The 72,089-nt window shown below is 42.4% G+C and overlaps 3 protein-coding genes across 3 annotated transcripts; 1 reads left to right on the top strand and 2 right to left on the bottom strand.

Annotated features, from left to right (window-relative positions):
- Nucleotides 1-104: 104 nt before the first annotated feature.
- On the bottom strand, nt 105-9,613 carry LOC143930624 (trypsin-like). Its single transcript, XM_077455120.1, has 5 exons — nt 9,474-9,613; nt 7,005-7,158; nt 4,862-5,115; nt 1,634-1,770; nt 105-351 (listed from the first exon to the last, which is right to left on the bottom strand). The coding sequence occupies exons 1-5, from the start codon at nt 9,511-9,513 to the stop codon at nt 202-204; spliced, it is 735 nt and encodes a 244-aa protein (XP_077311246.1). The 5' UTR covers nt 9,514-9,613; the 3' UTR covers nt 105-201.
- A 23,695-nt stretch (nt 9,614-33,308) lies between these two features.
- Nucleotides 33,309-37,602, bottom strand: LOC143930625 (trypsin-like). The gene is made up of 5 exons (XM_077455121.1): nt 37,456-37,602; nt 37,143-37,293; nt 35,986-36,239; nt 34,415-34,551; nt 33,309-33,518 (listed from the first exon to the last, which is right to left on the bottom strand). The coding sequence occupies exons 1-5, from the start codon at nt 37,493-37,495 to the stop codon at nt 33,369-33,371; spliced, it is 732 nt and encodes a 243-aa protein (XP_077311247.1). The 5' UTR covers nt 37,496-37,602; the 3' UTR covers nt 33,309-33,368.
- A 20,595-nt stretch (nt 37,603-58,197) lies between these two features.
- LOC143930623 (trypsin-like) lies at nt 58,198-64,398 on the top strand. Its single transcript, XM_077455119.1, has 5 exons — nt 58,198-58,336; nt 58,495-58,645; nt 59,542-59,795; nt 61,176-61,312; nt 64,122-64,398. The coding sequence occupies exons 1-5, from the start codon at nt 58,219-58,221 to the stop codon at nt 64,269-64,271; spliced, it is 810 nt and encodes a 269-aa protein (XP_077311245.1). The 5' UTR covers nt 58,198-58,218; the 3' UTR covers nt 64,272-64,398.
- Nucleotides 64,399-72,089: the final 7,691 nt, after the last annotated feature.

Raw genomic sequence — 72,089 nt, 5'->3', positions numbered from 1 at the left:
TTAATAGCATTTTGTGTTTTTCATCCACATACTGTATATGGCTTTTCTATTTTTTTTTTTTTTTTTTTTTATAGGTTTTGTTGAATCCACACAATAAACAATACTTTTAGGGTACACTTTCTTTATTCACAAACCTTTCAATGCATAGTTGTAAAAAGTAATAGAAAGTGTAAGACGATTAAATAGACTAAATAAGAATATTTAGTTGGCGGCCTGGGTGCTGGCGATCCAGGAGTTGTAGTTGCAGACCTTAGTGTAGACACCGGGGTAGTTCCTCAGGGCACAGCCATATCCCCAGGAGACAATACCCTGAAGCTGTCCATTACACACCACGGGGCCACCAGAGTCACCCTGAGAAAAGGAAAGAATTATTAGAACCTATGGACATGACTGAAACTTGGCTGTTTGATAGCAACAAATGGAAAGCAAAGGAATATCATGGTTAAGAATTACTTTAAAAAAAGAATAAAACAAAAAGTTGAAAATAATGAGAAAATATACAAAGGTAGAAGATAAATTATAATAATTGTGGGAATATAGCCCTATGGGACACTTGATCAAACTTATGTTAGTCATATTTCAAACTTTCCAGTGCCAGCAGTATGTTGGAGATCCAGACTGCTGCTCTCACACATAGAGTAGTGGTCTCCAGTGGACCAACACGCCCCATATATGGTGCTCCAATCAACAATGCTTCTCTTACACATGGCGTAGAGTTCTCCAGTGGACACTCCCCATACATAGTGCTCCAATCAGCAATGTTGCTCAGGGAGCATGAACATTGTTGATTGGAGCACATTAGTTGTGACCCTGCTGGGGGGGTGTCATACTGGCAGTATGTTGGAGATCTGGACTAGTACTCTGCACAAAAATAAAATGACAAATGAGAAATATGTTAGCCATATTTCAAACTGCCCAGTGCCAGCAGTATGTTTGAGATCCTGACTGCTGCTCTCATACATAGTGTAGTGGCCTCCAGTGGACCACTACACCCCATACATTGTGTTACAATCAACAATGATGCTCAGGGAGCATGAACATTGTTGATTGGAGCACACTAGTTGTGATTCTGCTGGGGGTGTGTCAGACCAGCATTATGCTGCAAATCTGGACTAGTGCTCTGACACATAGCCATGGCACAGAGCAGTTTGATATATGGCTAAAGCACCAATGCATTAAAAAAAATACCATTTTAAAAATGGAACTGAACTGTATCTGATCACCACAAACTGACAACACTATTAAAATGTATTTTTAATATTCACAGCAAGCTCACTCATTCATCCATGTCTTCATGCTTTATTTAGTTGAGAAATCACTTCTAGTTGTGGCCATCTTAAGTAAGAGCAGATGATTCAAGTAGCATTTACTTCCACTTTCCTTAGCTTAGGCATGCAGGCAGGAGGGTGGGCTAAGCAAGTATATGTATTACAACTTCCTATTGATTTACTAATACTAGCAGCATAGGGATTAAAAATAGTTAGTGTTGATTGAGAGAGTTTGGTTCGACTTTAACAGTTTAGTCTGTTTGTATGTATTTCACTCTTAGCACACAAAGGTTTATTTTCATCAATAAATATATCCAGTAATAATGCTTTGTCCTAATGGTAAAATAAAAGAAAGGGTGTATTACCTGGCATGAATCTCTGCCACCTTCCAGGTAGCCAACACAGATCATGTTGGAGGTGATCTGACCGGGATAGGCATTGCTGCACTGGGCGGTGGTCAAGATGGGGGCATTCAGACACTGCAGGAGGTTAGGCATGTTGGCTACAAATAAAATAAAACAAAAGTTACTAAATGATTTCTAATATGAATGGTTCCAACTTATGTAATGTGCTTTGGAATAACAAACAGCACTACCAAATGGAGTAAAATAAGTAAATGGAACGCTATGAAATCACAAGGAGGTGATAAACACTTTCAGGTAATCTTAAAACTTTTAAGAAATTGTGTGTACAATCTGGAGATGCAGTGATTTAGAAACTAAGTATAGTTCCATACTTAGGCTCCATGCACACTGGAGCTCATAAACTGCAGTTTATTGGAGTTTGGGCGTTTTTTTTTTAAAAGCCCATAAACTCCACTCTATGTTAGCCTATGTTTCCATGCACACATGGACGTTTTTCAGCTTTAATGAGCAGTGGAGTTTATGTGCTGTTTTCTGAACGCCAGAAATTTGCGTTCAAAGTGCAGTTTTTCACCGCCAAAAAACGACAAACTCTGATAAACGCTCATAAACGCTTATAAACGCTCATAAACGGGCGTTAATTAGTGTTCGGCATTCTATTTTCTCAATGCATTGTGGGAGTTTGGAATGTACTGTGGGATTTTTGGAGTGTCCTCTGTGTATTTTTATTGAAAACGCCCATAAACGCTAACGCTAATAAACGCTAATAAACACTCATAAACGCTAGTACAAAATGCTGTTAAGAGCAAGTTTTTCAATCAGCGTTTTCTGCCAGCAATCTGGCGTCCAGAAAAAGCTTTTTTGAGCTTCAGTGTGCATGGAGCCTTAGGCTGAAAAAAAAAACATGTTCATTGAGTTAAAAAAAAAACAACGAAAACAAAAAAAAAACTGTAAGGGCCGGTTCACACTGCAGGCGAGGCGAGGCGACACCGACTTGCCTCGCCGCGACCTGCCGCGACCTCAGCGGCAACTTGCAGATGACTTCTGTATAGAAGTCAATGCAAGTCGCCCCGAGGTCACCCAGAAGTAGTACAGGAACCTTTTTTCTGAGTCGGAGCGACTCGAGTCGCTTCTCTCAGAACGGTTCCATTGTACAGAACGGGGGCGACTTGTCACACTGAGGCGAGGCGAGTCGTGTCGCCTCGCATCGCCCGCAGTGTGAACCGGCCCTAAACCTGCAGAATGCAAATCTTTATAACCCCCCCTTTTTTTATATATTGAGAAAAAAAAATGCTCTCATTTTGGCTCCAATGCTGCAGAATATATATCCATTTTGAAGATGTATTGTTTATGTTACAGTAATGCTGAGAAATATAATAGTATTAAAAATCTGGAATTAATTGTATTAAAGTGGAACATTAGTAAGAAAATTAAGTCTTGCTAGATCACTTCAGGCTGGCTCCTGTTGCAGGTAAAACATTAAAAATAAGTGCTTTACTGTTTAAAAACTGTCTCACCCTGCTCTACATATGCTCAGCTGCTCTCTGTTTTTGGCATTTGTGCCAAAAATCTGAGCCACTAGATGATGCCAATCTGCTAACAGTCTAAAGATTTAGTGCTATCCTAGGGCCCTGGGCTTCCACAAAATGGCATCCTCCGGCAAGAATAACCAGGAGAAGTGCTGAAGGCAATTTATGGTATACACTAATTTTGATGGCATTATTATTAATGTGTCCTTGTCCATGTCATTGTCAGTGTTTTCATCACGTTGTCATGGGTAAAGTTCTGCTCTAAATCTAGACCAGGCATCTTACTTTTTTTTTTTACAAGAGATAAAGGCACAGAATATCATTAAATGAACAATGAAAAAAAAAAAATCATTGCCTTCATTTATTGGCATCAAACATATACAAAATAATTTTTAAATCTGGCAAAATAGTAGACTACTTAAACCAGTTTTACCATTACTATATTAACTATAATAACTATAGTAGGAGGACCAACACCAACTATCACTATGACTTTTTTTATATACTACAGTGCCTTGAAAAAGTATTCTTACCCCTTGAAACTTTCCACATTTTATCATATTACAACCACAATTTTATTGGGATTTTATGTGATAGACCAACACAAAAATGCTTTAAAAATAAATATGTGAAAAATGTGGCATGCATTTGTATTCAGCCCAATGAATCAATACTTTGTAGAACCATCTTTCCCTGCAATTACAGCTGCAAGTCTTTTTGGGATGTCTCTACCATCTTTGCACATCTAGAGAGTGAAATGTTTGCCCGTTCTTCTTTGCAAAATAGCTCAAGCTCTGTCAGATTGGATGGAGAGCATCTGTGAACAGCAATTTTCAAGTCTTGCCACAGATTCTCGATTGGATTTAGGTCTGGACTTTGATTGGACCATTCTAACACATGAATATGCTTTGATCTAAATCATTCCATTGCAGCTCTGACTGTGTGTTTAGGGTTGTTATCCTGCTGGAAGGTGAACTTCCACCCCAAGTCTTTTTCAGACTCTATCAGGTTTTCTTCTAAGATTGCCCTGTATTTGGCTCCATCCATCTTCCCATCAATTCTAACCAGCTTTCCTGTCCTTGCTGAAGAACACCATGTTTCACGGTGGGGATGGTGTGTTCAGGGTGATGTGCAGTGTTAGTTGTACGCCACACATAGCGTTTTACTTTTAGGCCAAAAAGTTCCATTTTGGTCTCATCTGACCAGAGCACATTCTTCTACATATTTGCTGTGTCCCCCCAATGGCTTCTCACAACCTGCAAACGGGACATCTTATGGCTTTCTTTCAACAAGTGGTTATGACTAAGGCCTTATAGGCTCAAACGCGTCAACTGACTTAATCTGCGTTTGTTCACTGTGGCTATTCAATAAAACAAAGAAATTTTAAGAGCAACAACTGGAGTGCAGATAATTTTTTCTACTTTCTTTCAACAATGGCTTTCTTCTTGCCACTCTTCCATAAAGGACAAATTTGTTGAGTGCACGACTAAAGAGTCTCTCACCTGAGCTGTGGATTGGGACCATTTATAATTTTCCTTCCACTTTACAATTATGTGCCACTTTGTTTTGGTCTATCACATAAAATCCCAATAAAATACATTTATGTTTTTGGTTGTAACATGACAAAATGTAGAAAATTTCAGGGGGTATTATTACTTTTTCGAGGCACTGTATATTTCAACGTTGTTTTCTTTCTACTTACTTCCACTGCTCAGAGTGTTACCCCATCCAGAGATCACGCAGCTGGTTCCAGCGCCAGCGCAACCGGTGGGCAGAGGCACGCTCTTGACGTAGGAGTTGAGGGTGGCGGGAGAGGCCAGCTTGACCAACATGATGTCATTGTCAGTGGTTCTGGAGTTGTAGCTTCCATGTCTGATGACCTTGGCAGAGTTGATGAACTGCTCAGTGCCCTCAGAGACAGCGATGTTGTGCTCTCCGAGTCTGACCTGAAAGCTCCTGTATAGAGACAAATTCAAAATAATCAGTATACATTTGTATCTCAAACAAAGGAATTTTGACTAGAAGCCAGTAAATGTGTTTCAAACTGAGCAACAGTGTAGGTTTGCTTAGTATGGAACATGTACTACTAGTGGTTGGTGCATGCTCCTATTTCAGTGATATGTAAAAAGTTAGGAAATCAATCGTGTGCTATTCTTTGAAGCATATTAAGGGATAACTTTTAACATTTTATATTATAGTTAAACAGACACTCAAGTTTGTTTCCATCATGAGAGATAAAGTCAGAAAGCGAATCTGGCTAGAAAAGGGTGACTGTGGAGGTTATTTACAAAAGGCAAATGCACTTTGTACTACAAGTGCAAACTACAAGTGCAAAGTGCACATGTAATTGCACTGAAAGTGCTCTTGGAAGTGCAGTCGCTGTAGATCCGGGGGGGGGGGGACATGCAAGGAAAAAAAAACTGCATTTTAGCTTGCACATGATTGGATGATCTCATTTCAGATCTACCCCTCATATTTACAGCGCCTGCACTTCCAAGTGTGCCTTCAGTGCAATTTCAAGTGCACTCTGCACTTGTAGTGCAAAGTGGATTTGCCTTTGTAAATAACCCCCTGTGTGTACCTGTGAAATTAGAAAGCTCAAGAGATGTTATGACAATACTGTTATTCTTCTCCATATACAGTAGGAGAGAGCTACCTTCATGATGGTCTCACTCATATCTCGCAAATCTTAGTAAAGCCAGAGCATGTTGCTTTATTGTGAGATTTTTTGTGATGGAAGATATGGCAAGTTAAATCTAAGTTTATTGCAAGGGAATCTTAACACAAGATCTAGTGCCATGTCTGGAGTTTCTGACAGTCTCTCTCTTATGCCATGCCCACAGTCTCTGCCCACCTCTTGTGCCATGTAGGGTGGGGGTTTGCATTGGGGGGGGGGGAGTGGCAGGAGGATGGTTTGTGTGGGCTCCAAAATGCACCTTCGCCTAAGTAGACAAAAATCCTTGCACTGGCCCTGGAAGCTAGACACATGTATTAAGTTTTAGTACTGAGTACTGAGAATAAACCGCTTAAGTCAACCAATGTTTTTAATGCTGTAAGGGCATTAAAGCGGATTGCGCCCAGTTTGAAATGTAAACGATAATGTGTTCTAAAGAAAAATGGCAAAACTCAAGGTGATGTCATTATATTACCTATTTGTCGTCATTAACATTAATATGGAATTACGCCCGCACCCTTCTCCCAATTTGCCAGAGAATTTGTGAAATCAGGTCCTGATGTTGGACAAGCCATGGCTTATTATCGTAATCAAACTCAACTCAATTTGAACTCAAGGTGTTCAGTAAAGCTGAGGCTACTCCAATTCCTCCAACACCAAACTCATTAAACCATATTCTGGATCTGGCTTTGTACACAGGGGCACAGTGATGCTGGAATGGGAAAGGGTCTTCACCAAATTGTTATCACAAGCTTGGAAATGCACAATTGTCTAAAATGTCGTTATATGCTGTACCATTAACTATATCCTTCATTGGAAACACCTGAACTCAATTAATTAGAGGGGTATTAACATACTTTAGGCACGTGCTGTGGTCAGGTATCAGCCAATTTTTTACTATATAGTGTTTTATCAGCCAAGTTCTAGGGAGTTATGAAAAGAAAGATAACAGTGTGTTCCTCAAGCTTAATTGCCAAAAGAAAACTATTTGTTTATATATTTTTTGCCAATAGTGTTATATGCCAAGAGTGTTATAAATACCTAAATTGAGTAACTTACATCTTGTAATAGCGTGTATATGAAGCCAATGAAGTACACTTGTTTTATACATTAGCTACATTCTAAAAACACACTAAAATGTGCCATTTTATATTTAGGAGAGGTAACTTACGCCTTGTAGCAGTGAGCGGCAGAGATCACCCACAGGCTGTTAAGCAGGGAGCCACCACAGAAGTGATATCCAGAGTTCAGAGATACCTGCCAGGGTTGAGAATATGAACCACAGGTGTATCCCCCAACAATCTTATCATCATCATCCAAGGCAGCTGTAGAAAAGAGGAGAGGTCAAACATTGAGTACATGATGAAATTTACTTCATATTCCAATTGTCTTTTTTCCATAAGCAATGCAAAAATGTAAGTGCTAAATACAAAGTAGCAACTTAAAGGAACTAAATAGAATCCTTTTTGACAAAGCCAAACTGGCAAAAGATGGATTCATACTGGTTGATGTGTGTACTGCACTTTTCTCCTTGCAGTGTTTATCATTAGCATATCTCTTAAGTTTTGAATGGAGTGGGAAGGGTTTGAATCTCTGTTTACCTCTTACCGACCGTCCCACATACATTTACTATGGGGCTGCAGCTCCTCTGCACAGAATCACGTACCTGTACATTATTCTGCACTTCTGGGTCTGGGGCACACAGGTGTATCACTGGCAACCCGCTCCCACTGCGATTGGACACAGCAGGAGCCAATCAGCCAGGACCCGCCAATTTTTCACAGGCAGAACAGCAATATAAACAAGGCAGATTGCCGCTCTGCAATAAGGGAAGGTAGAGATCCTGTGTTTCTGCTACGCAGGAACACAGATCTCTGCCTTCCCACTATATAAGCACCTCCCCCACACAGTTAGAAAGCACTCCCTAGGAACACAGTTAACCCTTTGATGGTCTCTGATGTTAACCCATTCCCTGCCCTTCGATTTGCAGTCACCACCGCAATATTGCAGTCCCGCTATAAGTGGCTGATCACCACCATTACTAGTAAAAAAGTTAAATAAATACAAATTCCAAAGCTATATCCCATGGTTTGTAGACACTATAACTTTTGGGCAAACCAATCAATATAGGCTTATTGGGATTTTTTTTTTTTTTACCAAAAACATGTAGCAGAATACATATTGGCCTAAATTGATAAAGATAGTTTTTTTTTATTGGGTATATTTTATGGCAGAAAGTAAAAAATATATAAAATATATACAAAATTGTCAGCTTTTTTGTTTATAGCACAGCATCGCATGGCCGTGGAACTGTCAGTAACGCAGTGCCATGTTAAAAAAAATGGCCTAGTCATGAAGGGGGGTAAACATTCAGGAGCTGAAGTGGTTATGTTTTATTGCTGTCTGTGCTTCAGATAAGAAGATTCTCTATTTGTTCTGTGACGACAGTGACCAACACTTACAAGTCATTTACCCTAATTTCCTGTTGCATTTGTGATACAGGAAGTGGTGGAATAATTCCCCAATTGGACACAGAGAAAAATAAAATGTCATTCACATGCTACCCAAAACGAAAAAAAGTAAAAACTAGCATACAGATGAACGTAATTTTCCATTGGACTCGAGTCCGTCGGAAAGATTTGAAGCATGTTTTAAATCTAAAGTCCATCTGATTTTTCGACAGCAAAGGTCCGCTGAAGCCCACATACAATCAAATTGTCTGGCCGATTTGTTTCGTCGGACCTTTGCTGACGAAAAGTCTGGTGGTGTGTACATGGCATAAGGCTATGTTTATTGAGGCATCTAGTTGAAATTTATATTTTGGTTAGAGTGGAAACATTTAGAATCTCTTTATGTTCTCATTGTTTTTTTTGTATCTTTATTCTAGAGCTGTTGAGAAATGATTAAAAAAATCCCTAACAGGACACAATAAGGTTGGTTTACTAAAACTGGAGAGTGCAAACTGGTGCAGCTCTGCATGGTAGCCAATCAGCTTCTAACTTCTGCTTGTTCAATTAAGCTTTGAATAAAACCTGGAAACTGATTGATTTCTATGCAGAGCTCCACCAGATGTTGCACTCTCCAGTTTTAGTGAATGAACCCCAGTCTGTTATTGGAGTCGTTATCTCTAAATGCCTATAGAGGTGTCTTTGTAACAATATGTGAGAGCAATACTCCTCAAATGGAATCCAGAGAGCAATTAAAAAACTTCCAGGGACAACTGGTTATGTTTCCTTAATTTTAGAGTGACTTCCCCTGACTTTCTGTTGTGTTCTTGGGATAGAAAGTGGTGGAATATCTCCAAAAGGGATAGAGAGAAAAATAACTCTATTCAACACGAAAACAAGTTTTTGCTTTAGATACACTGGAATGAGTTGTGTTTCTCTTTAAAGTAATTTCCTCTCCATGACTATACAGTTATTTATGGAACAAAAAGATGGAGCCATCACCTAAAATTGGACCCAGATTAAAAAATGTAACAGGTAAATGATTTTTAACCTTTCCCTGATCCATGTAAAAAAATTAAAAAAGGACACTCTGATATAATGTCTGGGAGCAGTGCAACATTTAAAAAAATACGTTGAGATGTTGGATATGAGGAAGAACAAATGTTCATAGAGTAGTACATTTTAGAACTCACCAACAGCTCCGACGAGCATACAGATCAGGAGGAACTTCATGATGAAATCCAGGCCAGGTGAGTTGACAGTGGTAGCAGCCAGTATTTATACCCAAAAAATGAAATACTTCAGCTTGAACTGCCCTCCACATTTGATATCTTATCGTTGTACAAGGCAATGTAAAAATAGTATACTAGAGAGTTGAAGGACTATTTACCTAATCAACAAATAATTTAGAACCTTGAATGAATGCCCCTTGAACTCATTCAACATATATACACTAAAAGTACAGTTTTCCTTTTTGTTAATTTATTTTATTTTTTTTAATTAAAGAAAATAATTTGTAGGAATGGACAAGCTAATCCCTTTAAAAGCAAACTTTAATGGTTCGGGGTTATTTTATTTTAGCTCTTTTTTATATGATTTTTAAACAGTTTTTTTTTTTTACAAATAAACATTTAATGTACCACAAAGAACTCCCAGAAAGCTATGAGTTAACTAAGACACAGCACAACAATATTTTGCTTTTCCTAGGAGATGTTCAAACCTCGTTAAAAGCTGTGATGGGAATGGTCAGAGAGTTCGGCCAAATGTCTGGGCTGACTATCAATTGGGATAAATCGGCAATACTTCCGATAGATACCAGCGCTAGCCTTATACCGCAGGATATCTCTAACTTAAAGGTGGTGGAAAAATTGAAGTATTTGGGGGTTTGGATTGCTAGGGATATAAATCTATATCTGGAGGATAACATAGCCCCTCTCCTATTAAAGCTGAAACATAAGGTGGATATTTGGAGCCACCTCCCCCTGTCGATGGCAGGATACTGTGGCCTTGTTAAGATGATATGGCTGCCCCAAATTCTATATTTTCTTCATAACTCACCATTATGGATAGGTCTGAAGTGGTTTAAGAGAATAGAATCTTTATTTAGAGTCTTAATCTGGAGAAAAGGGCAGCCTAGGATTGGTTTACGGACACTAGAGCTGCCGCTGAAGGAAAGGGGGATGGCGGTTCCACATCCCAGACTTTATTATTTGGCGGCACAGCTACAGCATTTAGCAGGAGGAGGAGCATCAAATGAGGATATCCCTTGTGGCAGTTTGATGATGTTAGGATACCCCCACAATAAACTTATCGAGGCCCTAGAGGCAAACTCGTTTGCCATACGTTGTCCAACGATAAAGCAAATTGTTAAACTCTGCAAAACAACGAAAGCCATATTAGGATACCAGGGGGTATCTGTACTGGCCCCCCTATGGGACAATAGAAACCTGGTCGAGTTAGCCAAAATTGAAAGATCTAGGGAATGGGTGAAGTCAAATATTTCAAGGTGCAGATATTAAATCGTTCGCTAACTTGAAGCTGGAATTTACATTGTCTAATTGCTTTTTTTACGAATACCTGCAGGTTAGGCATGCAATCCAGACACAATTTGGGTCTCAATTGTGCAGTGGATCCAGATCCCTGTTCTGTCACAAGGGACTGATTTCTAGTTTGTATGCCAGACTTGGGGACAAAATGCTAGATCGAGAAGGCTTGTCTAAAAATAGGAAAAAATGGGAGAGTGATGTGGGCCCAATGTCTAACACTGACTGGGATCGGATAATTAAACAGGGAACAAGTGTTTCAATTTCCCCCTTGCAGAAAGTTTCCCATCTTTACTTTTTCTATTGAGTATACCATACCCCTAAGAAAATGTTTAAGTTGGGTTGGAGAGATAATGACCAGTGTCCCAGATGTGGTTCATCTGGAGACTTTATTCATAGGCTTTGGAAGTGCCCGAAGCTATTTAGATACTGGACTCAGGTTATAGATGAGATTAATAAAACTTAGACCTGCCTCTTGGCTATACTTGGCTATATTCGAGGGATGTACAGTTCCTAAAGATACTATCGAACCAGTTATAAGATGCCTCTTTCAAGCAAGAAAGCTGATTGCCCAACAATGGCAGTCGCACTCGGCCCCGCTAGTTGAAATTTGGCTAGCAAGTATAAAATCAATAATTTGTAACGAGAGGGTCTTTTTCATTAAACAGGGTAATAACAAGACGTTTATAAGGATATGGGGACCTTGCCTGCGGAGACTGGGGATCCCCCCATAAGCTGCAGGGTGGGGCTAGTTCTGATTATAGATACCAGACTTACCCCCACCTTGCTTTTCCTTCCCTCCTTTCTTGTGTTTGTTTGTTTTCTATTTCTCTTATGGTCTTTTTCCCCGTTCTCCCCCATGAGTCTCTCAATAATATGTGAATAAATTCTGAAGAGAGATGGGGAAGAGCGAGAGGAAAATTAAGTATAAATTAGGTGTATGACAGCATGACGCAGAGATGGCGGGGGGAGGGGGATGGGGGGGTGCAACCAAGGGGAAAGGGGAGGAAAATATTAATATAGGCAATAGGTTTTGACAACTCTTGAGAAACCTAAAGGTGTTGATGTTTTTCTTTTTTCTCTTTTTCCCTTTGTAAAATGTACGAACCTTTTCTGTGACTATAATTTATTTTTGTATAAATCAATAAAAATTATGAAATAAAAAAAAAAGACACAGCATAACAGAAAATTATTGCGCTGAGGCTCCAATTGTTCAATAAAAACCACAGATGAAGCTGTATGGGGACAAGTCATTGCTCTAATGGCACACTAAGATAATGGCACACCATCACCCTTTTTTTAGCAAACATGCGAGCCTCCACCTACAAACAGTAACATCAAATATTTATATAAAATACTTCCAGTGTATCTGACTTAAATGTTATGTTTATAGTCCTTACCTTAATAAATGAGGAAAATATGTTCAAACCACCATATTTGACCTTTAATTTTGAGGTTTGACTTTGCAAATACTGCCATATTCATACATTTTTAATCCACATGCTTTTCTCTTTGCTGTTGGCAGATGTAACCTTTACCAGATGTTTTCAGACACTTCACATGATGCACAGTATTTTCTTCCTCTTCTCTGGCTGTGACCTCAGTTACATTACATTGTAAGTGCAAGTTGCAATTAACTTAAAACTCAAAGGACATCCAGTGAGATATAAGAAATGTTGCAGAAGACAGAAACTGATAGAAGGTGAATATTGCAGCAAGAGCTGTTTTCTTTTTCTTTAACCTCCCTGGCGGTATGATTATTTCAGATTTTAGGTGCTGAAAGCGGTACAATTATTTTGCATGAAAATTTGGCTTTTTTTATTGTAGTCCTGTAATTCTTTGGAATAACTTACTTACAGTAAATCTGTCCAAACCAGAGTCTAGCAGACATCCCGGGTAAGATAAAGTTTGAAAAATGAAATCATAAATTATAATATAATAAATAACTAACTATAAATAATTATACCAAATAAAAATATAACAATAATAAAAATTATTCAATAATGTAATCAAATCAAAAACACTGAAATTTGCTCAGTTGCAGAATTGTCACTGTCATTACTTTTCAGTATTTGATAACGGATCTCCCCACAAATCGCTATCGCTCAATTCTGCGAGTGATTCCAATTTATTATCGCTGTTTTCTAGCTGGTCTAAAACCATTTTTGATGTAAAGGGACAGTTTTGGTTGCTATGGACAATCTCCAGTTTCCAGTCATAAAGAACAGTTTTTATAATATAAAACTGCATGCAGGACACTGGACAGAACACTAGGGACAGAGGGGATTTGAAATAATTACATACAGCAATGTAATCTGTAAGATTACATTATACTGTATGTAATGTGTGTGTTTCACTTCTTGAATTTGGCACCGTTCTCCATCCCCGTGTGTCGCAATGCTCGCAGGGAATGGAGATCGGCTCCATGATAGATTAAGCGGAGCACGGCTCGCTTGTACAGCGGGGGGACATCGCTGGATCCAGGGGAGAAGGTAAGTAAGCTCTCCCTGCATTCAGCGATGCGGTCCTGAGTCTGACTCGAGGTTACCGCTTTTGGTATAAAATCTCCACCCCGAGTCAGACTCAGGAATACCGCCGGGGGTTAAGCTATTGGGTGAGTTTTTTAAAGAAAAGCAACATTTGCCTAGATTTAATCTGTAAGCAATGTGCAAAGGTCTCTAAAGCAGCATTTCTCAACTTTTCAGTCATGACACTAACCTCTTCCCGACCAGCCGCCGCATTTATACTGTGGCAGGTTGGCTCCCCTGCGCGAGCCGTTGTAGCTGTACGTCGGCTCTTTAAGATGCTGTAGCAGGCGTGCACATGCCACCATGTCCCCGGAGCCAGTGCGCATGCCCGGCGGGCACAGTGACTACCGGGCACCCGCGATCGCTCGTGACAGAGCGAGAAGCGGGATCTGTGTGTGTAAACACACAAATCCCCGCTCTGTCAGGGGAGAGGAGAGAGATCATAGGGAACACATTTAACCCCTTGATCATCCACTAGTGTTAACCCCTTCCCTGTTTTTTTGTTTATAGCGCAAAAAAAAAAAAAAACGCAGAGGTGATCAAATACCACCAAAAAAAAGCTCTATTTGTAGGAAAATACGCAAATTTTGTTTGGGTACATCATCGCATGACCGCGCAATTACCAGTTAAAGTGACGCAGTGCCAAATTGTAAAAAGTGCTCTGGTCAGGAAGAGGGTAAAATCTTCTGGGGCTGAAATGGTTCAGCAATGTATGCATTTTGATTGGCTGGCACCCTTAAGGTTTTATTGTTTCAAACATTTTTTTCTATATTCCCTCTATCTATGATTCGCATGATTGATTGATTGATGGGTGATTTTTCATCAATTCTCATATGTACAAAGTACATTATGAAAAATTATAATACATCTTCAAATAATAATCCAAATGTTATAAACATTAGCAATTAACTAATTCAATTTTTTAACTCAATTTTTGTTTTTTTGTAAACTGTGCTCCCTGATGGTATAGTTCTCACACAGCACTGAAAAAATATATTATGGAAATAGATTGCAACCAAGGTCAATAATAACCCACCTTGAGCCTTCAGTCCTTGCTTGGTATACATTAGCTAATAAAGGCTTATCTCTGCTGTCTTGGAAAGTGGTATGCTGCAATACACCGAGTATAAACGTTTCTCTCTACTTTGATCAATTATTTTTTCTGTCTCGGCCCTAACACTGTTCTGGTGGTTTCCTTTGTGCAGTGGGTATTCAAAGGGATACTTAACCACTTGAAGAATAGGCTTTTTTGGCCCTTTTTTTCTTCAATACATTTTTATTGAAAGGAATAGTCATACTACACAATTTTAATGTGAACATCAAAATGAAATATACAACATCCGAATATCAGGTGAACATATCACATACTCTATGACCAAACCTAATTAGCTCAGACATAAACCTTTAACCAATCAGTAGTCAAAGAAAAGTGTATTCAAAAAGAGGCATATACATAGAAAAGAGGGGTGGGGAAGATTTTAGGCGACCTGCCTCATTCAGATATTAACATAAATAGCTATGTTGTGTTAGAAATTATCACTCAGATTGGGGCATGATATCTGCATATGCAGAGGTGAACGTAAAGGCAAACCAGCAGGCCCAAATCTTATGTGAGGCAGAAGCCTGGTCTCAATATTCATATGTAAGATCTTCCATATGATAGATATGATCCACAACTGCAGCCATTGTCATAGTGTAGCAATAGAAGTCTGTTTCCAGTACCTAGGTATAGATGTTTTGGCAGAACTCAAGAGATGTGGTAATGGTAATGGACTTTTTATATCAGCCTACTTGTTCTCCCGTACAATGGAATAACACAAAACACGGATCATTGGAATCAGAGGAACCTTGCATTACATTAATCCAATGTAAAATAGATGACCAATATGGGCGAATGAGTGGACATTGCCACCACTTATGAGCATGTGTGGCTACTGCATCACAGCCTCTCCAGCAAAGCTCAGAAGTGTCTGGAAAAACCTTAAGAAGAGATGCAGGCGTATAGTGCCATCTGGTCAGTAGCTTGATAAAAAGGTAGGTCAGGAGTTGGGATCCAGTGTCATTAAAGCATTGTAGAGTAGCAAAATGATTTGCTGTGGAGGTTGCGTGTATGCCATTATGCTTTGCACTGGAGTTAGGTCTGCGAGTGTGTGCAGTTATTTCGATGTAGATTTGATAAACATGGCAAGTTGGTTATACAGTGCCTTGAAAAAGTATTCACGGCGTCCATTAGGCGGAACCGGGACATCAGGGGCATCCCGGTCAGGGATAGGGAGTTCAAGGTCTCACTGTTCGCGGACGATGTGATCCTTACCCTGACCCAGCCTAGGATCTCCCTGCCCAATTTACACAAGGAGCTTGATCGCTACAGCGCCATATCGGGTTATAAAATTAACGCCTCAAAATCAGAAGCCCTCCCGGTAAACATTCCCCCCCTGGAGGTAGATCATCTTCGATCCACTTTCCCATATCACTGGAAAACCTCCTCCTTGAAATATCTGGGGATACATATTACCCCGACATTTACTTCCCTATACCAGGCAAACTTCCCGCCCTTGTATGGCACTATCAGGCAGCTACTTTCCCGGTGGCGGAAGCACCAGATTTCCCTCTTTGGTAGGATAGCGTCGGTAAAAATGAGGATCCTTCCGAAACTCCTTTACCTTTTCCAGACCCTTCCTATCCCCATACCTTACCACCATCTGAAAAAATTGCAAGCGGACCTGCTCAATTTTGCGTGGAACTACAAACGCCACAGAATACCTCGCTCTGTTATGACGGCCTTCCGCTCGGACGAGGGTCTGGCGTTTCCGGACCTTATTAAGTACTATCAGGCAGCCCAGCTCCGAGCAGTGACCTCCTGGTTCACCCAGCGGTCATATAATAGATGGACGGAAATCGAGAAACTTTGGCTGGCCCCGGCTCACCCTAATAGTATGCTCTGGAGCGCGGCAGCTTTGATCCCTCGGGCCCAACTACTGTCACACCTGCAGGGCCTATGGCGTAAGCTCTCTAAGGTCTATAAGTTATCCTCGGACAAGTCGCTCCTGACGTCCTTTTTATATCATCCTAAGGTGCCAGATAGCCTGACATACCCGATGTCGCATCCGTGGTCATCCCGGAATCTTTTCCACCTGGGAACCCTGGTGGACCCTGGGTCGCGGAGACTGCAGTCATACGCTGACCTTCAATCTAAATTTGACCTCCCACGACAGAGTTTTTACAGTTATTTACAGATACGACACTATGCCCAGACCATATCCTCTGACCTGCGTTTTTCCCCGCCCTCCGCTTTTGAGACTGTAATCCTAGTGGGCATAGCCCAAAGGGGATTGATATCTGCCATTTATAAAATAATCAACGCTCCCCCTAAAGCTTTGAAAGGCAAGCATACCTACATGCTCAAGTGGGAGGAAGCGGGGAGATTATGGAGGAGCAGTGGCAGCTGATATGGTCCCAGGCCTCGAAAAGCTCTATGTGCACGCTCTACCGGGAGAATGCGTATAAAATTTTATTTTTTTGGTACATGACCCCGGACGTTCTACACGCCATCTACCCCACCTCCTCCGACAGATGCTGGAGATGCTTGGCCCACAGGGATACACTGTTCCACATCTTCTGGCAATGCCCCCTCGTAGTCCCCTTTTGGGAAGAGGTCCAGCACCTCTTGATTACTATCCTAGATCAGCAGGTGGCACTGGACCCCAAGACTTTCCTATTGGGCATCCCCTTTCCTAAATTGACGAAGTCCCGAAAGAAACTGTCAAGACATATCTTGACAGCGGCGAGGTGTCTAATTGCCCTAAATTGGAAAAAAGTACAGCCCCCCACCCTCGGCGCGCTCCATACTAGAATTAGGGACGTGGAACTGATGGACAGGATGACCGCCAGGATACAGGACCGGATTGAGGCCCACGATGTGGTTTGGAGCCCATGGAATCTTCGGGAGGACCGGCTGTGATTTGATGCGGAGACCACACACGGTGCTTACCCCCCTCTTCCTTCCCCCACCCCCCCTCTCATCCCTCGTCCCTCTTCTATTTCTTAAAAGTTCTCTCTTCTTTCTCTTCCCTTCTATCTTCTATTCTCTCGCTTTTGCTCTCCCCTCTCTTTTCTGTTTCGCTTAACTTCTCTCTCCTTTTCTTTTTCTTCTTGATTCTCCAATCTCCCTTGTTCTAGTTTCCATGTGCCCTATGGTTCCTTTAGAAAGATGCTTTGATACCAACAACAGGTGTGAGCAGTTAGAAGTACTTGTAGATATCAGTATCTAGCTATTGGGCTATCTTGCTGGACAACATGACGGTTGGCACTATATATCTATATCCAGTGCTGGCCCGGTTGATCATGGAGGAGTCTTTTTGGCCTGGTCTATACCTGTTCCAGAGGGCTCCCTGTGGGTCAACGGGCGGAAGGCCCCTAATGTTAGCTCATTTTCTTTCTTGTGGAACTGATGTGATGTAATATAGCATGATGTGTAATGCATTGTTGGAAATAATAAAAAGTTAATTGACAAAGAAAAAGTATTCACACCCCTTGAAATTTTCCACATTTTATTATGTTACAACCAAAAATGTAAATGTTTTTTTACTGGGATTTTATGTAATAGACCAGCACAAAGTGGCACATAATTGTAAAGTGGAAGAAAAATTATAAATGGTTTTCAACATGTTTTACAAATTAATATGTGAAAAGTGTGGCGTGCATTTGTATTCAGCCCCCCTGAATCAATACCTTGTAGAACCACCTTTCACTGCAATTACAGCTGCAAGTCTTTTTGGGCATGTCTCTACCAGCTGTGCATATCTAGAGAATGAAATTGTATGATCATTCTTCTTTGCAAAATAGCTCAAGCTCTGTCAGATTGTATGGAGAGCATCTTTGAACACCAATATTTAAGTCTTGCCACACATTTTCAATTGGATTAAGGTCTGTATTTTGACTGGGCCATTCTAACACATGAATGTTCTTTGATTTAAACCATTCCGTTGTAGCTTTGGCTGTATGCTTTGGTCATTGTCCTGCTGGAAGGTGGACCTCCACACCAGTCTCAAGTCTTTTGCAGACTCCAACAGGTTTTCTTCTAAGATTGCCCAGTATTTGGCTCCATCCATCTTCCCATCAACTCTGACCAGTTTCCCTGTCCTTGCAGAAGAAAAGCATCCCCACAACTTGATGCTCCCACCACCATGTTTCATGGTGGGAATGGTGTGTTCAGGGTGATGTGTAGTGTTTGTTTTCCTCCACACATAGCGTTTTGATTTTAGGCCAAAAAGTAAAATTTTGGTCTCATCTGACCAGAGCACCTTCTTCCACATGTTTTCTGCGTCCCCCAAATGACTTCTCACAAAATGCAAACAGAATGTCTTATGGCTCACTTTCAACAATTGCTTTCTTATTGCCACTCCATAAAGGCCAGATTTATAGAGTTCACGAATAATAGTTGTCCTGACAGATTCTTCCACCTGATCTATGGATCTATGCAGCTCCTCCAGAGTTACCATGGACCTCTTGGCTGCTTCTCTGATTAATGCTCTCCTTGCTGACCTGTGAGTTTAGGTGAACGGCCATGTCTTAGTAGGTTTGCAGTTGTGCCATACTCTTTCTATTTTCGGATGATGGATTGAACATTGCTCCATGAGATATTCAAAGCTTGGCATAGTTTTTTTATAACCTAACCCTGCTTGAAACTTCTCCACAACTTTATCCTTGACCTGTCTGGCGTTTTCCTTGTCCTTCACAAAGCTATTTGTTCACTAAGGTTCTCTAATAAACCTCTGAAGGCTTCACAGAACAGCTGTATTTATATGAAGATTACATTACATACAAGTGGACTTTATTTACTAATTAGGTGACTTCTGAAGGCAATCGCTTCCAGTAGATTTTAGCTAGGGGTATCAGAGTAAAGGGGGCTGAATATAAATGCATGCCACACTTTTCACATATTTTTAGGGCTGTTACTGATTAAAATTTTCGTGTTCGATTAATCAATTATTTTTTTTGTCGATTAATCTACTAATTTTGATTAATTATAACGCACATACAGATCCAACTACTTTTAGCTGATCTCCTTGCATTGCAGCTCTGCATTAGTCAGTGGTAAATGTGGTATACACTATATACAATCACCCGACACTAGTTAGTTTCCACAGTCCATGACTTAACTTCACAGTTCACACAAATACGTTTTATATTCAAACTGTAGCACTGACGTAAGTAATTTTTTTCCCACAGTAGCGTGACAATCCCTCCACCTCCGGTCTAACTAATCACTCTCACCTTATGGAATGCACCCCTGTGCCAACAGGTGGTCATGCAAGCGGGTATCAAAAGGGTTAACATGGACCATAAACTTCTCTCACGTCTCCTTAGATCTCAGCAAGGGCGCCAGGTCATGGGTATAAAGAGAAGATCTAAGTGCTCACCGCTTAAGTATAAGATTTCATTTTTGTGTTGAAACACAAACTACTCACATAAAGATGATAAAAACACAGCATGTAAAGCCGACAATCGTGTTAGTTCCATAGGGCAGCAGCGGGTGACGTCATGCGTAGCTCCTCCCTTGTATGCATTACGTTCAATCAAAACTTTGACATCACCAGACTCCTCTCCCCTTCCCTTTGTTAGCAGGCGGAGGCACTTGTGGAAGGGGGGAGGAATCCGGTGATGTCGATGTCCGTGACGTCACCGGATCTCCGACGGAACTCCCTGAAGACCCAGAAGCCGGCAGAGAGGTGAGTACTAATCAAAAGAATTTTGAATGATCAAAAAAATTTATCGATTAATTGAGGAATTAATCTTTAATTTCCACACCCCTACATATTTTATTTATTAAAAATGTTGAAAACCATTTATCATTTTCCTTCCACTTCACAATTATGTGCCACTTTGTGTTGGTGTATCACATAAAATCCCTATAAAATACATTTACGTTTTTGGTTGTAACATAACAAAATGTGAAAAATGTCAAGGGGTATTTTTTACTTTATCTCCATTGGTCCATAACTGTAACTTTGGTGCTTTGAAGTAGAGAGGTTAGTGGGATGAGTCTAGGAGAGATAACATGATGAAGAAGAGCAGGTGCGTGGGGGATCCAAGTGCAAGATTGTGGATCTATATCACCTGGTGGGAAGAATGAGTGACCGATTAGATGCATCAAGGGGGAGTTGTAGAGCCATCCTTAAACCTTTGAAGGGAGTCCCAGATTGTGAAGGTAGACCTAGTCAGAGGAGATGTATTTTCATACAGGGTGTGAAAACCTCAGGGATCCATAGCTGTGGGAACATCTCCATGCTACTGAGGTCATTTTTTCTATTGAAAAAGCCCATGGCGTGCAAACACACCCAAAAAACTTCCACCCGGTGCATAAAAAAAGTGCACACACATAAAGAGTGAAACACTAAAAAGTGCCGACGGGTGCCTGATGTCCTCCAAAAGAAGGACCATACCCTGATCCCCCGGGGCGTTAGGCTCCAGACGGGGACTGAGGTACCAGACTCAACAAGTGGGCCCCGGACGAAACCGGAAGCCCTCCTTTCCCCGGGAGGACTGCCGAAACAGAACCTCCTAGGTACTTGGTACTGTGGGGGCACCCCGAAGGTAGGCCCCCCCTCATGGAGATTGGACCAAGCCAGAAGACCTATGTCCGCTCTCCCAGAGACTTTCAGGATTGGTCCGAGGACCGACACCCTACTCATCAAACGTGCAGTGACAAACAGTGACAAAGACATACAATCAAAAAAAAGGTGAGGAAAGGGATAGTGAAGGAGTGAGTGAAAAAGTGGCCATTGTGCAATACAATGGCCGGCCCTCCATGCTACTGAGGTCATGTTCTAGTTGCATCCATAGCTTGGACTCCCTATGATGTTTCCAGTCCAAAATTCTAATAAGGACTATCGCTAAGAAATATTTTTTAATATCAGGGAGAGCTAACCCCCTCAGATTTCAATTTAGTAAGTAGAGCTTGGGAGATGTGGGAATTTTTGCAATGCCAGATATATTTGCATACCAATGAGGTTAGCGCCATAAAGAAACCTGGTGGAACCTTGTAAGAAATCATTTGGAATAAGAACAGCAGTCTGGGTAAGATGTTAATTTCCCAACCACGAGTGAGCTAACTGGTTCCATTCACGGTATGTAGGTCTTGGCGGATAGAATTTAATAAGGGGATGTAATTCTCACGGAACAATGACCCTGGGTTAGGTGTGAGAAAAATTCCTAAATATTTCAGTTTGTAAGGTTGCCAAGAGAAGGGGAAGCAGAGTATCAGGAGGGAGACTGTTTTGTATGGCAGCGAAATATTAAGAATTTCGGATTTAGATAAATTGATTTTGAAGTTGGACAGAGATCTGAAGGTTTAAAAAGCTGATGTGATTAGGTAGAGTAACATTAGACTGTTGGACATAGAGCAATATGTCATCAACAAAGGCAGCGTGCTTATGTTCATAGGTCCCACCTTTAAATACTGGGGGGGTTTTGGGACTTTGAGTGAGACACATGAAAAATGTGTCTCCATCCCTAATTCAATGCTTAAAAACAGGAAAGTTGGGACTTTGAATGAGGACATGGACAACGTTTGGGTTAATTAAATGCAAGTTGTATATTTATTGAAAATAGAAAAAATGCATGATAGGAAGAACATTATAGTGAATGCTGCTCCATAAATCTACACACCACATAAATATGTGCGCATGCAGACGACATCAAGGGTACATAAAATATATATCAACTCAACGCCACATAGTTGTCACAACTGATAAATAAACACACAGACAATAAATTCATTTATATACAACATAGCAGCATAATAGATTAGATAGCACATGTAAAGTAAAAATTAGGCCGCGTACACACGGGCAGACTGTATGGCCTACTTAGTCCGTCATACAATCCGACGGACAGTCCGTCATACTTTCGAATGAACGGACTTGACCACACACGGATGCACAAACAGTCCGTCGAAAGCTTGCGCGATGACGTGCACAGCACGTACGACGGGACTAGAAATAGGAAGTCCAATACACAGCAATGCACCCTTCCGCCGTGTAAATCCTTTCTAAGCATGCGCCATTCTTAGTCCGTCGAACTAGCCTACTCACGAGCGGATTGTCCGCTGAAACCAAAGTATGACGGACAGAATTTCGAAAAATCCGAAATACTTAGTACGCCAGACTGCACGCTGAAAAAGTACACACAAGCGGACTGTCCGCTGAAATGTGTTTTGACGGACTAAGTAGGCCATACAGTCCGCCCGTGTGTACGCGGCATTAGTTGACATGATTGTCAGATATAAAAATATATTCCATATTTGATAGTAGAATATGATAATAAGTATGCATCCATAAGTATGCATCATCCATTGTCCGGCGTGTTTCGTGTAAACCACTCATCAGGGGCAGATGCTAAGGAATATCTATAAAATATAGTAAAGTGAAATTAGTCTAAATGTACCTCAATAAATGAAGGGGCAAATGAGTCCACCCCATATACTTACACAAAATCAATGCAGCGAGATGTGAAAAAGATGGAATCAGGGCCGCACTTATAGTCCTTGCCGGGAGCTGAGGTAATGGGGGCATGCCGCAGTGGAGAACATGCACAGAGACTCCCCCCAAACACAGAAAATGAATTGCCAAATTATATGGTAAGGAGGGTGCTGTACCAAAATTGACTACCAAGATAGATCTAAAATGAAAAAATCCATAATCAGTATATTTTAGTGTACCGACGATTGAGTAAGATATATATATATATATATATATATATATATATATATATATATATATATATATATATATATATATATGTATATTATTAGGCAGCCAATAAAGTGACATAAAAAGCAGGAGCCTACCACATCTGTGTAATCATGGAGTATATTGCAAAAAACAGTCAATCAAAAAAATGCCAAAAAGCAAACCCAGTTACCAACCCAAATATCAAAAAGGGAGGACTGGCTGGCATAATAGTAGGTGGAGTACCCCTGCAGTCATTTACATATGTCCCATAGAAAAATCAAACAAATCCTAGATGGATGCGGCGTCCCGATTGTTTGGCGTGCCGACTGTGTGAGGGGAGGCCATACATACCCATCCAGCCCAAGTGCACGCCGACCAAAACCAGCATCATGCAAGCACGGCAGGGCAGGGAGGGGCCTCCACATATGCGGTCAACACCGCCCATGGAAAACAACCAAATTCCCGACCTGTCGACTAGCTAGATAACTCACGCTGAACACCATGGTGCCAAACAATGATGCCACAGGTGGAGCCGGATGCGTGGCACCGATGCGCTGTGGGCACCCGCCCAACCCCCCCATCAGGTCCACAGCCTCCCCAAGAGCCCACCAGGGCAGGGGGTGGGGAAAAGAGGAGGAGGGAGAGGGGACACCCAAATCCATAGGATCACATCTGAATCCCTGAATGGTTGTGTGTGTCACAATAGTGATACATCATCTCTAGGGCACAGAAGAGGCTCTGTCCTGATATGACAGGACCTAGACATGGTATTGGCCATGCAGGTCATAAAACCTCACCTTTGATCCCATGGATATTAGTGTTATGTCATACTATCACGAGAAAGGTTTCTAAGGAAAGGGCAAAAAGAATTGGTGAATGGGGGCAGCCCTGTCAAGTGCCGTTTTGGTAGATAAAGGCATCACTTAGAGTACCGTTGATGCAAAGTTGGGCCGTGGGAGAATTCTAATGCACAGAGATCCTGCTTAGCATGCTAGGGCTTATACCCATTAAAGATAAGGTTGTAATCAGGTATTCCCAGTTCACCCTATCAAAAGCTTTTTCAGCATCAGTGGAGAGTAAATGGGTGGACAGGGAAGATCTACGTACAGCTCATGTGATATTATGGATAGAGTACGTGAAGAGTTATCATGAGTTTCTCTACCAGGCAGGAAACCTGTTTGAAATCAGAGGGTGTCCTAATTGAAAGCTCTAAATGATGCAGATTTTTTCTGCTGTAGTGATTGTGCTAAATAACGGCTGGGCTTGTCACCTCATTCATAAATGCATTGCGAGATTAAGCGGAATTGTTTCTTCTGTTCCGAATGATAAAGATATTTTAACTCTTCTTGTTTTTTAGTTAGAGAATGCAATAGGATCGGGGATTTATGATTTTATAATTATTTTCTAGGGCAGTAATTTCTTGAAGGAGCACAGACTTGAGATGGATGCGTTCCCTCTTCTTCCATGCACCTAACTCAATAAGCTTCCCTCGAATGTGAGCCTTATGTACCTATGCGATGGTTTGGGCTGACGTCTTACACTTCAGTGTAATTTGATTTTATAGTCTAGAGTACCCCTTTAAGTGAGATGTTTTTGTCTCCTATATATCTTTTAGGCGTTTTAGTTCCTCTCTTATATATTACGTTTTAACTGATCATTAATGTAATATAAATTACACTAAAGGATTGACGAGGGTTATTGTATTGTTTTGGTGTTTATATTTTATATTATCATATTTTATATGTTACTCTTGTCACCAGTGTATACAATTGGAGCCAATAGCGGTGATTAGGCCGAGGCTTCCGGGTTCACTGATAGGCAGACTGTGGGTTTCTATGGTTATTTATGCACATCTGCGGGCCGTCTGCGCACAATCCTGTCCTGCGCTGAGGAAGTCCCGCCTACGGACGTAACACGTACGAGGGGTCAGGTGTCGCGCACGACGTTACCCGCAGCCATCACATCGGATTGATATACATTGTTGTCTGGATGCCTAGCACTCGGCTTGAGTGCGATAGTTTGTAAGTGCAATTCTGTTCGTTTTTTTATTATTAAAAATGCAATACAGAGAGCACTAGATCGTATGTTATCTTTTTTGCATATGAGCTTTTGAAATTTCGGATCCCGATATTTCCATGATACGAAGACCTGTTTGTTTCACCGTTCGTTCACATTATAGTGATTGGCAATAGATTGATGGTCGTAAGATGTGTGGATCCTGCCGATCATTTACTGCATAGTGACCTTTTAGGTTGAAGGTTGGAGGTGAGAGGCCATCCTTTTATGTGGTGAAGGGATCACTATCCACCCACACATCTATCCACCCACACCTTTTCAGATTGTCTTCCATAGATTATGGACATTTAATATATTTTTTGCGCAGCGCTGTTTACATGTTTTAGGACACTGTACAAACCACTAGGGACAAAGGGGATGTGTAATTATTTGATACAGTACTGTAATCTGTAAGATTACAATATACTGTATCTATACTGTGTTTTTTACTTTTTGAATTTGGTGCTGAACTCTGTCCCTGTGCGTCGCAACGCTCGCAGGGAACGGAGCTTGGCACTTTGACAGATCGAGTGAGACACCATGGCTCGCTGATCACAGTGGGGAGACATCGCTGGATCCAGGGGACAAGGTAAGTAAACCCCTACATGGATACTGCGATGGGATCCCAAGTCTGGCTCGGGAATACCGCTTATGGTATTGAAATCTCACCCCAAGCCTGACTTGGGAATACCGCCAAGGAGGCTACGGGAGATCAGATTAACTGTCGCCATTGAGTTCACAGAGGGATATCTTAAACAGCAACAACCACAAACATTCAATTGGGAAGCAGGAGAAGGGCAGACAAGGGAGGGTCAGTAAAGGTGAGACAAGAGGGGGACTAGAGGGAAGGGAGAGAAAAAAAGAAGAAAATTAGCTAATGTATTTATCTTGCAAAAGCAACCAAATAAAAATAAAAGCCCCGCAGTGCGAGTACAGGAGGCCAGTGTGTCTCAAGACACTGATGTGTAACACCTGAAAAAAGGGCAGGCCACAAAGGGTTGAGGCTGAGAGGTACCCTGTAAAGGGGGGGGGGGGAGGGTTGGCTCCGAAGAGTCTATAGTGCAGGGTGGAAAAATGAGTATCTGACCTGGAACATTCAAACTAAAATAATAAGCTCATGTGTAAGGATAGTAGCAGTGGTCACGGCCAAATGTTTTTAGTAAGTCCAAAAGTAGGCTTGAATGTTCAAACCAAATTGTAGAAATAAAACTAGAGCATAGAAACTGTCACATGCAGCAACAAAACAGGTCAGTAAAGGATCTCAAGGGCATTGAATCATATTAAGAATATGCAGAGGATGAAATATGCACTTGGATCCAGTGTCACCCCGGCTGGAGACTGGATCCAACAGATCAGACAGCGAAGTCTCTGTGTAGCTGAGGTGTTTAAATAAGGCAGCTTGGCACCAATCACTGCAATTACTCTGTACCATTGTTAACCCTTAAGTTACCCCTGCACCAGATGGCAAATCCATGACATTGCCCCCCTGTTACAGGCAACCTTCGGGTGCCCAATAAGTTCTTCTTTTGTAGGTGGCTATGGAAAAAGGCATCAACCAGATCTATAGTGTGCACATCCTGTTTAACCTCCCAAGAGTTCTCCTCCGGGCCGTAGACCTTCCACTTGAGCAGGTACTATACATAACTCCTTCTCCTCCTACAGTCCATGATGGCCTCCACTTTATATTCCTCTTCGCCATTGATGGTTACAGGTTCTGGTGGTCTGGAAGCTTTGTCTGGGAAGGAATCAGACACTGTGGGTTTTAAAAGAGAAACATGTAAAACAGGATGGATTCAGAAGGACTCAGGCAGAGATAGTTCATATGAGACATCATTTAACCTTCTTTTAACTGGAAATGGTCCTACAAATCTCAGTGCCAGTTTCTTGGAAGGACATGCCAACCTGACATTAATAGTTGTCAGCCATACCTGGTCTCCAGGGTGGAGGATCGGTTCTCCCCCTTCTTTTCCTGTCATAGGCTCTTTTGTTTGCTGCTAGTGATCGTTTCCTGTGGCAACTTGTTATTATGATGAAGAAACTCCACTGTGTTTTGAGTAGCAGTAACGGTAGCATCTGGAATAAAGTCAGGCAAGAAGGAAGGGAGGGAACCATAGCTAGAAAAGAAGGGGCACTGACCTGTGGCAGAGTGGCTGGCATTATTATATACAAATTACGCCATTGGCAGCAGCGATACCCAGTCATCTTGAACATAGGTGGTGAAGCAGCAGATGTAATGCTACAATGCCTGGTTGGTCCTCTCTGTCTGCCTGTTGGTCTGAGGGTGGTAAGCAGAGGACAAGGATCTTTCAATGTGGGGAGCTTCACATATAGCTTTCCAGAAGCGGGGAGTGAACTGGACCCCGGAGACAATGTTCGCAGGGACTCTGTGAAGCCTCACAACATCTTTGATGAATACCCTAGCCATCTCCATGGCCGAAGGGGTACCCTTCAATGGCACAAAGTGGGCCATCTTGGACAGTTGGTCAACCACCACGAAGATATCCCTGCACCCTTCTGACGGTGGAAGTTCCATGATAAAGTCCATGGCAATCATTCTCCCTGGCCTGTCAGGAACTGGCAAAAATCTGAGTAGACCCCAGGCTTGGTTTTTATGGTTTTTACTGCAGACTATACATGAGTTCACATAATTTCTGCAGGTGTCTTACAATTCTGACCATCAGAATGTACATGTCAGGAGGTCAAATGTCTTGTGGACTCCGAAATTACCTGCAAGGGGGTCATCATGGCATAGAGCTAACAAGGTTAGAGAAACACTTTCTGGTACAAATATCTTGTTCTTGTTCCACAGTTATCCATCCCGACACACCAACATGACCCCTGGAGGACTAGAAACGTCTGCCGAAGCCTGCTTCATCTGGGTGAGGAGATTGTTCTGTAAGAGCAAGAAATTACCTGCATACAGGATGGTATCCAGTAAAGATGGCTCCCTGGGGTCATCGAACATGTGGAACAGCACATATGGTTTCACATTATTTGAACACAGCTGATAAGTGATGTGAAACACAAACCGGGAGAAGAATGGGGCTCAGCTCACTGGGCGCGGCTTCAAACACTTGGCAGTCCTCAGACACTTCAGGTTCTTATGATCTGTGTAGACTAGTATGGGATGGTCTGCTCCCTCCAGAAGGTACTTTTATGGGAAGCAATTCTCGATCCCCAACATCATAGTTCCTCTCCGCTGGGGGGGTTTGCAGGAAAAGAAGGCCACGGAATGCAGTAAGTCCTTGGGACCTTGGCGCTGGGATATAACTGCTCCAATGGTGATCTCGGATGCATCCACTTCCAGCAGCTATGGCAAAGATGGGTCAGGGTGGCTGAGGACAGGTGCTGAGGTAAACAGTCTTTTCAGAGTGTCAAATGAGGCCTGTGTCTCAGCCATCCACTGGAAGAGGAGGTTCTGCTTGGTTAGCTGTGTGATGGGAAGATAATTGTGGAGAAGCCTTGGATGACCTCCTTTAAAAATTGGCAAACCCCACAAAGTGCTAAACCCCCTATTTGTTGGTACATGTCGGCTAGTCCAGAATGGCATAAACTTTCTGGTAGTTCATCTTGATGCCTTCGGGCGAGATCAGCAGTCCCAGAAACTGGATACTGCGCTACTCAAACTCAAATTTCTCACCCTTGGCATACAGTCCGTGTTGGCGAAGCCAGCTCAGCACCTTCCTGATGTGATCTCGAAGGGTATCTAGGGAAACAGCAGGCCGTCTTCCACTCATCGCCCTGATGGATGCGGACCAGGTTGTAGGCCCCACATAGGTTCAGTTTAGTAAACATGACTGCTGACCTCAATTTCTGGAAGAGATCAAGTACCAGGGGGGTAGGTACCGATTCTTAACAGTTATTTTATTTAAGTCCCAGTAATCCACATAGGGACATAAGGAGTGATACTTCTTCTCCACAAAAAAGATACCTGCACCAGCTGGGGAGGTTGAAGGCCAGATGAACCCTTTTTTGAGATTGTCCTGGATGTAGTCTTTTAAAGCCTCCTGTTCCCGCTCAGCAAGGGGGTAGATCCTGCCAAAAGGGATTTCAGCCCCTGGAAGGAGTTCAATATGGCAGTCATATTGATGATGTGGGGGAAGAGCATCAGCCCCTCGCTTGCTAAAGACAAAAGTAATGGTAGTGTTTGGGTACAGCTTGCCATACCTCAGGTTCAGAGTCCATGCAAAATAATGTGGAGGGCGGAGCTAGGAACTCTGGTAGACAATATTCCTGACAGTAGGTGGAAGAGAAATGGATTCTCCCTGTGGCCCAGTCAATCTGTGGGTTATGTGCCCGTAGCTAGGATAGGCAACAGAGAGCAATGGGGATGCAATGGCATCAAAACTGAGGATCTCCTTGTGTTAGGAGGAGGCCAGTACTGGAAGAGGAAATGTCTCTTGGGTTACAGGACCAGATTTTATGCATGACCCATCAGCCAGGTAAACAGAGAGTTCTTGTGCTTTAGTCTTTAGGGGGATGCATTGCTGGGAGGCAAAGGTCAGGTCAATAAAGCAACTACAAGCCCCGGAGTCAATAATGGCAGTGACCGGCACTTCCCTTCCTGGCAACTGCAATGACATAGGAAGAGTGAGATGGGTGACACTAAGGAATGAAGGAATGTGGTTAAAAGATGATAAGGTTCGCCCCTTACATGTCTTGACGGGACAGGTGCATATGTAATGTAAAATATGTGTATATGTGCAGGGGTGGGTGGAGCTGCCTGTCACCTGGACAGTGACCTCCAGTGATAAATTACAGTTACAAGTGCAAGTGCAAGTTGGACCACTATGTGGTGCAAACTGAGATTAAATGATATGTGATATTATGTGACACTGTCTATCCCCTTTGATACCAAGGGAGGGAAAAGCAGGGGAATTGTTTGTTCAAATACGTCTCAAAAAACCTGTATTAAAGTGCTCATATATATGATAACTTTAACCTCCACACTTACATATAAAGGTGCATGTAATATTCAAAAGTATTAGAAAATAAACTTAAATATCTGGTGAGTTCATCAATAAATTAGTTAAATAAAGTCTTTTGTGCAGAATAATCATAAATAATATAGATTCAAATTCAATACAAATTCTCTTATACAATAAATTTGGATACTTTTTACAGATTTTCAACCACAAGCGGTAGGTTATAAATTAATCTCAAGAAGACCTCGATTGACGACCTAACTGGATTCTCTCCTTCAAACATGTGGGACTACTCCCACCATTCCATGTAAAGGTTAGCCAGGGAGGGCAAAAACTTGGCCCCATCGCGGCCCCACATATTTGGAGGTAGAACTCCCTATCAAATACAAAATAATTGTGGATTAATAGATACTCAAGGACATCTTCTATGTGCAGTCTATGTTCAATCGATTAGTTTGTTAAAGTTTCTAAATAGAACAAAACCGCTACCACTGCAAGATGGTGAGGAATGGAGGAATATAAGCTGGTCACGTCACCGGTGATCCGGGAAAAACCATCTTCCCATTTAAATTCATTCATTGAGGAGGTGGTTTGTATCCTAAAGATAACCAGGACATTGTTCAATCAGTGGCTGCAATTGCCTGTCCAGCCATTGGCCCAGGCTTTCATTGAGAGTTGATGCCTGAAATTATGGGTCTGTCTTTTAGGGGATTTAGACCCTTATGAGTTTTGGGTAGGTGGTAAAAAGTGGGGAGAATGGGATGGTCAGATATTAGAGATTTAGCTTCTTTTTGATTGAAGATACCTATTTTGACAAATTGACTGATTTTTTAACAAACAAGTTGGTCTTTATTGAAAAAACATGGCATGTTACAATCCAGAATACGAAAGTAATGACAAAGCATAATACAATAGTGGTCGGAAGACACATATCCAATTCAGTAGTACAATCATACAGCAGAGGAATATGGCGTAAAACACATTTGATATTAGCCCCTTTTTTCCACCAGGGGGGGGGGGGGCATGACATCACAGTATACTGTACCACTGATCTGGGCCAAGAATGAACATCTAGAGAGGCAATAAAGAGATCAATCTTGTTCTGTCCATGGTTGCTGAGGACACTCCCTGTTAATATAGATCAGCTTGTACATGAGTAATACTGCACCAATAGATGATTCCCATGATTTCACAGTAGGGGGGAGGGGGAAGCCCATTTAACCAGTATCTCTTTTTTAGCATAATAAAATCAAAAGGAAATCAAAATATTGGTGTATCGGGTCACTGTTCATCGTTCGGCTCCTGAATACCCAATAAGGCTAATTCAGCCGACAGTTGGGGATAAAATTGTAAGCGGCATTAATGCATTCAAGAATTGCAGCCCAGTATTGTACCAATTTAGGGCAGGTCCAAAACATATGAAAATAAGTGCTATCAGAGGACTGACACCGAGGGCAATTCTGTGATCGCTGTGGATATATCCTGTGCAGTCTCTGAGGCGTATAATACACTCACAACACATTGTGCAGAAATTTTGCCTGTAGTAATTTGTCTCTAGAGGAGATCACTAATTTGAAGCTATCTTCAAAACACTCTTCCGAAGTTTCCCTGGCCAGATTCAGAATATCCACCCTCCACTTTTTCCATAGCGTCTCCATTTTGGGGGAGTCCACCCTGAGCAGCACTAAATACAGTGAGGAGAGGGGTTTGTCTAAAGATTCCTGTGCTAGTAATTCTATAGAGTCATCCTTAAGATTAGGTAAAATAGGAAATTGTGCTCTAGCCTCAACTGATGGTAGCAGAAAGTCATCCAGCTAGGGAGATTGTATTTGGCAGTGGGTTACTTTTGTGGGGTCAGGAAGAGAGGGCTATGCTTTTGGACCTCTATACGCCAAACTACCAAGTACCCAAGATGACCGCCTTCAGGCAAACAGCAACATTAGTCCTAGATTGTTTGAACCACCATCTGATTGTCATTAGGATGTCTACCCAGTAAAATACCATCAGGTTGGGTAGTGCCAAACCGCCACAGCTTACCGGGAGCTGTAGGGTTGACTTGGCTAAGCGTAGAGGAGAACCCTTCCATAGAAAATATCCAATACAGCCATGTAGATCCTTAAAAAGGAAGAGGGAATCCGTACTGGGCAGTTTCTAAAAACATAGCTAAATTTAGGTAGGTAAATCATCTTCAGTATATTTAAGCAGCCGGAGTGGGAAGTTCATCCATCTGGAGCAGTGTTCCTTCAGGCTCATAACTATAGGGAGAAGATTAAGGTGGTGGAAGGATTGCTAGTCTTGTGTAATGTTGATCCCCAGGTATTTAAACTCCTCCACCCATAGTAGGGGGGTCTGACTTAGACCAGTTCATTTGGATTCCAGTGAAAACATTCAAATGCATCAAAGGCCTTAAAGGTACAACAATGTATCATCTGCATAAAGCAAAATCCACTCCTCCAGAGAGCCGACCCACAGCCCCTGAATACGCAGAAAACATTGAACCAAGATTGCCAAAAGCTCCAGTGCCAACGCAAGTAGGCTAGGCGGCAGAGGGCAACCCTGGCGGTTTCCTCTCTGGAGGAGAAAGGAGTCAGAGAAAGTGTCATTGGTACGAATCCGAGTCAAAAGATTTTTCCGCATCTAAGGATGCAATGACTCCCGTGCCTCCGTTACTGTGGGAAGTGGCTAAATTGAGAAACAACTGACATATGTTAATGTCTGTTCCCATCCCAGGCAGAAACCCCGTTTGTTCTACATAAATGAACTCCTCCATCAAGGAGGAGCAAAGCGAAGGAACAATATCTTGGCTAACAACTTGGCATCAGCGTTTATCAGTGAGATTGGCCTATAGGAGGCACAATTCTCAGGGTCCTTACCCGGCTTGGGCACCAGCACCACTATCACTTCAGACATGGAGTCCTGAAGGGAGTATATATATATATATATATATATATATATATATATATATATATATATATGTTTGTTTTGTTTTTTATTTACTTTTTACCCCATGAAAGTGGAGCTATTGCTATCTGCCCTCCACCAAAAAGCTGTACTTCGACCCCCAACATGCATGGCATTTTGTTTTCATGATTATTACTGAAAATCATTCTGATGTATAGGGGGGTGCTAGTGACAGACTGTATCACATATGTTGTTTTTTTTTTGCAGCCCTAATTCTGTAGCCAAGACGAGCAGCAAATGGAGAACCTATAGCTGTAGTAATATATAAGCTGAACAACACTATTTTATATAAAGAAATATGTTTATTTGGTCATTACATAATATAGTATTTCAGTTGAAAGTTCAGTTGGCAGCCTGAGTGCTGGCGATCCAGGAGTTGTAGTTGCAGACCTTGGTGTAGACACCGGGGTAGTTCCTCAGGGCACAGCCATATCCCCAGGAGACAATACCCTGGAGCTGTCCGTTACACACCACGGGGCCACCAGAGTCACCCTGAAAAACAGAAAAGCCTTTTTTTTAGAGCTTTGGGTAAATGACAGTAAATTATAAGTATTTAGATGTGGTGATTGTGTTGGTTTTCTTTTTTTTCTACCTGGTAATCCAGGGGTTGACATCCTTCCTGTCCCTAAACTCATTACTGTATCTATGGAAGGAGCCATGGTAGCCATCAAGGCTGGATTTCAAGCATGTCTACCTTTGCAATGGGATTCGTAGCTTACACAAGCAAGATGCAAGCAAGCTTTCAGTTTATTTCACAGGAAGTGACAAGTACACTGGATGTCTGGCAGGATCAACAGTTCATTCCTATATTTATTAAAAAACATTCTTAACCTGAAAACAAGAAAAATAATGCAGCCACCATATCTAAGGACGGGTAAGTTAAAATATATTGGGGTTGATTTGCTAAAACAGGACAGTGCAAAATCTGGTGCAGCTATGCATGGTAGCCAATCAGCTTCTAACTTCAGCTTGAAGCTGATTGCTTTGGGTTTTTTGTTGTTTTAAAGAGCTGCACCAGATTTTGTACTATCCATTTTTAGTAAATCAACCCCATTACATATTATTTCTTGGGTTCAGTTATACTTTAAGATGATATTTTTTCTATATTGCCTTAACTTTATTCGTTTCTTTTCCAACTAATATGAAATATTGTTAAACAAGATCTGTTTTACAATGCATTTACTTGGGAAGAAATATCTTTAATCTAGTTTCAGAACGTCTTCTGAACATTTGGACTATAACTCATATATTCAATTAAATTTTTTTTTACATTTAAACGAATATATGAACAAAAATTCTCAGTCTATGAAAACTACTAGTAGCTTGAGATAACACATTTATTTGAACAATACAACTTTATATACAAAATTAAAATAAGTGGCAATTACCTGGCAGGAATCCTTGCCACCCTCCAGGTAGCCAACGCAGATCATGTTACCGGTAATCTCTCCGGGGTAGGCGTTGCTGCACTGGGTGGAAGTCAGAATGGGAGCATTCACACACTGCAGGAGGTTGGGCATGCTGGCTACAATTAAAGAACAAAGGCAGTGAATAAAATATTGACTGAAGAGAGAAAGTGATAGAACAAAATGTGTTAAAAAAAAGAACAAAGGTTGCTTTATACATTTTTTTGTCATAAAAATAATAAATAATTCCAATTATTTATTATTATATTTACCACTTTCAGCCAGCAGGTGGTGCTTTTGTGGATATTCTGCAGATCTTTAACAAGTTGATATGCAACTATGTTGTTACTAACTTATACAGCCTATGTTTTGAATAGTTCTAATTATTAGAAGATGAGATTACGCATGCACAGCTGACCCATCTTCCCACCCCCTTCCAGTTATTGAGATCTGTGTTTATTTTCAGTTAAAAAGAAGCAGTCAAATTTTTTTGGGATAAAGGGGTGTGGGGGGGGGGGGGGGGGTTGATAAAATATTCTTCAGGTTTTATTGCTGCCTGTGTTCTCACTGAAGACATGCCCCCTCTTTATTTGTCCTGAGGACCATTGTCACAAGGACTGAAAATGATGAGAAATCCAACATTTTAAGTGGTTGACAGAAGGGGAAAAAGGCAATGGGGACACTTGTTTTGAGTTTCAAAGACATTTCAGAATTTATTTCTTATTTTTTTCTCCTTTATTTTATTTATTTTTGTTTGCTTTTTAGTAAAGTCTAAAGTTGGACATAATGGTTCAAAACATTTATACCATCTATGAGCAGCCTAATTGTACCCAGGTCGATCCATCGATTGACTTGTGCACAACTAGGATGTCCGGTTATTAGCATGCAATTATTGCCAGTGTCTATAACCACTAGCAATAATCACTGTGTTCTCTTGGCAGGGACAGCCCCCCCCCCCCCCCCCCGCCATAAAAACACAAACGTTCCAAGGGAGGGATTCCCTCATCAACATTGTGTGTGTTGCTTCATCTATGGCCTGCCTAACTAAAATTGTCCCCTCCCAGGTCATGAAGGATCCAGCGTGTTTGATCCTATTCCCTCTGGTGCCAAAATGGGATCGGGCACTCCTTCCAGCAGCCTCCCTAATGGCATAGCCCCTGGTCATTAGGTTGGTCCTGCACTGTAAGTGGTGACCTCAGTAAGAGGGGCAGTGACAAGGCTGGTCAGAGAACTGACAAGAAGAGAGGTTTTGGACACCTGGTCATTACACCAATAACCTCATGGAAGATTTCAGGACTGGATTAGGTTAAACATTATTTTTGTGTTTTGTGTTTATTTTGATCCCAGCCCCTTGACAAACCATGCACTAGATCCTTTGCTGAAGGGATAGAGACATGCTTAATTAAGTCTTAACTGCCCAGAGTTAAGATTTATGGTATTTGTTCCTCAAAGGAATAATTTTGTCTACATTTTCTAATCTTGGCAAATTTACCTGAGACGCTTAGCCTCATTTATTATCAGTAAAAGATGATATTACAGTGATGTTGACTTACTTCCACTGCTAAGGGTATTTCCCCATCCGGAGATCACACAGTTTGTGCCGGCAGCAGCACAACCACTGGGCAGAGGCACACTCTTGACGTAGGAGTTGAGGGTGGCGGGAGAGGCCAACTTGACCAACATGATGTCATTGTCCAGGGTTCTGGAGTTGTATGCAGCATTTCTGATGACCTTGGCAGAGTTGATGAACTGCTCGGTGCCCTCAGAGACAGCGATGTTGTGTTCTCCGAGTCTAACCTGCATGCTCCTGTATAGAGACAAATTAAATTAAATCAGTATACATTTGCATCTTAATCAAAAGAATTCTGGATTGAAGCCAGTTAATTTGTTTTAAACTGAGCAGCAGTGTAGGTTTACTTAGTATGGAATGTGTACCACTAGTGGTTGGTACACTCACCTTCAGTTCCAGGAGATAAGTATAGATGATTTGGGTACTGAGAACATTGAATTTTGGTTGGTATAGAGCAGGGAAGGAAAGGAGCCTCTGTCAGAGGCCTGTCTTTTTATTGGGGAGATTTATATTCACTTCCGGTCAAGACAGGAAGTGGTATAAAATTGCTTCCAATGGACACGAAACAAAAATACATTCTAGTAGATTGGGAAAGGCTTTCTGTCAATGTACCCCATATCAAATGAACAATACGTGAGGGGGAAAAACTTGCAGGGGGGGGGGGGGTCACAGGTATAAATAAAACTAGGTAGCATTTTTAACTCATCCCCAATCTATTCAAAATATTACAAAATACCTGGAAAAAGGGTTTACTGATTAAAGTAATCATTACAGCTGAAACTTTGATATGGTAATTTTTACAGTTTTATTGGTCTAGCTTAATTATTTTTAGGAGCACTATATTTTTTTGCAATAATAGTTATCTATGTATATTGGATCTGAAGATTACACAGGAGCTATATGTTAGCAATGGATTGGGAGCACCAAACAATTTGTGTTGGATTTTACTACATTCTATGAATAGGTTCTTCATAATAAGGGCATTAACCAAGGGATCTCCTGCTGACACACCCCATGTCCAACCAACCATCCATTTAATCAACATGCCACTTTGCTGGTCAGCTACCTGGTAAAAGCTCTGAATAATAGATACTACTTTTTTTAATGCCTCGTAACTATTCCAATAAAAAGTGCACTTACGCCTTGTAGCAGTGAGCAGCAGAGACCACCCACAGGGAGTTGAGGAGGGATCCACCACAGAAGTGATATCCGGAGTTCAGAGATACCTGCCAGGGCTGAGAGTAGGCTCCACAGGTATATCCTCCGACGATCTTGTCATCATCCAAGGCAGCTGTAAAGCACAACATGTACTGATTACATATAGAGCACCTACGCAAAGGGATATATTAAGTTTACATCATATAAAAAACAAAACAAGACAATATATTTAAAAAAATTAATAAACATACCATATATACACACACATATATACATATATATAATGTATACTCACCAGCTGCCCCGAGGAGCACACAGATCAGAAGGAGTTTCATGGTGTTGATTTTATCAGTGAACAATTTGTTACTAATATGGTAGGTATTTATATGTTTTGCAAAGGACCCCTGCACCACTCCCCCCCCCTCCCCACCTGTATACTAGCCAGCTGTGCCAAGAAGAAATGTTCAGGGTAATGTATACACAGTTTTATCAGCATGTTTTTTTTTTCACATTATCCACAACTTCTACCATTGGTAAGGTTAATAATTTTTTTTTTAATCTTGATTATTCAGTATTTTTCCACACAATTCCATTTCACCTTTTTAAAGGCCAACAGATCAAATTGTTTTTTTTTTTTCAATATTGTTTATACATTTTTTGAAACAGAGCTTACAGAGTGTATCTCAATCGAGGATGTAACTGTAGGGTTACGTATCGCAATAGAATTGTAAATTCAAAGCTGTTCAACATTGTTAAAACATGAAAAATATGAAGGAATTGTAATAATAATTAATAAATTATTAATTAATAAATAATAAATATATAATAATTATTATTAATAAACAAGAGAACATTTACTGGGTACATCTCTTAAAAGGAAAAAAGGCAGAGAAGACCTTAAGGAAGATGGCTAGACTACAAGTAAGAAGTCCCAAGGGAGACCTATGGGGTTATCATGTTACTGTTACAGATGCGCAGTGCATGAATGAATGCTGGAGTCAATCTGACCACTGTGTGCAAAAGATTTGACTATTGCTGTTTTTCATGGAGAACATAAGTTCAATTTGGGACTGAGTATTGAAGTTTATCAAAAAAGAGGAAAACTCTGGAGGCTCTTGCTGTTTCCAGCAGGAAGCTAATGATTTCTTAGCGGCTGTCAAGCAGTGAAGCACTAAGGGAAGGTGCTTCTTGGGCCAACGTTCACAGTTTAGTAATAGGAGAGCCATGGCTCAAATTGTTTTAATATGACAACATCTTCTCATCTATAAAGATGATTATCACTTTTAAGGCATAAAATATTAAGTGATGTTTGATGTTCTAAAGCTATCCTATTACCTGGGGATCACAAAGCCACCTATAAAAATTACTCAAGGTCATCTTTCACAGACTTGTGGAAGAATCCTTTAGTCATACTTTCAAAGCACCACCCTTTTTGGATTGAGCCATCCTGTATGGCATACACAATATAGCTTACATCAGGTAATGATAATATGAAACACTTTCAATATTAAAGCGCTTTCACATTTTTACCTACAGGTAAGCCTATAATAAGACTTACCTGTGGGTACAATTAATATCTCCTAAACCTGCGCATGCGCTCTGAAGGTCTGGTGGATCCTGCTGGAAAATTAGAGCTTTTTGCTGGAAAAAGTACTCCCGGGTGCATAAGTGAGAGTGACGTCATCGTGGCTCCGGCCACTCATGGCGCCAGAGCCACAAACCCAGAACTAATTGGCTTTAAAAGGGTGGGCACGGGGCGCAGAGCACTGCTCCCTGAGCCATCCAGTTGTGTGACAATAGCGAATTCATATTTACTATTGTCTTCCTGCCTCTCCTCCCGACCAATCAGGAAGTGGATCTTAAGACACGATTGGTCAAGAGGAGAAGCGACCCTATGGCCAGGAGCAGAAGCAGGGGGAAGCCACCGAGGAGGAGATGCAGGGGAAAGCTGTGGAAGCTGCCCGCGACCTGGATGGGGTAAGTGCGGGGCTGGAGGGCATACAGTCGAGCGATGGGGGTGGGGTGTTTAAGTGATCTATCGATCAACTGACCAAAGGGGGTGTTGGGTGGTTTGTTTGCCACCCCCCCAAAAAAAATCTGGAGCACCAGGGGTCATCGAACATGCGGGACAGCGCATTTGTTTTCACATTCTTGGATCCTGGGCGATAAGTGATGTGAAACACAAATCAGGAGAAGAATAGGGCCTAGCACGGCTTCAAACACTTGGCAGTCGTCAGATACTCCAGGTTCCTATGATCTGTGTGGACTAGTACAGGATGTGCAGATCCCTCCAGAAGGTATCTCCACTCCTCCAAAGCCTTTTATGGCCAGCAATTCTCGATCCCCAATGTCAAAGTTCCTCTCCTCTCCGCTGGGGAAAGTTTGCCGGAAAAGAAAGCTACGGTATGCAGTAAGTCCTTGGGACCTTGATGCTGGGAGATTACTGCTCTAATGGCGACTTCAGATGCATCCACTTCCAGCAGATATGGCAAAGATGAGTCAGGGTGGCTAAAGACAGGTGCTGAGGTAAACAGTCTTTTCAGAGTGTCGAATGCGGCCTATGTCTCGGCCGCCCACTGGAAGCGGAGGTTCTATTTGATTAGCTGTATGATGGGGGAGATAATGGCAGAGAAGCCTCTTAAGAACCTCCTGTAAAAATTGGCAAACTCCTCAAAGCGCTGAACCCCTTTTTGTCAGTAGGTGTTGGCCAGTCCAGAATGGCAGAAACTTTCTGGGAGTCCATCTTGATGCCTTCGGGCGAGTTCACAAATCCCAGAAACTGGATATTGCACTGCTCGACCTCTCATTTCTCACCCTTGGCATACAGTCCATGTTGGCAAAGCCAGCTTAGCACCTTACTGACGCGATCCCGCTGGGTATCTATCCACCTCAATACAGGGCACTGGAAATTCCATGCGTTTTTATCAATGAACTTTTATGTGTATTGTTGGACTGACAATTCATTATAGCTGCAAGTAGTTTTAAACTACTTTTTTCCTTTAGAAATGTCATTTTGCGGTCAGACTGTTCTAAACATGGGAAACATGAAAAATGTGCCCATTTACAGGCATACTATAGACACCCCCCAGGTACGAAATTTAAAGGAATATTACACTTTTATTGTTTCACTTTGAGCACTATTAAAATCATTGCTCCTGAAAAAGCTGCCATTTTTAAAACTTTTGTTTGCATTGATACATGTCCCCTGGGGCAGGACCCAGGTCCCCAAACACTTTTTATGACAATATAATGCATATAAGCCTTTAAAATGATCACTTTTGATTATTCATGTTCATGTCTTATAGACTTTAATGGCGTTCGCGTGTTCAAACAAATTTTTTGCCTGTTTGCATGTTCTGGATGCGAACCGAACAGGTGGGGTTTGGCTCATCCCTACTTATTACAAATGTTCAGATAAAGGAACACCTGGGTAGCAGTGATCATAACATGATTTCATTTGATGTTAGCTATAAGCAAGAAATACATACGGGAAAGATAAAAACACTCAACTTCAAGAGAGCAATTTTTCCAGGGGTGAGGGCTGCTCTCCAGTACTTAGACTGGGAGGGAATATTGGCATCAATAAACACAGAACAGAAATGGGAATTCTTGAAAAAGACTGTTTGGGACCTCACTGCAAAGTACAGTATATTCCCATGGGCAATATGTTTAACAGGCTAAAAATAAAACCTATGTGGCTCATGGTCAAAGTTAAAAAAGCTATAAACAATAAGAAAAGAGCTTTTAAAAAATATAAAAATGAAGGAACACTAGTGTCGTTTAAATGTTACAAAGAATTTAACAGAATATGTAAAAAGGAAATCAAGGATGCAAAAGTTCAAAACGAATGACAGATCACAAAAGATAGTAAGACAAACCTCAAAAACTTCTTCAAATATATTACTAGTAAAAAGGTCAGGTCTGAATGTGTAAGTCCTTTACAAAATAATCTAGAGTGGGTGACTGGGAGAATACTTTCTTCAGCTTCGTGTATACAAAAGAGCATGGGGGAGCTCATGTCCATAATGGGGGTGGTATTGACACAGCCCCGAATGATCCACAATGGCTCAAAAGTGATATGGTCCAGAAATATTTAGACAGAATAAAGGTGGATAAAGCACCTGGCCCTGATGGCATCCACCCACAGATCCTAAAAGAATTGAGCTCTGTAATTTCAAAGCCATTGTATTAAATTTTTAGGGACTTGTTAATGATGGGAATTGGATTGGTGCAGGGCGAACGTGGTTCCTATATTTAAAAAGGGAACAAAGTCTTTACCAAGTAACTATAGACCTGTTAGTTTAACTTCTATAGTTGGGAAGATACTGGAGAGTTTAATAAAATACCACATATACGAGTTCTTGCTGGAAAAAAACATTTTAAGCAACGGACAGCATGGATTCATGAAAGACAGAAGTTGTCAGAAAAATTTGATTTCTTTTTATTTATTTATTTATTTAAATTTTTTCTATTTTAATACAGCTCGCCAAGTATACACACAGGTAAATTTAGTCATCAATAACATTTATTTATTTATTTTATTTCCAGTGCGGCTGCAATGACATAGAACAATGCTCATGAGACTTGAATAAAGAATACAACTCAGTGTAACCGTTCAGCCTAGGCTTAGCATAAAACAGTGTGTATTAAGGTTAATTATGAAACCATTTCTATTAAGATAGAAATATAAGATAGATATTAACATATAGTGTTAATATCCGTACAAAACCTTAAAAACTCACAATGCACATCAGACAGCTACTGTAATGGAATTTATGTACTACATTCTTATAAAACAAAATCCACTTTTTATTTAAAACAAACTATAAGGCTGCTTTCACACTGGGGTGGTATTCAGGCGTTACAGCGCTATAAATAGCGCCTGTGTAACGCCTGAAAAAAAACGGCCCCTTTAACTCCAGTGTGAAAGCCGGAGGGCTTTCACACTGGAGCGATGCGCTGGCAGGACGGTGAAAAAAGTCCTGCCAGCCGCATCTTTGCAGCGGTGAAGGAGCGGTGTATTCACCGCTCCTATACCGCTGCTACCCATTGAAATCAATGGGACACCGCGGCAATACCGCCGGCAAAGCGCCGCTGCAGCGGCGCTTTGCGGGCGGGTTTAACCCCTTTTCGGCCGCTAGCGGGGGTTAAAACCACCCCGCTAGCGCCCGCACACCGCCGCTAAAACGACGGTAAAGCGCCGCTAAAAATAGCGGCGCTTTACCGCCGACGCTGCTCTCGCCCCAGTGTGAAAGCAGCCTAACTGATTCTAACCCTCTCTTCTACAGTTCATATTTAATGGAGCTTTCTACTTATACAAATAAAAGTGGACACTAACCACAGCAAGCAGTAAGCACAAGTGTTTGCACCTTACACATCTACTCTAATTTCATTTGTTTGGTGGACTAAAGGTGCCCATAGACATTTGTTGACAATCTCCTTATCAGATCTCTCGGTCAGATTGAGAGATGATCCTGTGTACAACAGTCCCAAATGAGTGTTCTTTGGGGGGGGCAACACAAATAGACAGCTTAGAAATTATTTCTTTTCATGAAGAGGTAAGTAAAACCTTGGACAGAGGCATGGCGATGCATGTGGTATACTTGGATTTTGCAAAATCGTTCGATACAGTTCCGCACACGTGGCTCCTGTGTAAGGTAAAGACTACAGGCTTGGAAATACCAGTTTGTAAATGGATAGGAAACTGTCTAAATGACAGAATAAAGAGGGTAGTGGTTACTGATTCTTACTCTGAATGGTCTAAGGTTATCAGTGGTGTACCCCAAGTTTCAGTGTTGGGACCCTTACTTTTTTAATATCTTTATAAGTGATATTGGGTCTGGGATCAAAAGTAACATTTCTGTTTTTGCAGATGACACCAAGCTATGCAGTGGAATAACATCCTTACAGGATGTCTCCAATTTACAAGCCAACCTCAATGCAATCTAATTGGGCGACTATGTGGCAAATGAGGTTTACTGCTGATAAATGTAAAGTTAGGGCTAATAATATGCATGCATCATACATGCTAGGGGGAGTACAACTAGGGGAATCCATAGTGGAGAAGGATCTGGGGGTTTTGGTAGATCTTCATAAGCTCAATAATAGCATGCAATGCCAAGCTGCGGTTTCAAAAAACGAGCAAAGTCCTTTCTTGTATTAAGAGAGGTATGGACTCCAGAGAGCGAGAGAGAGATATAATTTTGCCCCTGTTCAAATCATTAGTAAGACCTCATTTGGAATATGCAGTTCAGTTTTGGGCACCAGTTCTCAAAAAGGATATAGGGGAACTGGAGAGATGCAGAGAAGGGCAACCAAACTAATAAGAAGCATGGAGGAGCTCAGCTATGAGGAAAGATTAGAGGAACTGAATTTATTCACTCACGAGAAGAGGAGAATACAGGAGGATATGATCAACATGTAAAATATATAAGGGTATCGGTCCAATTCTAGTTTGGGTAGGTCACACAGACGCCCAGGGCATATTATCTGTGGACGAGTAATCAGCCGTTTCCTGTACACTATGCCTATCTCTGGGTTGGGGGTCTTCAAATGGGTGGGAGGGTGTAGATCCCTATTCAATTTAGCACTTTCTTTGGCAGATGAGCTCCCCAAATTTTTTTTTTTTGTGGCGGGTTTCAACATTAAAGATGGTGCCTTTATACAGGAGTGATAAATTGCCCTACTTCTGGTTTATTTATTTTTAGGCTAGGCGCATGCGCAGTGCCAGGTTTCAATGGCGTTTAAGCCACTTCCGGGGATGTTACCCCCAGTGGTGGCCAGACCACCGATGTGCATGCGCAATACCATATCTAGGCGCTGTATGCGCCATCGTGCTACTCTCATCCGACTCTTCCAGATGATTACTGTCCCCGTTGGTGCTCAGTGGAAATATGGACATGCGCAATGCCGCGGGCTGACGCATTGGGCGCCATCTTTCTATACCCATTGTTTTCTCCTTTCCTCCTCCCATTGGGTCCCCTCCCCACGTTTACGTCCGTAACCCGGTAGTAATGTTAGATGCCGCCACGTTGGGCAAGCTAGTTAAATGCGGCCGTTTGACCGCCAATCCTTCTGCCATCTGCCTATGCGCCAAGGGGATGTGATGCCTCTTTTTTCCCCACTGTGTTGCAGCTGATAGCCTTGTGTATACTCTGGAACAGGTATGTATAGTGGGTGTTTCTCATGGCTCTGGTATATAAGTCGCTTTTACTGGAGGTTATGATTTTAGCACGCCTTACTACCTGCCCTTACATATCATATATTTTCTTTATAGAAATATTCCCGGGATGTGTCCCTAAATAATTGGTCTTATCAGTTGATCCAAGAATTTAGCTTCATGGATGTGGATAGAATCCAACACAGCAATTGCTGACTCAATTCTATCAATAAATCCAGGTATTTTATACTTGTTGCATATTATTTTTAGTTTAATCATACATTGCCAATAGTTAGACCTTTAATATTTATTTTACAATTTAGGTCCCATCTTTAACAGCTTTCCTGTGACCTCTAATTTGGACTGATTAGCATCAGATCTAGGATCTGGCTTCTGTTCTATGTTACCCACTGGTTGGGGTAAAATTTTGTGGTGCAAGCAGCACAGTATTGGTTTTATAGGTGAAATCATATTTAGACCTATAGCATGTGAAATGTTTGATATCTTTGACCATATAAGATAATGAATAGAATTGCCATGAAATTATTGTACTTTGGCTATTTATCCTAAATATTGCTATCTGTAAACATTATATGCTAGCTATATTTATATTGAATATACAACTGATTTATATTTGTTTGCAGTTTATCCACTGGGTGTACCTATTACTCCTGAGGAAGCTCGTTTGGAGCGAAACATGTCGAGTGGTATCCTCTAAAGTGTTCATAGATACACAATTGTGTTGTGTTCTAGTTGTAGAAAACAATGTGGATAATTAATTTTATCTTTTGTATGTGATTCAATTTTGTATAAAAATTTTTTTGTAATAAACAAACTTTTGTGCCTTTTATGATACATACTGTGTCATTACCTTTATTATGATACACCAGCACCTTTAAAGTCCCGGGGTCTAACCCCTTTTCCCCTGTTCATGTATTTCTCTATATATGAAGGGATGTGGTGCTAATGCTCGCTTGTGTTTACCCTGTCTGTTTACATAACAGGACAGTCACTCAGCATCAGCATAGGCAGTCTTGAAGGGATGTGACATTTCAAAAAAAATTATTCGGTTACATCAACTTTAGGTGTTTGGTAGCTGGTGGTGATCCAAGACTGATTCACCTTTATGTCTTTATGTCGATCAACCGAGTCGGTGGACAGGCGCACCCTTTGATCGGTTACAAAGCCACCAGCAGCACTGAAGGTGCGTTCGGAAAGAACGTTGAATGCAGGACAGGCCAGTAGCTCAAATGCATACTGTGCAAGCTCTGGCCAGTGATCCATCCTCAAGACCCAGTAAGCCAGAGGATTTTTGGTGGGAAAGGTGTCCAAGTCTGACCTTACCCCTAGGTATTCCTGCACCATGTAAATCAGACGCTGGTGATGGTTGCTGGAACCGATCATACCTTGGGGCTGTGGACTAAAAAATTGTCTGAATGCATTAGTCAGACGACCACCTTCTCCACCGCTCCTTCTGTGACTGACCGAAGCCTCAGCAACACGTTGTCCAGGACGAGGAGTTTGTAACCTCCAAGTCTCTGGTAATGAGCTGCACAGACCTTTCTGCAAGGCCTCCCGGAGATGTCTCATCCTCTGCTCCCTCTGCGATGGCAAGATAAGGTCTGCAACCTTACCCTTTTACCATGGATCAAGGAGAGAGGTTTGCCAGTAATGGTCCCTCTCTTTGATCCGAAGAATACGAGGATCCTTCCGCAGGCTTTGCAGGATCAGGGAGGCCAGGCAGCGTAAGTTAGGCATTCGGTCCGGAGTCCTCTGGGTCACTGAGGACAACATGATCCGCAGCCACCTCTTCCCAGCCACGTAAAAGTCCATGTGTTTCTTGGGACTGTAAATCATCCCTAAAAGACTGCTGCTGCTGATACTGAGTGCCAGACTCCACCTCCATGCTGACACAATCATCCTCCTCCTCCTCCTCTTCCTGTGTGATGGGTGGGACAGTAGGAACACTCTCTGGATAAACGGGGCCTTGAGAGGCAAGGAAGTCCTCCTCTTCCTGCCTCTGTTCTGACTCAAGTGCCCTGTCCATTATTCCACGCAGCGTATGCTCCAACAGGTGCACAAGAGGTACAGTGTCACTGATGCATGCACTGTCACTGCTCACCATCCTCGTGGCCTTCTCAAATGGTGACAGGACAGTGCATGCATCAGTGACACTGTACCTCTTGTGCATCTGCAGTAGTTAGTGGGTGCTGTGTGCCTACCCTACAGCACAGTACATACCTGTATCTACCCTTTATTGCTGGTGTTCGCTAATACAGGCATCTGCAGTAGTTAGTGGGTGTTGTGTGCCTCCAGCACAGTATACACCTGTATCTACCCTTTATTGTTGGTGTTCTATCATACAGGCATCTGCAGGAGTTAGTGGGTGTTGTGTGCCTACAGCACAGCACAGTATACACCTGTATCTACCCTTTATTGCTGGTGTTCTCTCATACAGGCATCTGCAGGAGTTAGTGGGTGTTGTGTGCCTACAGCACAGCACAGCATACACCTGTATCTACCCTTTATTGCTGGTGTTCTATCATACAGGCATCTGCAGGAGTTAGTGGGTGTTGCGTGCCTACAGCACAGCACAGTATACACCTGTATCTACCCTTTATTGCTTGTGTTCTCTCATACAGGCATCTGCAGTAGTTAGTGGGTGTTGTGTGCCTCCAGCACAATATACACTACCCAATTGCTGGTTTTTCCATCTCCCTGCAGGCCAATACTATGTCTGGAAGGCCAACAAGGAGAGGGATACATTCACAAGCCAATAAAAGAGGGCAAGCAGGCTCTGTGTCTAGAGACAACAGTGCTGGTTGTGGACGCGGTGCATCTTCATCAGCACGTGGCCATGGGAAACGCTCGTCCTTATTTTCAGCAGCTGGACGTGTTGAGTCGCATCATGCCGAAGACTTGGTAGAGTGGATGACTAAGCCCTCTTCATCCTCCTCATCCTCGCTCCTCCAGGCTCAGGGTATTAGCAAAGCAGCTGTCAACGCGTCCTCTTCCCTCGTCTCAATGTCATCATCAGTTACTCCTTCCCTAGACCCACCATGTCCTCCTGAGGAGTCCCCTGAACTGTTTGAGCCCAGTGTTGGGTACATGCTCCAGGAGGATGCCCAGTGTTTTGAAGGTTCTGATGATGATACCCAGCTAGAGGAAGGCAGTAGCGTTAGCGCAGAGAGAGGGGATGCTCAAGAAGGACAGCAATCTGGCAGTCATGTTCCACCAGCTGCAGCATACTGCCAGGGTTGCCATATCTATCCTGCGATGGCGCAGTGCATTGTGGGCTGTGAGCGCCACACGAATTTGGCATGAACGGCCCATAACGTTCGGTATTCGCAGAACGTACGAACATGCGTTCGACTCGAACATCAAGCTCATCCCTACTTGGCTACAACTCCACTCTCCAAATGTGGACTGGGTCTCTGGGCAGATCCTGGCTTGGGGTCCCTCATGTTTCTCGTCCTGCCTTCTCAAGGTGGCCCCCCAAGGAGAGACTTCCAGTTGCTACCACATTTGTATCTTCTGATGTTCCTGCTGCATACAGCGATTACTGGGATGTGTTCTGTAAGAAATCAGCTGAGCTGCTTCCTCCCTACAGGTCTTTTGACTGTACTGTTAACCTTGTCCCTAGAGCAACTCTGCCCAGGGATCGTACCTGTCCTCTGTCCATCTCAGAGACCCAGGTCACGTGAGAGTATGCCGCCGAGAATCTAGAGAGGGGTTTCATTCAGAAATCCTCATCGCTTGCAGGAGCAGGGTTCTTTTTCGTTGCCAAAAAGGTTGGTACCTTGAGACCCTGCATCGACTATCGAGGTTTAAAATTGGTGACTATCAAAAATCGATACCCCTTACCCTTAATATCTGAGCTAATCGACAGGTTGAAGGGTGCCTCCATTTTCACCAAGTTGGTGCATACAATATGATTCGGATACAAGAAGGTGATGAAAGAACAGCCCGGAGCTAAGACCCAAGAAAATAGGCACAGGGCTTGCATGAGTAGAGTTAACTCGGTCTGTAGGAAGGAGATAGGATAGGACTGGAGGGGTAAAGGGGGCGGAGACAGGATACAGCATTGGAGCGGGCATCCCGCCCCAGGTTCAGTCGAGAGGAAGAAGATTGAGAAGATGGCGTTGTTCCTGGGAGATCTTGTGAGCCAGCTGAGGGACACAGAGGCGGCCAACAGGGAGCGCTGGCTCCGAGACCAACTCAACAGCGTGCTGGGGGGAAGCTCGGGACAGTGCGGAGGCGGCAAGGGGGGAACTGGCCCAGGCACGGCGCTCCCGCCCGCCGGCTCGGTTCTCTCCAGACTCCCCAAGGGCTCCACATCGCAGGGCGGGGATCGCTGCCACCACCCCCCCAGCCACCAGCAAAGCGACCGGCAGTCAGGGCAGAGGCGGTATCGGTGAGCCACAGGGACAGTGTGCTCATTAAAGCAAGGATTTCTGCCAGATCGGCGGCTGCACAAGGAAGACCTGCCATGCGGAGGGATGAGGAGGAGATGGGCCTTGCCTCTGGCTCAGCCGCAGCGGGAGCAGGGCTCCAGCGGGGGAGATTCACAAAGGCTGCAGCAGGGCCCTCGCAAGCATCGGATGGCAGGGTCAGGCCTCAGGACTGGCGGAGTGCAGGAACTGGCTCAGCAGAGAAGAGGGAGAAGGTCTGCGGCAAGGGCCATTCAAAAGCAGCAGGAAACTCAGTCGCTGGGCAGAGAAGGGGCCGGCCCAGGCGCATTTTGCCGGAATTCCAGGTCGGGCCACCTGGACGGCTGCCATGGAGGGACATGGAGGAGAGTCCGTAATGAGGGAGAACTGTCTTCATCTGAAGGAAAGGTGCCACGTGGAGTTCCGGCAGCGGTTGGGAAGCGAGCGGCGGCTGGTGAGATTTCTTCCAAGCAGCTCGGTAAGTCTGACTTTTTTATGGGGTCTTTGGAAGGGGAAGAAGGGGGAGGGTCCGATAGTGGGGATGATGACCTGGCCCCAAGGGTTCCCCATGGCGGGGGGGCTCTCCCTCCCTGTCCTCCCTCCCTCTGGCCCAGCGGGTCCTGGACCACACCCCGGCAGATGGGGGTTATTGGATTTCCTGGCGGGACTGAAAGAGTTGGTGGGTAGGTTCGAGCCTGGCAATGCCAGGGCTGTTATGCCAGGGGGCGCTTGGATAGCCCCGGGGGACCGGGTGGGGGGACAGTTAAGGTCGCAGGCCTAGTCGGGGTCTGCTGGGGCGACCTTAACGGCTAGTGGGGAGGACACTGTGGTGACGACACCGCCAGCAGTTTCCGCAGAGGTCACGGTGACGAGTGCGGGGGACACGGTGCCACTAGGGACCTCGGGGGGAAAAAACGGGGACGACAGGGAAGGCAGGTAAGAAACAAGACTTGGTCAGATTAGCTGATGCAGCGAGCTGTGAAGTATATGTATGCTTCGAGGGGCCGCTGGGCGCTCATTTGAAGTAGGAAGTCAGAGAGAAGAACTGGAAAGGGGAATATGTGGAGATATTTTCTCTACTACCCCTGGAAAAGTTTATTAAGCCAGAGGACAACAAAAAGAAGGATGAGAAGAGGAGATACCGGCTGATACCGCGGACATTCCAGAATTGGCTACAGGCGTTTGCGATTCTCGCCAGTGTGATAGGGGAAAGGAACCGGAGCATTGTTTGGCGCTTTTTTGCTACCTGGACGCAATAGGGGAAGCACACAGAGTCTACAGGTGATTAGTGTGGCTGAGATACGACGAGCAATTTCGTCAAAGGAGGGCGATACGACCTGCTCTCCGATGGGATCACAAGGACATCAGCCTCTGGATGTGCCTGATGTCGTTGTCGAGAATGCCGAACCAGATTTTCGGGGGGGGGGGGGGCAGTGGATCAGGGGCTTCCGGACAATCGCTCGCTAGAAAAAAGGGAGTCTGTTGGCAGTACAATGAAGGGAGTTGTAAATTTGCTGGAAACTTCAAGTACAAGCATGAGTGCTCCGGTTGTGGGGGAGCCCACCCGGTGTCTCAGTGTTTCAAGCAGGGAAAGGGTAGAGCTGGCGAGCCTACGAACAAGAGGGATTACACCGGTGAGGGTGGAAAGGATGCATCCTTTCCTAGATAGATATCCTGATAAGGAGGCGGCTCAGATTTTGGGACAGGGTTTTGTGGGGGGTTTCGGATCCCGGCAGTCCTAGGGGTTTCCCCTCCAATGTCTAAGAATCTGCGGTCCGCGTTACAACATCCGGAAGTGGTTTCAGAGAAACTGCGGAAGGAGGTTGTGTTGGGGCGCATGGCGGGCCCTTTTTCGGATATGCCAATGCCAGATTTAGTGGTTTCTCCTTTGGGGGTAGTGCCCAAGAAGGAACCATTTAAATATCGACTGATCCATCACCTGTCCTACCCTAAAGGGGGGTCAGTTAACGACGTCATTGATCCTCGAATGTGTGCGGTCTCATACACGTCCTTTGATGCGGCAGTGTTTTGGGTGAGGCGATATGGAGGGGGGCAAAGATAGCCAAAACAGACATCAAGGCGGCATTTAAATTATTTCCAGTACACCCCGAAAGTTTTCATCTCCTGGGTAGCCATTGGCAGGACGAGTACTATGTTGACAGGTGCTTGCCTATGGGATGCTCTATCTCCTGTGTGTTGTTTGAGCGCTTCAGTTCATTCATTGAATGGGTGGTCAGGGACATTGCGGGAGTGAATTCCATCAACCACTACCTGGATGATTTCCTATGCATAGGCCCAGCCTCATCAGAGGTATGTGCAGGGCTTTTGACAATGCTGGAACAGGTAGCGGAGAGTTTAGGGATTTCACTGGCTCCGAACAAGACCGAGGGACCGACTATGGTGATCTGGATTTTGGATTCGGAGGTCATGGAGTGTCGCTTGCCGGAGGACAAGCTGGAGGCTTTGCAGGCGGAGATTCGAGGGTTGGTGGGAGTGCCCAAAGTGCAGCTTAGGACCCTTCAGTCAGTTTTGGGGAAAATAAACTTTGCATGTCGGATTATATCCATGGGAAGGGTATTCAGTAAGCGGCTGGCAGCCAGCACAGGGGGGGTATACTCCCCGAGACACTTCGTGAGATTGTCAAAGGATCAGCGGGATGACCTACGGACTTGGCACGTGTTCTTGGAACGTTTTAATGGGAGGGATTTGTGGATGTCCGGGCCGGTGAGTAACTTTGATTTGGAGCTCTATATCGACACGGCTGGGTCCACAGGGTTTGGGGCCTTTTTCCAGGGGAAATGGAGTGCAGGCCCGTGGCCCGATTCCTGGAGAATGGGGGGGTTGTCGAAGAACATGGTGCTCCTGGAGCTCTTTCCAGTGGTACTGGCTGTGGAGCTATGGGGGGAATCATTCAGGGATCTGAAGGTTCGATTTCATGGGGACAATTTGGGCATGGTCCAGGTCATCAATAGGGTATCAGCAGCATCGCCGCTGGTGGTGCGACTGTTGAGGCACTTGGTTCTCAGATGTATGCAATTGAACATTTTTATCCATGCAGTGCATCTGCCCGAGGTTGAAAACGTTATTGCTGATGCACTGTCTCGCTTTTAGTGGGACAGGTTTCGGGAACTGGCGCACAGGGGTCCCCTGCCCATCGGGACTGTGGAAGATTGCTTTGGAAGCGTCTCTGACTGGATCAGACGGTCAGTGAGTAAGGGTACTTGAACAGCATACAAGAAAGTATGGTCAGAATGGGAAACTTTGGGGTCCCAGGTGGGGGCAGATTTTCAGGATGCTAGACTGCTGGAAATCAATTTTGTATCACGGAACCTGGAGAGAGGCGTTTCGGGTTCACGCCTGGGACAGAAATTGGCTGGCCTGGCGTTTTGGTTTAAACTGAGAGGGGAGCAGGATTTCACAAAAGACTTTTGGGTGAAACAGGCAGTAAAGGGTTATCGGAGGGGTTGGCAGGTTAAAGACAACAGATGACCGGTGTCGTTTGAGCTGCTGGGTAGGCTTTGTGAGCAGCTGCGGGTGGTGTGTTTCTTGGGATACAAAAGAATTTTGTTTAAAACACATTTACACTGGAATTTTTTGGAGCATTCAGAATTGGGGAATTGGTCAGCCCTTCTAAGAAAGGGTGGGGAGGGTTAGGTTTTGATGAGGTAAACTGCAAGGGAGACAGGTTGAACATGAGGGTGCGCAGATCAAAAACAGATCAGGAAGGCAAAGGAAAGGAAGTTGTGGTGTTCGCAATTCCGGACTGTCAGCTGTGCCCTGTTCTCATCATGCGCACGTTCTTGGCCATTCGGCCGGATTTTCCGGGCCCCTTTTGATACATTTGAATGGGGAATCATTATCAAGATTTCGGTTCATAGGAGTTTTCCGTAAATGCCTAAAGGCTTTGGGTTTTTAGGGCGAAAATTTTTCCTCCCATTCTTTCAGAATGGGGCCGCGACGGAGGAAGTTAGGTGGGGGTTGGATGAGGAGTTGTTGAAAAGGATTGGTAGGTGGGAGTCCAGGAAATTTAGATCTTATGTTAGGCCGGAACTAGTGGACGTTTAGAGCAGGTAGTATGGGTGTGTCGGCATGGATTTATGTTACAGCTGTTCAATTACTGTTATTTGGGTTTGTTTTTCTTTCTTTCAGGTGCTCCACAAGGGTTGGTCTGGATAATGGCCCACTCTTACGTCTGCTGGGGAGCTAGGAGGGGCGATGTTAGGCCGCAAGGTAGGCAATTGGGCATTCCCAGAGGGGAGGCATACTTGAAATGGTTTGGTATTGGAGCAGGATGGTGCCCGAAGTGCACTGTTTTGTGGGTTTGGACAGGCCCCCGGATGTATTGGTTCTACATGTGGGAGGCAATGATCTGGGTCTCCGAATGAAATTGGACATTACGCGGGACATCAAATATGATTTCTTGCATCTTCGTGCGGCTTTCCCCAGGATGATCATTGTGTGGTCAGACATGATTGCCAGGACCACGTGGAGGTTTGCGAGGTCGGTTGACAGGATTAACAAGGCTAGGAGGAAAGTCAATCAGGAGATAAGCAGGTTTGTAGTGAGAAATGGGGGGCTGGCTGTTAGGCATGTGGAGTTGGAGGTAAATACCTGGCGTTACCTGCGAGATGACGGAGCACATCTTAATGCCGTAGGGATCGATCTGTGGGCTTTAGGACTCCAAGATGGTATTGAGAGGGCCCTGAGGGCATGGAGTGCGTTCAAGGATAAGGTTTTACCCTTGTTTGCTATGGCGGGTGTTGGTCGATGCAGGTAAAAGAAGATACCCCCTCCCCACAGAGAAGGTGATGCGGGACCCATTGGAGATATGGGCTCGTTGGTGATATTCCATATAACAATGGTTTATATGGAATCTGGTGAATGGATGCACTGGGGTCAATAGTTGGTTGTCTTTGAGCTGACATGTCAGCTTGAGGCCTAGTTTACAGTTAATACGACCGCAGTGTATGTTGATCGTTATGTTAATGGAGTGGGGAGGGGAATGTCCTGCAGAACACCAACGCATTCAGTTTTTCCAGTTAACTGATGTTTCTTGAGATGTTTTGGTTTATATGGTAATTTATTGTTTGATTAATAAAGGGGCTGCTATGGCCACTAATTTACTCCAAAAAAAGTGTGGTCTCCTTTAATGGGAAGGGGAAAGGTATGGAGTGGGTGGTTGGTTAGCAGAACAGGCAACATCGATTATACTATAGTCATGGAAAACTGTGTTTAAAACTAGATACAGGCATTATAAATACCTGGTTATGCCCTTTGGCTGTGTTCCAAAACATTGTCAATGAAATCTTCAGGGATCTGCTGTACGAGTTTGTTGTCATCTATCTGGATGACATTCTCATCTTTTCGGAAAATCTGCTTGTCCACAGAAACCATGTCCGCACTGTACAGCGCCTTAGATAGAATAAGCTGTATGCCAAGCTGGAGAAATGTTCTTTTGAATGTTCTGAGGTCCTATTTCCAGGATGCTTTGTCTTGCGTTTGGGAGCTCGTATGGATCCTGGAAAGGTCTTGGCCATTACCAATTGACCTTTTTCTGCTAGCCTCAAGGCCACACAGCGCTTTCTTAAGTTCACAAATTATTATAGGCAGTTCATAAGGAATTATTCTTCCATTGCTGCGCCTCTTATCGCTTTGGCCAAGAAGGATGCGAATGCCAAGCACTGGCCTCCTGAAGCTGTCTCTGCATCTAACGACCTGAAACAGGCCTTTGTTTCTGGCCCTTTCTTGAGGAGACCTAATCCTGGGGATCCATTTTTTATTGAAGCAGACGCTTCTTCAATGGGGTGTGAGCTGTGCTTGTTCAATCCTTTGAGAAGAGACGTCAACCATGTGGGTTCTTCTCCAAAAAAAATTCTCAGACAGAGAGAAATTATGCTATTGGTGATTGGGAACTTCTTACAATTAAATTAGTGTTAGAGGAGTGGCCTTATCTCTTGAAGTGCTCCCCTCACTCCATAATGATTTTTACTGATCACAAGAATCTTCAGTACCTACAGAATGCTAAACGTCTGAATCCCAGACAGGCCAGATGGAATCGTCTTTTCCAGTTTTAAGTTCACGATTACGTACAAACCTGATTCTTGCAATGGCCAGACTGATGCACTCTCTAGGTCATTTGACACTTTGGACAAGGAGTCCACCTCTGAGTCGATCATTCCGACCTCATGCATTGTTGCCCATTCTACCACCCTGGAGTCAAAAATTCCAGACCTTCGTCCCCACTGAGCCAAGAGATCACTGTCAGAGAATAATACGGTAATTTGGGTGGTAATCAATCAGTTCTCCAAGATGGCTCATTTTCTTCCTGTTCCTGGTCTTCCCTTTGCTCCTGCCTTGGTTCCCATTTTTGTTCAAGAAATTTTCCACCTCCATGGGGTTCCTTCTCATATTGTTTCCGGCAGGGGCGTTCAATTTATGTCTCATTTTTGGAGAGCCTTTTGCAAATCCCATATATATATATATATATATATATATATATATATATATATATATATATATATATATATATATATATATATATATATATATATATATATATATATATATATATATATATATATATATATATTTATTAATAGCCATAGCTATTAAAGGGCCATTTAAAAAAAAGAAATTCAAATTTAGTGTAAATATGAGACCTGAGGACTTTTTGACCCGAGATCTCATATTTAAGTGGTCCTGTCATGCTTTTTTTCTATTCTATTAGGGATGCTTACATTCCTTGTAATAGGAATGAAAGTGCACTTTTTTTACACTTTTTATTTTTTTTAAAAGAAAAGTGTAAAAGGAAAAAAGAAAAGGCAAAATAAATAAGAAAAAAAATGTAAACGCGCCCGTCTCGCTGAGCTTGCATGCAGAAGCAAATGTATATGTGAGTAGCACCCGCATATGAAAATGGTATTCAAACCACACATGTGAGGTATCACCGCGATTGGTAGAGCGAGAGTAATAATTCTAGCCATAGACCTCCTCTGTATCTAAAAACATGCAACCTGTAGAACCTTTTAAACATTGCCTATGGAGATTTTTAAGCGTAAAAGTTTGTTGCCATTCCACAAGTGAGCGCAATTTTAACCACTTCCCGACCAGCGCATGACGATGTACGTCGACAGAATGGCACGGGCAGGCAAATTGGCGTACAGGTACGTCCAATATTCGATGCCGCTCTGCCATCGCTGCGCTGGTCGGGACCCCCGTGAGTCCGGTCGCGGGACCCGCGGACTCGATCGCCGCGGGCATCCCCGCGATCGTCTCACGGAGCGGCCGAATGGAGGAAATGCTGTATAAACAACATTTCTCCATTCTGCCTAGCAACTAGTGACACTGATCTCTGCTCCATGTGATTGGAGCAGAGATCAGTGTACACTAAATAAAAGCCCAACCCCCCCACAGTTAGTAACACACCCCTAGGAACACTTAACCCCTACACTGCCACCCACTGGTTAACCCTTTCACTGCCAGTGTCATTTACACAGGAATCACTGCATTTATATAGCAGTGATTATTGTATAAATGACAATGGTCCCAAAAATGTGTCAAAAATGTCCGATGGGTCCCCCACAATGTTGCAGTCACAATAAAAATCGAAGATCGCCGCCATTACTAGTAAAAAAAAATAATAAAAAATTATTAATAAAAATGCTATAAAACTATCCCTATATTGTAAACGCTATAACTTTTGCGCAAACCAATCAATAATCGCTTATTGCGATTTTTTTTACCAAAAATATGTAGAAGAATACGTATCGGCCTAAACTGAGGGAAAAAAATGTTTTTTTATATATTTTTGGGGGATATTTATTATAACAAAAAGTAAAAATAATGCGTTTTTTTCAAAATTGTCCCTCTATTTTTGTTTATTAGCGCAAAAAATAAAAAACGCAGGGGTGATCAAATACCACCAAAAGAAAGCTCTATTTGTGGGAAAAAAAGGACATCAATTTTGTTTGGGAGCCACGTCGCACGATCGCGCAATTGTCAGTTAAAGCGACGCAGTGCCGAATCGCAAAAAGGGGTCTGGTCTTTGACCAGCAAAATGGTCCGGTCTGCAAGTGGTTAAGCGTGACATTTTGGGTATCAATTTACTCGACATAACATTGTCTTTCACAATATAAAAAAATTGGGCTAACTTTGCTGTCTTATTTTTTTATTCAAAAAAGTGTATTTTTTCCAAAAAAAGTGCACAAATACGGTGTGACAGAAAGTATTACAACAGCCGCCATTTTATTCTCTAGGGTGTTAGAAAAAAAAAAGTAGAATGTTTGGAGGTTCCAAGTAATTTTCTAGCAAAAAAAAACTATTTTTAATTGTAAGCAACAAATTTCTGAAAGAGGCTAATCTCTCCTCAAAGCATGGCTCCAACCTAGCCCCTATCAGGGAACTCTATATTAACCTGTGCACTGCAAGCCAGCTCTGCTGATCAATATTGTGTGTTTGGCTTTCCTGTGCGACTTGCTGTGTCTTCTACATCTGATTCCAGTTACCGATCTTGGCTTGTTCTTGACTATCCATACCTGCTTGTTACTCTGACCTTTGGCTATTTCTTGAATATCTTTACCTGCTTGTTGCCCCAACCTTTGGCTATACCCTGACTATCCTTTTTTGTTGCAGTCTGCTGCTTCCTCTCTATCTCTTTGTAGTCTACTATGAGCTGGGAGGCCCTGGGGTCACGACCTGGAGCCAGACTGCAACTAAATTCATCCCCGACACTAGGGGCATTTAGCTCCCAGTGTCATAACTGTTGGTACTACAGAGGGTGCATTTGTCACCTGGACTCAGGTGACCTGACAATAACCATGTTTATAGATATGTTGTCATATTTAAAAATTTGATCTGTTAGCCTTTAACCAGTTGCCACCTGCTCACCATCAAATGACAGCAGGGCGGTGCGGCTCTCGTTCTGGGACGACATCATATGATGATGTCCTAGAACCGCCGCTCCCGCGTGTCCCTGGTGATGTGCAGCGCTGCGATCGCAATGCCCACCAGTTCAGCCTATCAGTGCCATCTCATCAGCGCACATCAGTAAAGGAGAAAAATTACTTAGTTACAAAATTTTTGGTCTTTTTTTTTGTAAATAATAAAAAAAACAGCAATGATTAAATACCACCAAAAGAAAGCTCTATTTGTGTGAAGAAAATTATAAAAAATGTGTTTGGGTACAATGTAGCGGGACCGCGCAATTGTCATTCAAAACGCGACAGCGCTGAAAGCTTAAAAATGGCCTGGGCGGGGGTGTAAGTGCCTTGTGGGCAAGCGGTTAAAAAAGTGAAATGAAATAGTGTGTAAAAAATACTGAATCATCAAGATTACAAAAAAAAATTACTAACCTGACCAATGGTGGAGGTTGCTGATAATGTGAAAAAAAAAAAGCATGCTGATAAAACTGTGTATACATTAACCTGAACATTTCTTATTGGCACAGCTGGCTAGTGTACAGGTGAGGGGAATGGGGTGGGGGGTCCTGGTAAAATATATAAATACCTACATTATTAGCAACAAATTGTTCACTGGTAATATTAACACCATGAAATTCCTTCTGATCTGTGTGCTCCTCGGGGCAGCTGGTGAGAATACATTATATATATATGTATATGTGTGTGTGTATATGGTATGTTTATTCATTTTTTAAATATATTGTTTTGTTTTTTTATATAAATGTAAACTTAATATATCCCTTTGCGTAGGCTCTCTATATGTAATCAGTACATGTTGTGCTTTACAGCTGCCTTGGACGATGACAAGATCGTCGGAGGATATACCTGTGGAGCCTACTCTCAGCCCTGGCAGGTATCTCTGAACTCCGGATATCACTTCTGTGGTGGATCCCTCCTCAACTCCCTGTGGGTGGTCTCTGCTGCTCACTGCTACAAGGCGTAAGTGCACTTTTTATGACAGCACTTTTTATTGGAATAGTTACAAGGCATTGAAAAAAGTAGTATCTATTATTCAGAGCTTTTACCAGTTGGCTGACCAGCAAAGTAGCATGTTGGTTAAATGGATTGTTGGTTGGACACGGGGTAGGTCAGCAGGAGATCCCTTATTATTGAAGAACCTATTCATGAAGTGCAGTCAAATTAATCACAAATTGGTGCTCCCAATCCCTTGCTAACATATAGCTCCGGTGTAATATCCAAATCAGATATACATTGAAAATCATGATTGCAAAAAATATAGTGTTCCTAACAATAATTAAGCTAGACCAATGAAACAATGTAAACATTACCATATCACATTTTCAGCTGTAATGATTGCTTGATCAGTAAACCCTTTCTCCAGGTATTCTGTAATATTTTGAATAGCTTGGGGATGAGTTAAAAATGCTACCAAGTGTTATTTATTCCTATGACCCCCCTTTGGAAGTTTTCCCCCTCACTTCTTGTTCATTTGATATGGGGTACATTAACAGAAAGCCTTCCCAAATCTATTAGAATGTATTTTTGTTTATGTGTTCATAGGAAGCAATTTTATACCACTTTCTGTCTTTACCGGAAGTGAGGATAAATCTCGCTAATAAAAAAACAGGCCTCTTTATAGTCTCTATTCCTTTCCTGCTCTATACCAACCAAATTTCAATGTTCTCACTACCCAAAACGTTTGTACTTCACTCCTGGAACTGAAGGTGAGTGTACCAACCACTACTGGTACACGTTCCATACTAAGCACACCTACACTGATGATCAGTTTGAAACAAATTAACTGGCTTCTATCTAGAATTCCTTTAATTAAGATGCAAATGTATACTGATTTTATTGAATTTATCTCTATACAGGAGCATGCAGGTCAGACTCGGAGAGCACAACATCGCTGTCTCTGAGGGCACCGAGCAGTTCATCAACTCTGCCAAGGTCATCAGAAATGCCGCATACAACTCCAGAACCCTGGACAATGACATCATGTTGGTCAAGCTGGCCTCTCCCGCCACCCTCAACTCCTACGTCAAGAGCGTGCCTCTGCCCAGTGGCTGCGCTGCTGCCGGCACAAACTGTGTGATCTCCGGATGGGGAAATACCCTTAGCAGTGGAAGTAAGTCAACATCACTGTAACATCATCTATTACTGATAATAAATTACACTAAGCTTCTCAGGTAAACTTGCCAAGATTAGAAAATGTAGGCAAAATGAATCCTTTGAGGAACAAATATAAAGCCTAACTCTGGGCAGTTAAGAATGAATTAAGCTTTTCTCCATCCCTTCAGCTTGTTTTGTCAAGGGGTTGGGATAAAACAAAATAATGTTTAACTTAATCCAGAGTCCTGAAATATTCTTTCATAAGGTTATGGCTGTGGTGACCAGTTGTCAAAAACCTCTCTTCTTGCCAGTTCTCTGACCAGTCTTGTCACTGCCCCTCTTACTGAGGTCATCACGTACAGTGCAGGACCAACCTAATGCCAGTGGCTATGTCATTAGGGAGGCTGCCAGAAGGAGTACCCAATCCCATTTTGCCATTTTTGCCCAATCCCATTTTTGCACCAGAGAGAATGGAATCAAACAGGAGGCTGTCCTGGGGTAATATAGATATTACTCTGGACTATCATGAGCTGGGAGGATTTTAGTTAAGCAAGCCATATATGAAGCAACACTGGCAGTGTTGATGGGGGAATCCTTCCCTCTCTTGGAACTATTGTGTTTTTATTGCTAGTGGCTATAGACACTGGCAATAATTGCATGCTAACAATCGGACATGCTAGTTGTACCCAAGTCAATCGATGGGACAAATTGGGGACAATTTGGCTGCTTTGGACTGCCCGCTTTATTATTTACTAAAGAAAATCAAAACATAAATAAAGTAGAAAAAAATAAGAAATAAATTCTGAAATATCTTTGAAACTCAGAACTCAGAAGTGTCCCCATTGGAAGACTTCCCTTTTCCCCTTCTGACAACCACTCAAAATGTTGGATTTCTCATAATTTTCAGTCCTGGTGACAATGGTCATGAGGACAAATAAAGAGGGGGCATGCCTTCAGTGAGAACACAGGCAGCAATAAAACCTGAAGTAAGGTTTTATCCCCCCACCCACACCCCTCTATCCCAAAATGTTTTACTGCTTCTTTTTAACCTGAAAATATACACAGATAACTGGAAGAGAGATGGGATTATGGGTCAGCCGTGTATTTGTAAGTTCATCTTCTAATATCTAGAACTATTCAAAACATAGCCTGTATAAGTTATTCACAACATAGTTGCAAGTCACCTTGGTAAAGAGATGCATAATATCCACAAAAGCACCACCTTCTGGCTGCAAGTGGTAAATATAATAATAAATAATTTGATTTTTTTTTTATTCTAACTAAAAATCTATAAAGCAAGCTTTTGTCTTTTTTTAACACGTTTTATTCTTTCTCCTTTTGTATTCAGTAAATATTTTATTCACTGTTTTTTTTTTTTTTTTTTTTTAAATTGCAGCCAGCATGCCTAACCTCCTGCAGTGTGTGAATGCCCCCATCCTGACTTCCACCCAGTGCAGCAATGCCTACCCTGGGGAGATTACTGGCAACATGATCTGTGTTGGCTACCTGGAGGGTGGCAAGGATTCTTGCCAGGTAATTGCTATTTTATTTTGTATATAAAGTTGTACTGTTCAAAAAAAATTGTTATCTCAAGCTACTAGTAGTTTTTTTTTTTTTTCGTAGACTGAGAATTATACATTTTTTTTTTCATATATTAGTTTAAATGAGTTCAATGTATAATTTGTAGTCCAAATATTCTGGTAAAGTTTTGAAACTAGATTAAAGATATTTTATGGTAAATGCATCGTAAAACAGATCTTTTGTAGTATAATTTCATATTAGTTGAAAAAGCAACTAATAAAGTTAAAGGGGTTGTAAACCCTTGTGTTTTTTCACCTTAATGCATCCTATACATTAAGGTGAAAAAACTTCTGTCAGTCACCGGCCCCTCAGCCCCCCGCTTTACTTACCTGAGCCCCGTATTTCCCTTGACAGAGATGAGCTGTCCCTCTCTGCACAGGGTCCTGGCTCTTGATTGGATAGATTGATAGCAGCCATAGGCTCCCGCTGCTGTCAATCAAATCCAATGACGAGCGTGCTGGGGCAGGGCCAAGTCCGGCATTCCTGTCTATGGACAGAAGAGCGCTTCTCCTAGGGGGTTATCTGATGTGAGGAGGAGCCACGAAAGCCACCAATGGACCCCAGAAGGGGATGATCGGGGCAAAGCTGCACATTGGAGGTAAGTATGACGTGTTTGTTATTTTAAATAAAATAAAAAAACTAAGGCTTACAATCACTTTAAGGCAATATGGATAAAAATATGATCTTAAAGTATAACTCAACCCAACAAAAATGATGTAATGATTTACTAAAACTGGAGAGTGGCTACCATGCATAGCTGCTCCAGATTTTGCACTCTCCAGTTTTAGTAAATCAACCTCAATATCTTTTAGTTTACTAGTCCTTATAAACGGTGGCTGCATTATTTTTCTCGTTTTCAGGTTAAGAATGTTTTTTTTAGCAAATATAGGAATTAACTGTTGATCCTAGTGCAGTAAAACTCACATATATAAATAATAATAACCTCCAGTGAATAAGTTAAAACAATAGTGACCAAATTTCATAAATATAAATATTAATATGCAAAAAGTCCACATGCATGAAAATGTTCTGGAATGCTGACAAAACATGAATATCAAATTTTTCAATTTTCTGTGACACTCTCTGCAGGGTCTATGTGCTGAAAATAATCACCACCGCCTCACTGTGCAATGCCTGCTCACCTCAAAGAAAGACACCTTTGGGTCTATTGACTCTTTGCCCACGTAAACACGGTCGGAGAATCGGTCGGAATGCGTCTTATCGGACCGTGTCATCAGATAATCCGACTGTGTGTGGTACGCATCGGACTGATTCCGTCCGAATCTCTGTCGGACCCAATTTTCCAACATATTGGAAATATTTCCCGACCAACTGGGCTGGTCGGACGTAATCCGATCATGTGTAGAGAATTTTGATCGGACCAAGTGCCACGCATGCTCAGATCAAATTCCTACATCAAAGCTATTGGCTACTAGCCTGAATGTAGTCCCATCGTAACGAAATTGCGTCATCACGTTCTGAAAGATCTGATTTTTCGACAACTTAGTCCGACCGTGTGTATGCAACAGTTTCGGACACAATCCGTCAGACTAAATCTGACGGACAAAATCCGCTGGATTTGGTTGGCAGAATCTCCGACCGTGTGTACAGGGACTTTCAGTGATAATCCAAAAAGGTCAGCCAGATCAGAAAAGGATTTTAGCTATTTGTTGCGTTGTGTCCCAGGTCCCGTGATTTTCTCAAAGGAAAATGTTCCCTGAGAAAGTCACGTGACCTGCGACGCAACACGTCAGCAGGAGACGGTGACGACACTTCTGGTGTCTTGTAGTTGAGGAAGTGTAATGAGGAGGAGAGCTGTCTCATTGTTTAACTGAGGCATTTTTATCACTATACAAATGTGAGTGCTTCTGTACAAGATTTTATAATAAGATTTTATTTGCTTTGAGAAATTGAACCTGGGGACATTTTTTTATTTGATTTTTTGAATTGATTTTATGAGAAGTTTTGTTAATCCTGGAATGAATAGCTGAAATCCTTTCCTGGTCTGGCTGACCTTTTTGGATTATCACTGAAAGCGTTAATAGACCCAAGGGGGTCTTTCTTTGAGGTGAGCTGGCATTGCACACTGAGGTGGTGGTGATTATTTTCAGCACATATACCCTGCAGCGAGTGTCATGGAAAATTGAATAGTTTTGTCGGCATTCAAGAACATTTTCATTCATGTGGACTTTTTGCATATGAATATTTATATTTATGAAATTTGGTCACTATTGTATTCACTTATTCACTGGAGTTTATTATTAATTATATATGTGAAGTTTGGCGCACAATTTTTTTTTTATTATTTATCTCATGGTGTCGGAACACATTCTGAATAGTCACATCTGTTCCCCATTTATATACAGTATATATTGTTTCACTTTTTTTTTTGGTTTATCTGTATCAGCACTTTAGTATCTTTATTGTTTTAACTGTTGATCCTGCCAGACATCCAGTGTCCTTGTCACTTCCTGTGAAATAAACTGCAAGCAAACACAATTTTGTCCCATCGCCCAACTTGTAATTGCAAAGGTAGACATGCTTGAAATCCAGCCTAGATGGCTACCATGGCTCCTTCCATAGATACAGGGGAGGAAATGAGTTTAACCACCCAGGGACAAGAAGGGTGTCCCCTGGATTACCAGGTGGAAAAAAAGTTAAAGCCTGAAAAAATTAAAACCAAAACAACCACATCATCTAAATACTTATAATTTACAGTAATTTACCCAACGTTCTAAAAATTGCATTTTCTGTTTTTCAGGGTGACTCTGGTGGCCCCGTGGTCTGTAATGGACAGCTCCAGGGTATTGTCTCCTGGGGATACGGCTGTGCCCTGAGGAACTACCCAGGTGTCTACACCAAGGTCTGCAACTACAACTCCTGGATCGCCAGCACTCAGGCTGCCAACTAAACTTTCAACTGAAATACTTATTCAGATTATTCTATTCTTTGCCTCTAGAATACATCAAATGATGTGCTGGACTCAGACTTTACACCTACATTCTGTAATGACTGAATAAACATATTTCTTTATATAACATAGTTTTGTTAATTTTACATATTATTATAACTATTGGTTCTCCGTTTGTTCCTCGTCTTGGCTACAGAATATGGGCTGCAAAAAAAAAAAAAAAAAAGAACAATATATGCAATGCAGTCTGTCACTAGCACCCCCCTATACATCAGAATGATTTTCAATAATAATCATAAAAACAAAATGCCATGTATGCTGGGGGTGGAAGTACAGCTATTTGGTGGAGGGCAAATAGCAGTAGCTCTACTTCCCTGGAAGACAAAGCAAGTAAAAAAAAAAATAAAAAAATATATATATATATATTTATATATATATATATATATATATATATATATATATATATATATATATATATATATCATATACAATTGTTACACAAGCCAAATTGTAATGAAATGATTTTATGCACTTCACCTCTGGAAGGTTCACCCCCTTAATGACCAGGCCATTTTTTTGCGAAACGGCACTGCATTACTTTAACTGACAATTGCGCAGTTTTGCGACCTTGTACCCAAATAAAATTGATGTCCATTTTTCCCACTAAAAGAGCTTTCTTTTGGTGGTATTTGACGACCTCTGCTTTTTCTATTTTTTGTGCTAGAAACACAGAACGACTGACAATTTTGAAAAAAAAAAAAAACTGCTATTTCTGCTATAAAATACATCCAATAAAAAATGTAAACGAAAACAATTTCTTCATATATTTAGGCCAATATGTGTTCTGCTACATGTTTTTGGTAAAAAAAATCCCAAGAAGCATATATTGATTGGTTTGCGCAAATTTTTTATTTTTTTTGCTAGTAATGGTGTGATCAGCTTATAGCAGAACTGCAATATTTTAGCAGACAAATCAGACACCTGACTGACACTTTTAACACTTGTTTGGGAACCAGTAACATTATCACAGCGATCAGTGCTAAAAATATGAACTGTCACTGTACTAATGGCACCGGCTGGGAAGGGGTTAACATTAGGGGGCAATCAAAGGATTAAATGTGTGCCTGGCTGATGATTCAGTGTAGTAGGGGAGATGCTTTTATTAGTGGAGGACATGGATTGGTGTTTCTGCTTTACAGGATCCATGCCTTCTGTACTGACAGAATGGCAATCTGTCTTGTTTATATAGGCAGGCAGACTGTCTTTCTGTCATTGTACCAAGTGATCAGTGGATGCCAGCGAACATTGTGTTCATGGGACCCGGTGATCAGCTCCTGCTGTGTAAAATCACAGCTATTCTGCACAGCGTGGCCACCCTATAGCAGTAAATCTACTATAGGGCGGTTGGCAAGTGGTTAAAAATTGAATTCCTGTTCAATCTGTAGCTGTTCTAATTTTCTTTAAAATTCAATGCAATATGACAACCTGAAGGCCCCTTGTACTCAGTTGGTCTGCAGAACTTCCCTTTAAATATCATTTTCTGCATGTGATTGTCTCAATAATTTTCACGGAAGTCTACAGTAAGATACAAGTCAGATAGTCAGCATCCTCAACAACCAAATTGTAAATTTGGTGAGAGATGGTTAAAATGTTACTGAACACAGCAGAAAAGTCTGTATATGCAGTAAAGCATGCTTGTTATACTTGCGGTGGAACCTAAGGTGTTAATCCTCCACATTGTGTAAAAAGGATTTTTAATCCTGGCTTCTAGGTTTCTCCCCTTCTTCCACTGTCCCCAATGCATCTCCTGATAAGACAGAGCCTTTGGAGTCACTCTGCACATGCTCAGTTTGGTGTGTATTGCTAGAGAGTTTTTTCTTCTTCGGAGGGTGCATGTAGTCATCACAGACCAATCAGCGCTGTCCAGCCAGAGGGTCAGGGGTCCTGCAGCCCCATAGGAGAGTCAGAGGAAAATAAAAACTTCTCCTACAAGCTTTAACCAGACACTGAAAGAAGTCACAATACCGCTATATGCTGCTGATGAGGAAAGGTATTTACATAGTCCGGTTGAAAAGAAACACAAGTCCATCTAGTTCAACCAATAAAGGGGAAAATAAATCATACAATCCCATATACAAAATCCTATACCCACAGTTGAGCCAGAAGACAGCAAAACCCCCAGCAAAGTATGAACCAATTTGCTACAGCAGGGGAAAAATTTCTTCCTGATTCCCTGAGAGGCAATTGGATATTCCCTGGATCAACTTTACCTATAAATGTTAGTATCCAGTTATATTATGTGCATTTAGAAAATAATCCAGTGCTTTTGTAAAGCAATCTACTGAGCTAGCCAGAACCAACATTTGATGGAGTGTATTACACATTTTCACAGCTCTTACTGTGAAGAAACCTTTCCGTATTTGGAGATTAAATCTCTTTTCCTTTAGATGTAAAGAGTGCCCCTTTGTCCTCTGTGATGACATTAAAGTGAATAACTTAACACCAAGTATATGGAACACTTATTTATTCAGAGCTGAGCTCCTCCATGCTTCTGATTAGTTTGGTTGCCCTTCTCTGCACTTTCTCCAGTTCCCCAATATCCTTTTTGAGAGCTGGTGCCCAAAACTGAACTGCATATTCCAGATTTGGTCTTACTAGCGATTTGTACAGGGGCAAAACTATATCTCGTTCTCTGGATTCCATACCTCTCTTAACCACTTCGTGCCTACCTTAGATATACTGTGGCAGGGTGGTCGCTCTACGCCAGGTAATAGGTATGTGATCTGACACTTTTGGGTCTGGGGCAAAAAAAGTGTCAAAAGTGTCAGTTCGATGTTCGTCACAATAGCACTAGTAAAAAGAAAAAATCTCATAGTTTGTACCAAAACAACCAGATCCTTCTCCACCATTGATTCCCCCAGTTGTACTCCCCCTAGTATGTATGATGCATGCATATTCTTAGCCCCCAGGTGCATAACTTTATATTTATCAACACTAAACCTCATCTGCCACATAGTCACCCAATTAAACAAAAATAAATAAATAAATACTTAAAATGCATTGAGGTCGGCTTGTAAATTGGAGACATCCTGTAAGAATTGTATTTCACTGCATAGCTTGGTGTCATCTGCAAAGACTGAATAGTACTTTTTTTTTTTTTTTTTTTTAACCAAAGATTTTTATTAGGTTTTGCAGGGTACAAAGATGAAATGTAATACAGGGCGACAGATAACATTGTTGTACACATTTAACACAGTATTCCGCATACTCAGAATAAATAACATCACATTATCCTATTAGTGCTATCATAGAGTTGCTACCTCAGATGGCCTTCTAGGAGGCCCAGCCTGTCACCCCATATGGGTTCACACTGTGAGCAGGCTTAACACTGGAGTAGGATTAACTGAAGAACAATTCCCTATGACCTTACTGAGGGTCAAGGGTGATGGCTCAGGTAAGTATACATCTCAATGGATTCGCTATTTATTACAGCAAAACTTGTGCATGTTGCATAGGGAAAACAGTAAACAAGAAACTTAAATACATTAAAGATACGGTTTCGTCCTTGGGTACTACTCCTGGGTTAGAATGGTAGAGATTATCTCTACTAATACTTCATCTGGATGTAACGTATTCCGTATTATGACAGTTTAGTTCCAAGATAAGGTTCAACATGTATATCCTTGGCCTAGATCACTAACGTGGAGAGGCGTATTTGGAAGAATCCCAGGTTTCCCAATATTTATGGAAACCCGGGGTTCTTCCTTCTTTGTATGCTAACAGTTTTTCCATGAGATATAGGTTGTTTACTCTGGATATTACTTCCTCTAAGGAAGGGGGCAAGGGGGACTTCCAGTGTCTTGTCAACGAAATTCTGGCAGCATAAAGAATATTAACCACTATTTTTCGTAACAATGGAGAGAACTGTTCTATTGAAAGGCTGAGGAGCGCCAATCCTGGGTCGAGAGTACACCCGGATTGTGTGATTTCTCTGATCAAGGATTCAACTTTCTTCCAATATGGGGTGATAATTTCACAGTTCCATAATGCATGGAGGAGATTCCCAGTGTGCTGGCAATTCCTCCAACACAGAGGGGTTGCGTCCGTGTGCATTTTATGGATGCGTAGCGGAGTTAAATACCATCTGTGGAGTATTTTCTGGGCATTATCCCAATGGTCTATACAGGCAGAGGATTTCGCATTATTTTCTAGCGCTATATGCCATTGCGAGAATGAGTATTCCTTCCCCAGTTCTCTTTCCCAGTGTAACATGCAGGGCAATTTGGAGTTCAGGTACAGAGGGTTGGCTAGTCTATAAAATAGTGAAATCCCCTTCCTGCAATTAGGGCGTTTGTTTAGGAGGAAATCCCACAGTGCTTGCGGAATTTCTACAGGATTAGTTGCATTGGACACATTGTGATGCTTAACCTGGTGTAGTCTGTATAGATCTGCTAAGTCTCTTTGCCCGTCGGGGGGTGCAAGAAAGTGATTGCCTAATTGTTTCCAATGATGTGTTGAGAAATTGGGTATGAGATATTGGTAGCTTGCTAAGGGTATTTGTAGTTTGCTCATCGGTATGTCAGTGATTTTCCTTCGAGTTAGCTCCGACCAGGCCTTAAGTGTGGCTTGTACAGTAGGGTAGTTGGGGGTAGCTGGTTTGTGGTGAATACCAGCTGCCACAGCTAGAGCTGGAAGATCGTGGCCAGGGGTGATAGTGCATTCTATGTCCGACCATTTATTGTCGGATTGACAGGAGAACCAGTATTTCATTTGATCCAGGATAGCTGCATGGTAGTAATCTTGTGCGTTAGGGAGTCCCATTCCACCAAGGTATTTAGGCTTGTAAAGTTTCGTTAAGGCTATTCTAGGTTTTTTGCCTGCCCATATAAATTTGTTTAGATGTTTGGCTAGTTGGGCAAAGAACTTGTAGGGTATAGGGATTGGTAGTGTCCTGAAGTGGTATAGTAGTTTAGGCAATATTTGCATTTGATAGGCTGCTATTCTTCCTACCCAAGAAAGGTTAGCTTTAGCTATGTGATTCATTTCGTCAGCTAGTTTATTTAGTAGGGGAGGATAGTTGTGAAGGTATGTATCAGAAGCAGAGGGGGAAAGCTGTACACCTAGATATGTGATCGAGGGAGGGTTCCAGTTACACGGAAAAATATGTTTTAGGTTGTCTTGGGTTCCCGGTGATACGTGCAGCACCATAGCATAGCATTTATTAGTATTAACCTTATAGAAGGATACTTTTCCAAAATTACTTATCAGATTTTTGACTGCAGAAAGGGATGTGAGAGGGTCCGTGACAGTGAGAATGACGTCATCAGCAAACAGTCCTATTTTATGGGTTTCTGCACCTATTTTAATTCCTTTTACAGTTGTAGCGCTCCTGATACTCTCCGCTAATGGTTCTATGACAAGCAAGAAGATTATGGGGGACAGTGGGCACCCTTGTCTCGTGCCGTTAGTGAGGTTAAAAGGGTCAGAGAGAAGGCCCGAGTTGTAAACTCTTGCTGATGGATGGGAATACAAGGACATGATAGCTGTGTGGATTTGACCTGAGAGCCCGAACTTCTGTAGAGTCTTTGATAGATATGGCCAGTTAATCCTATCAAAGGCCTTTTCTGCGTCTAAAGCCAGAAATACACTAGGGAGGTTGTTAACTTCAGCGTATCGTAGGAGGTTGATCATCCGTCTTGTCCCATCTGGTGCTTGCCTGCCTTTGACAAAGCCCACTTGATCCAAACCTAGGAGAGTAGGGGTAATATTCATAAGTCTATTCGCCAGTACTTTAGCATATATTTTTAAATCGGAGTTCAAGAGGGAGATTGGCCTAAAGTTCTGGGGGAGGGAGTTGTCTTTGCCTGGTTTCGGGATCGTAACTATGACAGCTTGTAGCATTTCCTTGGGGAAGGAGCCTGTGGACATAGCAGTATTGAAAACAGTCGTTAGTGTGGGGGTCAGAGTTGTCGTAAGTGCCTTGTAGTATTCGGCCGAAAAGCCGTCCGCCCCTGGGGATTTATGCATGGGTAACATTTTGATTACTGCGGTCACTTCCTCACATGTAATGGGGGAGTTCAGAGCAAGCAGTGTGGGGGTATCTATTTTTGGCAAATTTAGATTATGAAGGAACTGGTCAATTTCTGTGTCAGAAGGCTGGTAAGTGTCAGGGTCCTGATCAAGGTTATATAATGAGTGGTAGTAATCTTTAAATGCGTTCGCGATGTCTTTAGGATTGCGAAAAATCTGTTGTGAGTTATGGTGTTTGATGAATGGTAGATTAGATTTAGCCTGCCTTTTTTTAAGTTGAGAAGCTAGTAGTTTACCTGCCTTGTTATTTTGTGAATAATAGGATAGTTTCAATCTTTTAAAATATAAGTCGTGGTCCATTTTAATCTCTTGTCGTAGATCTTCACGACATTGAGTGAGCTGTTGTAGTATGGTGGGGGAAGTTAAAGTCGGGTTTTTGTGTAGGCTCTCTAGTTCAGCAATTTTATTATGGAGCTGTGTTATGCGATGGGTTTTCTTTTTGCGTTCCCTCGATGCAATCTGTATGAGGACACCTCGAGCGAAGGCCTTGTGAGCGCACCATACCATGGCTGGGGAGGCCTCCTCAGTATCATTTATTTGGAAGAACTCCTTAACCTTTGCTTCTATCTCGTCCCTAATAATGGGGCGAGACAGGAGAAAGGTATTGTTACGCCAGAGTGGTCTGGTAGTAGTCTTATTAAAGTCCACAACTTCAAGTGTCACAGGTGCATGGTCTGACCAGGTGATGTTGTGGATATCCGATCTAACCACATTTTGTAAAGTATGCATATCCGTGAGGAAGTAATCGATCCTCGAGTAGCTATCATGCATTGCAGAATAATACGTGTAGTCCCTCTCCATGGCTCTGGTGCAGCGCCAGGGGTCAAAAAGTCTTTCATTATGGCAAAAGCCGGCTAGACAGGGTCGCTGCTTGATGGCCACAGAGGAGGAGTCAAGATCAGCATTCAGTACCATATTAAAATCACCACATATGATTAGACTACCTCTTTGCAAAGATTTCGCCCTTTGCACGACTTTGCGGACAAAGCGTGCAGATCTGACATTTGGTGCATATAGATTTACCAGCGTGTATACAGTATGATTAATTTCAGCAATCAATATAATATACCGACCACGGGGGTCAATGTAATCTTGCAACAAAGAGAAAGAGACAGTGTCCTTTACAGCAATTAGTACACCATTTTTTTCTTCAGGTCGTTAGCAGTAAATACATGGGGGAATTTGCCATGTGTGCATCTAGGTGGGTTAGCACTGAGAAAGTGAGTTTCTTGTATGCAAAGAATGTCGCAGTGCATGTCGATAGCAGATTTCCAGAGTGATCTACGCTTATGGGGGCTGTTAAGGCCTCTCACATTGTGAGACATAATTTGAATGTTCATTCCAAAGGAGTAGTGCTATTCGTTGCCATTCAAGTATAGATGGTAGGAGTAGAGCCAAGGTTCCTTTAGTAACGCTCAGAGGGGTAGTACCTGTCAAGGACACGAACAGATATAGTTGGGGAGTTTGGAACTGGGAGTCAGACCACAAGCGGTCAGTAATCAACTTGGGGAAAACAGCCATAGAAAGGTCCAGTGAACTGTATACAGGATTCATCCTGCAATAATAGAAGGGGGGGAAAAAAAAACGAACACTAGTAGCCGTTCAGCGGGTGCTTAAGTGAACCGATGCCTATTTATATAACTGCAACAGTGTAGGCACTTGGCTGAGAGCCTGTTTAAAGGGCAAGAGAGTGGCGCGAGAAGGAGTCTCAACAGTATATCACTATGA

This window comes from Lithobates pipiens, unplaced genomic scaffold, assembly GCF_037356315.1.
Source record: "Lithobates pipiens isolate NorthernLeopardFrog02 unplaced genomic scaffold, aLitPip1_a1.2 Scaffold_25, whole genome shotgun sequence".
NCBI lineage: Eukaryota > Metazoa > Chordata > Amphibia > Anura > Ranidae > Lithobates > Lithobates pipiens.
The sequence above is the reverse complement of the archived record's forward strand: the minus strand, read 5'-3'. Positions and strand labels throughout refer to the sequence as shown.

Bases quoted from the DNA above. Each gene is read 5' to 3' on its own strand.
- LOC143930624 (XM_077455120.1), bottom strand. From the start codon at position 9,513: ATGAAGTTCCTCCTGATCTGTATGCTCGTCGGAGCTGTTG. The intron at 5,116-7,004 runs GTAAGTTACCTC...GTCTCTATACAG, and splicing joins GCCGCTCACTGCTACAAGGC to GAGCTTTCAGGTCAGACTCG. The intron at 352-1,633 runs GTAATACACCCT...TCCTTTTCTCAG, and splicing joins GTGGCAGAGATTCATGCCAG to GGTGACTCTGGTGGCCCCGT.
- LOC143930625 (XM_077455121.1), bottom strand. From the start codon at position 37,495: ATGAAACTCCTTCTGATCTGTGTGCTCCTCGGGGCAGCTG. The intron at 36,240-37,142 runs GTAAGTGCACTT...GTCTCTATACAG, and splicing joins GCTGCTCACTGCTACAAGGC to GAGCATGCAGGTTAGACTCG. The intron at 33,519-34,414 runs GTAATTGCCACT...TCTGTTTTTCAG, and splicing joins GTGGCAAGGATTCCTGCCAG to GGTGACTCTGGTGGCCCCGT.
- LOC143930623 (XM_077455119.1), top strand. From the start codon at position 58,219: ATGGGGTGGGGGGTCCTGGTAAAATATATAAATACCTACATTATTAGC. The intron at 58,337-58,494 runs GTGAGAATACAT...TGTGCTTTACAG, and splicing joins TGTGCTCCTCGGGGCAGCTG to CTGCCTTGGACGATGACAAG. The intron at 61,313-64,121 runs GTAATTGCTATT...TCTGTTTTTCAG, and splicing joins GTGGCAAGGATTCTTGCCAG to GGTGACTCTGGTGGCCCCGT.